The sequence below is a fragment of the Amblyraja radiata genome, chromosome 17 (assembly GCF_010909765.2).
Source record: "Amblyraja radiata isolate CabotCenter1 chromosome 17, sAmbRad1.1.pri, whole genome shotgun sequence".
In the NCBI taxonomy this organism is placed as follows: Eukaryota; Metazoa; Chordata; class Chondrichthyes; order Rajiformes; family Rajidae; genus Amblyraja; species Amblyraja radiata.
Window position 1 is genome coordinate 29,056,691 of NC_045972.1, and position 63,540 is coordinate 29,120,230.

A 63,540-nucleotide genomic window follows, 5' to 3' on the forward strand; every position below is an offset into this window, starting at 1 on the left:
TAGGGATGTTAAAATACTCAAAGCATATGAGGAGACAACAAATAGAATGATAGACTGCGTGAGTAATATTGAGCATGTGTGAGGTGACAATCTCAACTGACCAGTGTCAAAGCGACGGGAGGCTCTCTATAATTAACTAGCCACCAAGTCGCCAATTGGATATCGACTCCACCACTAAAGCAGTGGAGTCAAGATATGCGAAATGATTGCAACCTACGATCACTGACTACAGCTAGGCAAAGGGATCAAATATACCATGGACATCTGGGAGCATGTATAATATGAGTTATCCTCCATGCCTCACACCAGTTGAAGAATACAAGATTAGTCCCATACCAGCTTGAATAAAAGTACACAATGCTCCAGACCCGGCTGAAATGATTGACGAGCAAACAATGGGCATCTGTTTGGATGTATATCATCAAACGGCGAATGACTGGGCATGCCCAGAATATATTAATTAATATGATATAGTTAGAGAGACTAAGAGTCGTGGAGGTATAGAGCCACACAAAACTATATATTGCGTGACTCTATACGCACGTTGGCGCAACGGTTGAGCTACAGCTACAGCTACAAAGACCCGGATTCGATCCTAACTACGGGTGCTGCTTGTACGGAGTTCGTAGTTTCTCCCTTTGACCTGCGTGGGTTTTCTTCCGGAGCTCCGGTTTCCTCCCACATCCCAAAGACGTACAGGTTTGTAGGTTAATTGGCTTGATAAAATTGTAAATTGTCCTTAGTATGTGCAGGATAGAGTTACTATGCGGGGATTGCTGTTCGGCGCTAAGTCGGTGGGCCGAACGGCCAGTTTCTGTGCTGTTTGTCTAAACTCTAACATCTAAACACGGAACCAGACCTTCGACTCGACAACCACAACCACGCTAGTCGCTCTTGCACGCATTTGGTCGTATCCATGTAACCCTTTCATATACATGTACCTGTCCAAATGTATTTTAAATGTTGTTATATTACGTGCCCATACCACCTCCCATGGCAGCTTGGTCTGTTTACTCAACACCAAGAAAACATGTTGAAAGATAGAACAACTGTGCGAAGATAACTGAAAGGTCGTGCTAGGAGAGGCAATGAATAGACGTTTACGGAGTTTTTAGATGGCATGGCATAGCGTGGTGGTGTTAAGATAAACATTGTGGATTGTAAATCAGGCTGAGTGCAATAATACTGATCCTAACCAAATTAACCCTGACCCTAACCAGGCAAGAGAAGATTGAAAATTAGTCTGTGAATAAAGGATGAAAGTTACAAAGAATCGTTGGTCACTTCTAAATGATTTCAAATACGTAAAGTCCGCATTGAACCATCGTGTTGAGAGTGAAAAGCCTGTGGGCGCTGAGTATAATTGGAACACCTTGCGTTTTCTCAGAATGTTTCACAGCATATGCTGTTAATGCCTTGAATAAACCGACTTGTTTGAGAAACTCACCACTGCTCTAATCAATATTCTTGGTGTATGTCCCATTCTGCGCCGTAATTAGGAGGGCAGACGTGAAAGCTAGATTCAGGGTATAGGTCAGCACATAATTCCCTCCATCACGACGTTGCCATAAAGTGGAGCAAACCCCTAACCCACTTATGACCATTTTTAAAACACACGAAACAGAATAAATACAAGCCGATTGATTAGATGCTCACGTTTACTTCTCTTGATGTGTCGACACCCCATCGTAATGATAAGCAGAAGAATAAATATAATTCCACCCATTGCGCATCCATAAATAAGAAAATAGTTCGAATTATTGTCTGTAAAATAAAATTATGAACAACATATAAATGGAATTAACTGCCAGGTCCAGAACAAGACGGATTAATTGTACTGATATTTAAGTTAAATGTTTTACGAATATTCGCAAATATTTAGTTTAGTTTACTTTCGAGATACAGCTAAATAAAATCGCGAGTCCGCGCCGACCAACAGTCGCTCGTACACTAATTTTCTCCTGCACACTGGGGATAATTTTAAAAGCCAATTAACCTACCCAATGTGTACGCCTATGCAATGTAGGAGGAACCGGAGCACCCGGAGAAAACCCACACGGTCACAGGGATAAGGTACAAACTCTCCACAAGCAGCTCCCGTAGTGAGGATCGAATCCGGGTCTCCAGTGCTGTAAGGCCCTTCCACAAAAACATTTTATAATCAAAACGAATAACGGTAAGTGTCTGAGAGATGTGGCAAATGTAGGTTGATGCGTTAAATTGAAAGATGTTACAAAACTAATTTGTTGGATTAAAAGAAATCTTCGATTTATGTTAGCCGAAGAGAAAATCAGCGATATTCACGGCACTAAGATGAAACGCACCATGGGAAAACAATATAACTAACTAGAGCAATTGCAGACCCGTTGGGTCTGTTCCCCCAACGTGCGGTTGTGTGTGGGGGGGGGGGGGGGGGGGGGAGGGCGGCGGCATGCAGCGTCACACACACTAACTATCCCCCCCCCCACACACGCTAATTACTCCCCTTGATGTTATATTAATATTATTAATTCGCTCATTTTACCCCATAAGCACCCTATCTACTGACGCATAGCCCCCAACTTGCAGTCACATCTAGAGAGGGGGGGGGGGGGGGGGTACAGAGTGAGGGCAGAGAGAGAAGGGGCAGCGACAGATAGAGAGGCAGAGACCGAGAGCGAGGGGCAAGAGGGAGAGGGGTGGAGGGGGGGGAGAAGAGGGAGGGTGGGTGCGGGGGGAAAGGTGGGGGAGGAGGGGAGAGAGGGAGGGGAGGAGAGAGGGGGAGAGAAAGAGGGGAGAGAGAGGGGGGGGAGGAGAGAGGGGGAGAGGGAAGAGAGTGGGGGTGCTGAGTGAGGGGTAGAGAGAGTGGGTGCTGAGAGGAGGTGTGGTGAGAGGAGGAGGGAGAGGTGGGGAGCAGGGAGGAGGGAGGGTGGAGGGAAGGGGGTAGGGGGTGTGGATGGGAGGAGGGTTTAGGGGAGAAGGATTTGATTAAAAAGGTCTACTTAAACACGACGAAATGTCATGAGGAGCGGATACTTAGAAAGAAAAGTGAAATCTCTACCGAAATGGAAAATATCACGGCGATTGTGCGTCTGGATTCGGCGTGGCAAGGAATCAAAGGAAGTAATGCTGCCGGCAGCCGTACATGTAAATCCATTCCGATTGGACATCTGCGAGCATCGGCCATTGCGATTGGACATCTGCGAGTATTGGGCATTGTGACATCACACGATGGAACGAATCGAACGGCAGAAATGCAGCCGGACGGCAGGCGGCAGCCACAGAGGGGGGCTGAGGCATCACACTCACATTAACCACCACCCAAACATACAGGTGGGGGGAGGGGGGGGTGAGAAGAGGGGAGGGAGGGGAGAGGAGGAGGAGATTTGGGAGGGAAAGGAGAGCGGGGTAGGGGGTGAGAGAGGGGGATGGGGAGAGAGTTGTGGGTGAGGGGGGGGGGGGGTGGGGAGGGAGGGGAGAAGGGAGGGAAGGGGAGAGGGGTGGGTGGAGAGAGGGGAAAGAGTGGGGAGGGAGAGTGGAGGGGGAAGGGGGAGAGAAGTGAAGTGGAAGAGAGGGAGGAGAGGGGGATAGGGAGGAGAGAGGGTTGGGGAGGGGAGAGAGATGTGGGGGGAGGGATGGGGACGGAGAGGAGGAGGGAGGGGTAAGAGTGTGGAGGGAGGGGGAAGAGTGTGGAGGGAGGGGGAGAGAGGTGGGGGGAGAGGGGGGGGAAGAGTGGGGAGGGATAGTGGGAGGGGGGAGAGGTGGAAGAGTGGGGAGGGTCAGAGGGGTAGGGGGAAGGGGTGGGGGTGGAGAGGGGAGGGAGGGGGAAGGGAGGGGGAGAGAGAGGGGTGGGGGAGGGAAAGGGGTGGGGTGAGGGAGTGAAGTGCATGAGTGGGGAGGGAGGGGAAGGGGGTGTGGTGGAAGAGGGACAGAGGGGTAGGGGATGGGAGCGGGGGGAGAGAAGGAAGCGAATAGGGTAGAGAGTGAAGGGGGGTGGGAGAGAGAGGGATGGGTGGGAGAGGGAGAGGGGTGTTAAGAGGGAAACTTAGAAACATAGAAATCAGGTGCAGGAGTAGGCCATTCGGCCCTTCGAGCCTGCACCTCCAGTCAATATGATCATGGCTGATCATCCAACTCAGTATCCTGTACCTGCCTTCTCTCCACAGACCCTGATCCCTTTAGCCACAAGGGCCACATCTAACTCCCTCTTAAATATAGCCAATGAACAGGCCTCAACTACCTTCTGTGGCATTGAATTCCAGAGATTCACCACTTTCTGTGTGTAAAATGTTTTTCTCATCTCGGTCCTAGAAGATTTCCCCCTTATCCTTAAACTGTGACCCCTTGTTCTGGACTTCCCCAACATCGGTTTCTATAAGATCCCCCTCAATCTTCTAAAATCTAGCGAGTACAAGCCGAGTCTATCCAGTCTTTCTTCATATGAAAGTCCTGACACCTCAGGAATCAGTCTGGTGAACCTTCTCTGTACTCCCTCTATGGCAAGAATGTCTTTGAGCATTGGGCATTGTGACATCACACAATGGAACGTTCACCATGGGCTGGGGCTCCTGCAAAGACATATGTAAATAAATCCGTTCCGATTGGACATATGTGAACATTGGGCATTGTGACATCACACGATGGAACGAATCAAAAGGAAGAAAGGCAGCCGGCAGCCGGACGGACGGACAGCAGGCGGCAGGCACACAGTTTTATATATTAACTAGACCAAGTGCAGACCCGTTGGGTCTGTTCCCTAACGGCGTTTGCCGGGGAGGGGGGGGGGGGGGGCTGCGTCATCACACTCACATTAACCACCCCCCAAACACACAGGTGGGGGGTGGGGAGGTGAGAAGAGGGGAGGGAGGGGAGAGGAGGAGGAGGAAACGGGACAGATTTGGGAGGGAAAGGAGAGCGGGATTGGAGGTGAGAGAGGGGGATGGGGAGGGAGGGGAGGATGGAGGGAGGGGGAGGGGGAGAGGGGTGGGGGGAGAGAAGGGAAGGAGTGGGGAGAGAGGAGGGGGAAGGGGGGAGAGAAGTGGAAGAGTGGGGAGGGAGGAGGAGAGGGGTAGGGGGAGTGATGGAAGAGGGACAGAGGGGAGGGGGAAGGGGGCGGGGGGAGAGAGGGAAGGGGGTGGGGTAGTGAGGGAAGGGGGGTGGGGGAGAGAGGGAAGGGGTGTGTGGGAGGGATGAGGAGGGGGAGAGGGGGAGAGGAGTGGGGAGGGAGGGAGGGAGGGGTAGAGGGGTAGCGGGAGTGGTGGAAGAGGGACGGGGGAGTGGTGGAAGAGGAACAGAGGGGTAGGGGAAGGGGTGGGGGAGAGAGGGGAAGGGAAGGGAAGAGAGAGGGGTGGCGGAGGAAGAGGGGTGGGGTAAGGGGAGAGAAGTGGTAGAGTGGGGAGGGTGGGGTAGGGGGAGTGGTGGAAGAGAGACAGAGCGGTATGGGGGAAGGGGGCGGTGGGAGAGACGGAAGGGGGTGGGGTAGAGAGGGAAGGGGGGTGGGGGAGAGAGGGATGGGTGGGAGAGGGAGAGGGGTGATTAGAGGGAAACATAAACATTAAGTGCAGGAGTAGGCCATTCGGCCCTACGAGCCTGTACCACCATTCAATATGATCATGGCTGATCATCCAACTCAGTATCCTATACCTGCCTTCTCTCCATACCCCCTGATCCCTTTAGCCACACGGGCCAGATTTAACTCCCTCTTAAATATAGCCAATGAACTGGCCTCAACTACCTTCTGTGCCAGTGAATTTCAGAGATTCACCACTCTCTGTGTGACCCCTTGTTCTGGACTTCCCCGACATCTGGAACAATCTTCCTGCATTTAGCTTGTCCAACCCCTTAAGAATTTTGTAAGTCTATAAGATACCCCCTCAATCTTCTAAAATCTAGCGAGTACAAGCTGAGTCTATCCAGTCTTTATTCATATGAAAGTCCTGACATCCCAGAAATCAGTCTGCTGAGGCTTCTCTGTACTCCCACTATGGCAAGAATGTCTTTGAGCATTGGGCATTTTGACATCACACGGGAGGGAGGGGAGAGGAGGAGGAGGAAACGGGGCAGATTTGGGAGAGAAAGGAGAACGGGGTAGGGGGTGAGAGAGGGGGATGAGGAGAGAGATGTGGGGGAGGGGGGGGGGGGGAGGGAGGGAAGAGGGAGGGAGGGGGAGAGGGGTGTGGTGAGAGAGGGGAAAGAGTGGGGAGGGAGAGTGGAGAGAAGTGGAAGAGTGGGGAGGGAGGAGGAAAGGGGTAGGGGGAGTGATGGAAGACGGACATAGGGATAGGGGGAAGGAGGCGGGGGGAGAGAGGGAAGGGGGTGGGGGAGAGAGGGATGGGAGAGGGAGAGGGGTGAGGAGCGGGAGGTGGAGGAGAGAAGGGGGAGAGAAGTGGCCGAGTGGGGAGGGAGGGAGGGAGGGGTAGAGGGGTAGCGGGAGAACAGAGGGGTAAGAGGAAGGGGTGGGCGATAGAGGGAAAGGGAGGGGAAGAGAGAGGGGTGGGGGAGGGAGAGGGGTGAGATAAGGGGAGAGAAGTGGCAGAGTGGGGAGGGAGGGGTAGGGGAAGTGGTGGAAGAGGGCCAGAGGGGTAGGGGAAGGGGGCGAGGGGAGAGAGGGAAGGGGGTGGTGTAGAGAGGGAAGGGGTGGGGGAGAGAGGGATGGGTGGGAGAGGGAGAGGGGTGATAAGAGGGAAACATAGAAACTTAGAAATTAAGTGCAGGAGTAGGCCATTCGGCCCTTTGAGCCTGCACCACCATTCAATATGATCATGGCTGATCATTCAACTCAGTATCTTGTACCTTCCTTCTATCCATACCCCCTGATCCCTTTAGCCACAAGGGCCACATCTAACTCCCTCTTAAGTTCCGATTGGACATGTGTGAACATTGGGCATTGTGACATCACACGATGGAACGTTCACCATGGGCTGGGGCTCCTGCAAAGGCATATGTAAATGAATCCAGTCCGATTGGACATCTGTGAGCATCGGGCATTGTGACATCACACGATGGAACGTTCACCAGGGGCTGGGGCTGGTGCTGCTTCTATGGGTGAGAAGCCAGTTTATTTTTGAAATATTGGGGGGCGGGGGGCGGGGGAGAAGGATTTGATTAAAAAGGTGTACTTAAACACGACGAAATGTAATGAGGAGCGGATACTTAGAAAGAAAAGTGAAATCTCTACCTAAATGGAAAAGAAGTCGGCGATTCTGCATCTGGTTTCGGAGTTGCTGTGAATCAAAGGAAGAAATGCAGCCGGGAGCCGTACATGTAAATGGATCCATTCCGATTGGACATCTGCGAGCATTGGGCATTGTGATTGGACATCTGCAAGCATTGGGCATTGTGACATCACACGATGGAAACGAATCAAAAGGCAGACAGGCAGCCGGACGGACGGCAGGCGGCAGGCACACAGTTTTATATAATAACTAGACCAAGTGCAGACCCGTTGGGTCGGTTTCCCCAACGGCGTTTGGGGGGGGGGGGGGGGGGCTGCGGGATCACACTCACATTAACCACCCCCCAAACACACATGTGGGGGGAGGGGGGGTGAGAAGAGGGGAGGGAGGGGAGAGGAGGAGGAGGAAACGGGACAGATTTGGGAGGGAAAGGAGAGCGGGGCAGGGGGTGAGAGAGGGGGATGGGGAGATAGATGTGGGATGAGGGGGGGATGGGGAGGGAGGGGAGGAGGGAGGGAAGGGGAGAGGGGTCGGTGGAGAGAGGGAAAAGAGAGGGGAGGGAGAGTGGAGGGGGAAGGGGGGAGAGAAGTGAAGTGGAAGAGAATGAGGTGAGAGGGATGGGGAGGGGAGAGAGATGTGGGGGGGAGGGATGGGAACGGAGAGGAGGAGGGAGGGGTAAGAGTGTGGAGGGAGGGGGAAGAGTGTGGAGGGAGGGGGAGAGAGGTGGGTGGAGAGGGGGGAAAGAGTGGGGAGGGATAGTGGCAGGGGGAGAGGTGGAAGAGTGGGGAGGGTCAGAGGGGTAGGGGGAAGGGGTGGGGGTGGAGAGGGGAGGGAGGGGGAAGGGAGGGGGAGAGAGAGGGGTGGGGAGGGAAAGGGGTGGTGTGAGGGAGAGAAGTGGCAGAGCGGGGAGGGAGGGGTAGGGGGAGTGGTGGAAGAGGGACAGAGGGGTAGGGGAAGGGGGCGGGGGAGAGAGGGAAGGGGATAGGGTAGAGAGTGAATGGGGGTGGGGAGAGAGGGATGGGTGGGAGAGGGAGAGGGGTGTTAAGAGGGAAACTTAGAAACATAGAAATCAGGTGCAGGAGTAGGCCATTCGGCCCTTCGAGCCTGCACCTCCAGTCAATATGATCATGGCTGATCATCCAACTCAGTATCCTGTACCTGCCTTCTCTCCACACCCCCTGATCCCTTTAGCCACAAGGGCCACATCTAACTCCCTCTTAAATATAGCAAATGAACTGGCCTCAACTACCTTCTGTGGCAGTGAATTCCAGAGATTCACCACTCTCTGTGTGTAAAATGTTTTTCTCATCTCGGTCCTAGAAGATTTCCCCCTTATCCTTAAACTGTGACCCCTTGTTTTGGACTTCCCCAACATCGGTTTCTATAAGATCCCCCCTCAATCTTCTAAAATCTAGCGAGTACAAGCCGAGTCTATCCAGTCTCTCTTCATATGAAAGTCCTGACATCTCAGGAATCAGTCTGGTGAACCTTCTCTGTACTCCCTCTACTTATATATTAACTAGACCAAGTGCAGACCCGTTGGGTCTGTTTCCCTAACGGCGATTGCGGGGGGGGGGGGGGGGGGGGGGGGGGGGGGGCTGCGGCATCACACTCACATTGACCACCCCCCAAACACACAGGTGGGGGGAGGGGAGGTGAGAAGTGGGGACGGAGGGTAGAGGAGGAGGAGGAAACGGGACAGATTTGGGAGGGAAAGGAGAGCGGGGTAGGAGGTGAGAGAGGGGGATGGGGAGAGAGACGTTGGGGAGGGGGGGATGGGGAGGGAGGGGAGTAAGGAGGGAGGGGGAGAGGGGGTGGGGGAGAGAGGGGAAGGAGTGGCGAGCGTGGAGGGGGAAGGGGGAGAGAAGAGGAAGAGTGGGGAGGGAGGAGGAGAGGGGTTGGGGGAGTGATGGAAGAGGGACAGGGGTAGGGGGAAGGGGGCGGGTGGAGAGAGGGAAGGGGGTGGGGTAGAGCGGGAAGGGGGGTGGGGGAGAGAGGGATGGGAGAGGGAGAGGGGTGAGGAGAGGGAGGGGGAAGGAGAGAAGGGGGAGAGAAGTGGAAGAGTGCGGGGGGGGAGGGAGGGGTAGAGGGGTAGCGGGAGTGGTGGAAGAGGGACGGGGGAGTGGTGGAAGCGCAACAGAGGGGTAGGAGGAAGGGGTGGGGGAGAGAGGGAAAGGGAGGGGAAGAGAGAGGGGTGGGGGAGGGAGAGGGGTGAAGTAAGGGGAGAGAAGTGGAAGAGTGGGGAGGGAGGGGTAGGGGGAGTGATGGAAGAGGGACAGAGGGGTAGGGCGAAGGGGGCGGGGGGAGAGAGGGAAGTGGGTGGGGTAGAGAGGGAAGGGGGGTGGGGGAGAGAGGGATGGGTGGGAGAGGGAGAGGGGTGAGAAGAGCGAAACATAGAAACATAGAAATTTAGTGCAGGAGTAGGCCATTCGGCCCTTTGAGCCTGCACCACCATTCAATATGATCATGGCTGATCATCCAACTCAGTATCCTGTACCTGCCTTCTCTCCATACCCCCTGATCCCTTTAGCCACAAGGGCCACATCTAACTCCCTCTTAAGTTCCGATTGGACATATGTGAACATTAACAAAATATAAGCACTCACCTCCCTCCCCCCCCCCCCCCCCCCCCCCCCCCCCCCCCCCCCCCCCCCCCCCCCCCCCAGGGAGGGAGATACATGCTTATATTTTGAGGAATATGTAAACATACTGGAAGCAGGAAAACATATTACAAAATTCTGGTGCGCTGATAAAGGATTTAAGGCAAATTGTGCAACTTTGGGGCTCATGGAAGCAATGGATACAAAGGACACGATACCGTGACAAATGCTTGAAAATCACTACTTTTTATTTAGGTTTGTGCACAAGTTTTCTGCGAGATGATAGATGAGATCATTGTGGTCGGTTCAGTGAAGAGTTGGGAGAAGTTTGGGGTCTTCTCGTTTGGGCAGAGATAAAAGGTAATTGATCACGGGAGATGCTTTACTGGGGCAATTAAACACAACCTATTTCCGCTGAACAAAGGGAAAACCAGCAGTTATACCGTGTCGAGGAGATTTGTGGGAATAGTTTTCTAGAGATTCATGGTGCAGCTCCTGACACGGAGGAGTTTAGCAGCTCCCATGGAACTCGTGGAAAGACACTTTTGCGTGGTACTTGATGAGAGCATTTGCAGTCATCTGGAAATCTAGCGAATGCAATTATAATAGACGGATATTCATAGATAGAAACAGAAAATTGGTGCAGGAATAGGCCATTCAGCCCTTCGAGCCAGCACCGTCATTCAATGTGATCCGGGCTGGTCATCCAAAATCAGTAGCTCGTTCTTGCTTTTACCCATATCCCTTGATTTCGTTAGCCCCAAGAGCGAAATCTAACTTTCTCTTGAAAACATCCAGTGACTTGGCCTCCACTGCCTTATGTGGCAGAGAATTCCACAGATTCACAAATCTCTGCGTGAAAAAGGTTGGCACCACGATTGTGACCAGTGAAGATTTACAAATCTCTGCTGGTGCCCGGAAAATCTCCTTGCCTGCCTGCCATAACAACGTGGGGCACATCTCGTCAGGCAAAGGTGAGAGATGACAACGTTAAACCCCCAAGACACTCAATAGCTTCCCAATCTTAGTCCTCTCCTGTTCAAGCATATCAACATTTCCCGTCGTGAATTGTTTCGTTATTTCCAACTTTCTTTATTGGATAACGATGAAAAGTATATATTTCAGGCATTATCTATGCATTTCGGCTTCAGTTACAGATTGCCCTTTTGATCTGGAACAGACCGTCTTCCGTATTATCGTTACTATGCGGCTTGGTGCTTTATTTAATCCTGCGAACTGGTGATCTTTCATTTCCGTTTAACCATCCTGACCACTTTGAATGTATCTTCCGAAGAGCCCCGTCTGATTTCATGCGCTTCACCAAATAGTCTGATATCCCCTAACGTTGCCATTTCTTTACACTCTGAAATAACACGTCGCCCCCCAACTCTCAGTCGTTCATACTTACATGATTCAGCGCGGTAGGCTAAACCGTAAACACAGTTTCAATTTGACAGGTCATGTATTACGATAAATTTGCAACCTCTCCAATTCAATATCTTAACTTCCAGACGAATGTAATCCCGATCCATGACCAGCCCTAAACCTAAAGAAATGGACGCTATCGAAAATGTTGGCCCCAACCACTGGACCAAATAATTGCCTTGAATTGCCCAAAGATTCGGCGCAGCAACGTCGCGGTTGGATTACGTGCATTCTGGCTCAGAATGCTTTCCTGGACACAATTTGTCTTTCATACCAAAATGTTCCGAATTAATATTACTCTACATGAAATCTCCAACTACTGAAACAGTATTAATCTTAAATCAATAAATTTAATAATAGGGCTGATACATTTGCAGTTTATCATCAAAGTGATCGTTGGAGCATATAATTTAACAGCACAGGAACGAGCCCTTCGGGCCACAATATCTGTGCTAAAGATGCCACGTCAAACCGAACAGATCTTCCTGTACGTGATCCTACTTCTCTACTGCTGTACTTCCAGTTATCTTCATCACCACCACTGGCAAAGCACTCCATGTCCCTGCTACTCCCGGGGATTGAGAAATATTAGGATCTCCCTTTTCCACTATATCGTTAGCCAAGTATTCCACGGATCTATCCTCCTATTCCTATCTTCATTCGCAAGTGGTACTGGAACAAATCTGGATTGAACAACTTCAGGGGTCCTGGTCCTTAAACTTTGATTATCCAAAGTCAGTGCACACGCACGCTTGCCGATTGTGCTACTACTTTGGCCATGGCGCACTAAACGCCTTTTTTCCAAGGCGATCAATATTGGTCACATTATGAGCTCAGTAAACAAGCTATCCATACCGTCGGAAACACCGCGGATGCTACACAGCTAATCCATCCTAAATACCAGATGCGCAAGAACGTCAGTCAGGAGCTGTAGTTTAATGCATTTCATGGAGAAATGGCCGCGAGCGACATTAAACTTGTTGCTGATCTCCGACAAAGCGCGGGTTAAACATTGCACTGGTCCATCTCTCCTGATACTATTATACTTAAATTGACTTCATACTCTAAATGGAATAACCAAGTCGGTTAAGGGCTTTATCTGCTCCAACTACAACTTAGTACAATCTGAAATCCACGCTATTGATTTTAACAATATAATTAAGACAGCAAGGTAGAATTACCATACTTTTGCAACTTAGCAATCATCCTCTCGATCAAAGCCACATCGCTCCCCAAACACGACTATCTGAATCCGCTACATCGAACCTTCTAATGTTTTCTTCGTTACCTGTTTTGGAATCCGGAACATGATACTGGAGTATCCAGTGTCCAGTCAAAGGTGTAGGGAGAGTGAGGTGCGCCACTTGACAAGTATAGACCGACCCGCCCTGGAGTGTCCTTCTTTCTTTTAAATGACTGTAAACTTCATATAATCCATCAATTGACCGTTTTACTGTTGTATCTATGTCCCCGAAAATCTCAATATCATCTCGGTACCAAGTAAGGTTTAATGACTCCGGGTAAAATTCATCTGCTTTACACAAGAGATTCAATGTGGTGGAGTTTTGATCAGGCAGTTTGGAGATTCTGAGCTGAGCTGGCGGAACTGCAAATGTAAAACAGAAAATGTATTTGTGATCCGGAAAACAACTACACTGGCATAACTATTTTTTTATAGTACTAGTCGACGACCTCATAATTACGCAATTATGGGAACGTTCAGGATATTAGCATAACTTCGGCCGTTTTTTCGGATGTCAACAACATAAATCGTGATCAGCCGTGCAATCCGATTCTGTACACATCCTTGACAGCAAGCATCCGAGGAGAATGAAAACTTATTTAACGTTTCCAATCGTTGCCCACTGTTTCGAATAGTGTGAATTTCTACCTCTTTTAAGAGGTTAATTTCTTTAACTAATTCGCAACTTTTATGGATTTGCTCTGTTTTCAAACACCAGAATGAGCGCCCTATATTATTTAGTTTTCTTGAAGTAAGAACTCCAAATTAATTGGTAAATTAAATAAATAAAACACATAGGAATATCAGGTGTAGCCTTTTATGTTTGCTGCGGGAGAGGAGGAGACGTTTGATACCGCTCCAGTAATTTGATATCGCGTTCGATATAAAAAAGATCCAGCTAGGGTAGAAGGCCGGCAGGGCGGGTCCATGATGAGGGGGAATGTTGGAGACGGGAGAAGTGACCGTAACAGGGCGGCCGTTGATGCCGCACCGGCAGTTGGAAATAAAATAGTCCAAAGAAATGCTTCCCAACTGTGTCGGTCTATTACATCCAAAGTTTTGTCCTTCCCTTCCTCTCTTCCAACTTTCTACCCCACCCCGTCCGTCGCTGCAATATGAAGCAGGGTCCCAGCCCAAAACGTCGCCTATTGATGGTCTCCTGAGCTGCGGCTTCACCCGCTGAGCTACTCCAGCAATATTTCTTCCTTTGTGTATTTAGAATTTCATTTAATATTTGGTGAAGAAAAAGGTTTACGATACACCTGTGTTAAAATAACACCAGCGCGTAATTCTGAATGATTAAAAGAAGCTCAATATAAATTACAAGCAGATATTAGATCGCATTAATCGGCCTCGGGAAGTACCTGTCAAGATATTTTACTGTGTTGGAATCTATGTTTCAGTGAATTTGGAGCAACGTCCTCATACTAACAACAAAAACAACAACTAAATAGACAGTTGTCCTGGGATCTTAAGACACAATATTACATAGAACATGGGTAAGGAAAACCTGGCCACGTTGCTTTCCAGAATTATAGAATTGAACAATAATAGAATAACATCTCTTGCAGCACATTTGCTTTTACTGTTACACATACCGAAGACTTTGATTCTGGAGCCAGATCCATTCACAATCTCGCTTCCCTGGATTCCCACTCCGCAGTAATAGACTCCAGCATCATCTGCACGGATATTCAATATCTGCAAGGAGGCTCCACCTTGTTTAAAACGAACAAATAATAATAATAATAATAATAATAATAATAATATATCTTACTGCTATTGCGCATAAGCGCAACGAGATTTGGTATGCAGCTTCCATCCGATGTCATAACTTAACTAATAAATTTTAGATTTAGATTTAGATACCCCGAGAACATGGTTTGTAAAAAGAACAGTAAAAAGTTGTGAACCTTCTCTGTACTCCCTCTATGGCAAGAATGTCTTTCCTCAGATTAGGAGACCAAAACTGTACGCAATACTCTAGGCGTGGTCTCACCAAGACCCTGTACAACTGCAATAGAACCTCCCCGCTCTTATACGCAAATCCCTTTGCTGTGAATGCTAACATACCATTCGCTTTCTTCACTGCCTGCTGCACCTGTTTTTGCCAAAGTGGATAACCTCACATTTATCCACATTATACTGCATCTGCCATGCATTTGCCCACTCACCCAACCTATCCAAGTCACCTTGCAGCCTCCTAGCATCCTCCTCACAGCTAACACTGCCCCCCCCCCCCCCCAACTTCGTGTCATCCGCAAACTTGGAGATTTTGCATTAAATTTCCCCATCCCGATCATTAATATATATTGTAAGTAGCTGGGGTCCCAGCACTGAGCCTTGCCCTACCCCACTAGTCACTCCCTGCCACTGTGAAAAGGACCCGTTTACTCCTACTCTTTGCTTCCTGTCTGCCAGCCAGTTCTCTATCCACATCAATACTGAACCCCCAATTCCGTGTGCTCATCATTATTTGATTATCGGCACACAATGGTGGTGTAATCTGGGGATTTGAAACTTGAATTAGGTTTATTCATGGCTGCACAGTCGTGGGTGTACGGGGAGTATAGACGGGAGTTGAGAACAGAGCAGAGCACCAGTGTGGAGGATTATCGTGGAGGATGATTTGTCCCCTATTCTCACTAATTAGTGTCTGTTGGTCAGAACGTTCAGGATGCAGTTGCAAAGGTGAGTGCTGACCCCGTCCTGCGAGTTTGGTGATAAGCTGGGATGGTATAATGGTATTAAAGGCAGAGTTGTAGTCTATGAATAGGAGTCTGCTGTGGGTGTCTCTCTTCTTCAGGTGTTATATCTGGACTTTCAGAAGGCTTTCGACAAGGTCCCACATAAGAAATTAGTATACAAACTTAAAGCACACGGTATTGGGGGCTCAGTATTGACGTGGCTAGAGAACTGGTTGGCAAACAGGAAGCAAAGAGTAGGAGTAAACGGGTCCTTTTCAGAATGGCAGGCAGTGCCTAGTGGGGTACCGCAAGGCTCAGTGCTGGGACCCCAGCTATTTACAATATATATTAATGATTTGGACGAGGGAATTGAATGCAACATCTCCAGGTTTTCGGATGATACGAAGCTAGGGGGCAGTGTTAGCTGTGAGGAAGATGCTAGGAGGCTGCAAGGTGACTTGGATTGGCTGAGTGAGTGGGCAAATGCATGGCAGATGCAGTATAATGTGGATAAATGTGAGGTTATCCACTTTGGTGGCAAAAACAGGAGAGCTGACTATTATCTAAATGGTGGCCGATTAGGAAAAGGGGAGATGCAACGAGACCTGGGTGTCATGGTACACCAGTCATTGAAAGTAGGCATGCAGGTGCAGCAGGCAGTAAAGAAAGCGAATGGTATGTTGGCATTCTTAACAAAAGGATTTGAGTATAGGAGCAGGGAGGTTCTGCTGCAGTTGTACAGGGTCTTGCTGAGACCACACCTTGAGTATTGCGTACAGTTTTGGTCTCCAAATCTGAGGAAGGACATTTTTGCCATCGTGCAGAGAAGGCTCACCAGACTGATTCCTGGGATGTCAGGACTTTCTTATGAAGGAAGACTGGATAGACTCGGATTGTACTCGCTAGAATTTAGGAGATTGAGGGGGGATCTTATAGAAACTTACAAAATTCTTAATGGATTGGACAGGCTAGATGCAGGAAGATTGTTCCCGATGTTGGGGAAGTCCAGGACAAGGGGTCACAGCTTAAGGATAGAGGAGAAATCCTTTAGAACCGAGATGAGAAAAACATTTTTTACGCAGAGAGTGGTGAATCTCTGGAACTCTATGGCACAGAAGGTAGTTGAGGCCAGTTCATTGGCTATATTTAAGAGGGAGTTAGATGTGGTCCCTGTGGCTAGAGGGATCAGGGGGTATGGAGAGGAGGCAGGTACAGGATACTGAGTTGGATGATCAGCCATGATCATATTGAATGGCGGTGCAGGCTCGTAGGGCCGAATAGCCTACTCCTGCACCTATTTTCTATGTTTCTATGTTTCTATGTGTTGTAGGGATGTGTGTAGGGCTCGGGCGATGGCTTCATCAGTGGACCTGTTGTGCCAGAAGGGTCAAATCCACTGGGTGGACTGGAATAAATGTGTTTCATAATTAGCCCCTCAGAACATTTCATGGTGGTGGGCGTGAAGGCCACATGACGGTAATCGTTTAGGCATGGGGTCTTGCTTTTCTTTGGCAATGGGATAACGGTGGTCTTTTTGAAGCAGGTGGGTATTTCCGAACGGAGTAGGAAGAGATTAAAGATGTTCGTGAATACTCCGCTAGCTGGACTGCGCAGCTAATGAGGACACGGCCATGAACTCCGTCGGGTTCAGTTGCTGTTTGTGAGTTTACCATCAGGAAGGCTGATCTAACCTCTGCTACAGTCACCATGCGGAGAGGCACAATGGAGTTTGAAGCGCCAGGTGTCACCGCTCTGTTGGCGTTCTGCTCGAAACGAGCATAGAAAGCATTCAGTTCATTAGGTAAGGTCGCACTATCACCAATGATGTCGCCTGACCTGGTTTTGCAGCCAGTTATCTTATCAGGCCATGCCACGGTTATGTCTCTTGGCATCCTTGATGGCTTTGCGAATATGATAGCAGGCCTTCTTGTACTGCTCTGGGTTGTTTGACTTGTGTGCAGGAAAACTGGCCTTGACCTGTGAATGCACCTCGCGTTTCATCCATGCTTTCGGGTTGGGGAACACTCGGATTGTCTTCGTCTATACACAATCTTCTATGGACTTGCTGATGAAGTCAGTCACGGTGGTGCGTACTCATTCAAGTTAGCTGCGGAATGCCTGGATATGCACCAGTCCACTGACTCAAAGTTTGTTTAGTTTGTCAACAGTGTGTGGCCGGAAGTACAAAATGTGTGAGTGAATGTGTGTCGAGGCGGGAAGTGGGAGGGGAGAGTCTTTGTCCTGAAACTGGGGAAAATAAAATCGTCCCAGTGAAGGAATATGACAAAGAAGCCGATGGTCAATGCCAATTAGATTGGCGTATTCGTGTTGTGTACTTCTATGACTCTCGGTTATCTAATATTTTTCCATTGGTAAGGACATTGAGGTTGGGGTTTTTTGCAGCGACATTAATAATCATGTTGTGAATATGCATTTTGTGAACTTTCGACCTGGAATCATATCTCCAAAACAAATCACACAGCAGAATTGTGACATATATGTTTTGATTAATTGACAAGGAAAAATGCTATGATGTCCTCCAAAATATGGTTTCGATAAAGAATAGCAAATATTTTATTCTGAAAACATGATTTGCTTAGAAGTCACGATGTACATTTCAGAATGTTTGTTTCAAATAGAAAACCAAATATTTCAGACCTCTAACATTCATTTCACTGTTCTAAGGAACAACATGATTATCATTTAAAATAAAATGTGATATGCAAATTTTCTTAAATTTAAAATCAAATATACAAATGTTAAAGATGTGAATTCAAAAATAATATACGCGAAACATTCATTTGGTTTGATAACATGCTGCCTGGAAAGAAAAGCGGTCTGTGTTTCAACCACGAGGTTCTGCCGCAACAGGGAAATAAAGATTAAAAAAGTAACTAAGTGTAGGTGTCGGAGAAGGTTGCAAGAGGGATGGATTGCCACCGTTCTGCAACTTGGAAATAAATCTTTCAATTTCACTTTTCCCGTTCTACTGAAACAAACTCCGACGTGAAACATTAAAGCTATTTCTCTTTCCACACATGCTGCCTAGTTTGCTGAGCGTTTTCGATAATTCCAAAATTTGAGTATCTTTCTAATGGAGAATACAGGCCAGTTTGGTTCCGCTACAATACATTAATAATGTACACTCAGAGACGATGTTCACGGCCAAATGCATATAAGCCCACCCCTGCAAAACATAAAAAGCGTAATGGTTGCAAAGAGAATTGAGCCCCAGAATATTTCACCATATTCAATTTGATATCTAAGAGTCCTGCAATGGGGAACTAAGGACACCTAGTCAAGTCAAGTCAAGTCACATTTATATAGCACATTTAAAAAACAACTCTCGTTGGCCAAAGTGCTTTACATTTGTTATAAGAATAGCACAACAAAACAGACTACATACATATATACATGTAGCCCTCACTCAGAGGACGTCAGGAAAGGCTTGGGAGTATAGATAAGTCTTTAGTCTTGACTTAAAATAGTCGATGGAGGGGGCAGTTCTGATTAGAAAGGGGATGCTGTTCCACAGCCTAGGGGCTTCAACCGCAAAGGCGCGGTCGCCCCTGAGCTTATGCCTAGACCGTGGGATGTTCAGCAACCCCAAGTTCGGCAACCTGGTGCCGAAAATTCCTTAGCTTATTGGTGGATCAAACGAGGAGGTGATAAGGTCTCTAATATCACGGCGCGAAATTTTCATGTGCTGGCAGTTTGACGAGAGTAATCCAGTGAAATAAAAATGATTAACATTTGAAAACCACAAGTCATGCGATTGAGGGCTTATGGATGTATAAAATATCGAATTCATTAACATTCGCTAATCGGAATCTTGAAATAATTATTTGGTATGAAAGAAAAGAATCAATTGATAACCACATGCACCAAGCTTAATAAAGGAATAAATGGAATTCGGAATGCCAACTCACGCATTCGAAAGTAAACATAATTAATGAGGAATAATGGAATTGTAAGAACAATGAGATTTTTTAGACCAAGTATAAGTTAGCCACACTGTGTGAGCCCCCTCAATCAAGAAGGAAACGTGCCTATTATAAGACAGTACATTAAAAAGTAGGTCCGCGGCAATTAAAGTGAAGAAAAACATTTTGGAAACAGATAGGAGGAATGCACAGAGTATTTTACCCAAAGTATGGGAATGAAAATGTAAAGGATACATGTTGAAGGTGAGAGAAGAAATTTTTTTTTTTAAACTGACGGGCACTGCTTTCACATAGCGGGTGTCTGCAACGAGTTGTGTCAGATACTATAACAGCATGTATTGGATATTTGGGTGCATAGATAGGAAACGTTTAGGGGGATATGGTCAAACGCCGGTAGGTGTGATTATTGGGGCATATTGGACGGCATGAAGTATGTCCCAAGGGCCTGTTTCCATATTGTATGACACAATGATATTATGATTAGAATCAAATTAGCGAATAAATCATTTCTAGAGTAACTGACATTTTTCGATTCGCTGCCACATAGCCCGACGAATTTAGTTGTTATTTTTCACCCCGCTATATATTACACTTATTTCTTTATGTTGCCGTTTCAAATTCTTTTTGGAGCTTGACGTGTTCAAGGAAGCGTACGCCAGTTGGGTATCAGCAGCAGCCATAATTGCGATCTGTGCACAAATGTTTGCTATTGTTAATTGGACAAGAAAACGACAAATTTCTCCGAGTAAGACGTATCTGTGTTCTCAGATGTGTTGAGTGAAAGCGTGAAACGAACTGTACCTTTGCATACACTGGGCTCTCCACGTGCTCTTCGGGTTTCTCATATTCTTTGGAGCGGACAAAATCCAAATGGGCGTACACCGGATTGCGGCTAACGTTCTCACCTTCTTCCTGGAAATTCATGAACATTTTAAGATTAGTTATACTACAGATGAAGCTTTCGCGTGGAATGCACTGGCAAGAATAAACGAGGGACAATTATTTTACGTTTTGTCTCGAATGACTTATTGCATGAAGACCAATTTCCAGAGTCCAATCGACTGTGAGGCAAACAGTCGCAACTGGACAGATCAAAAAATGATAACTGTACATAATATGGAACATAGGACAGCATAGGAACGCGCCCTTCAGCCCAAAATGTTTGTGCTGAACACGATGCCATGTTAAACTGATCTCATCTATCTATACATGATCCATATCCCTTTTTTTCCTTGTGCAGATGTCCATCTAAATGCTTCTTAAACGCCACTGTTGTGTCTGCCTCCACCACCACACCCGGCAATGCCTACCAGGCAAACAACAATCGCTATGTAAAGAACTTACCCCGTATACCTCCATCAAACACCTTATAGCTATGCCCTCTAGCATTGGACATTTCTATTATGTGGAAAAGGTTCTGCCGGTCTACCCTATCTATGCCTTTCATTCTATGAATTCTGCCCTCAAGCTCCGAATTGCCAGAAAAAAAACGATCCAAGTTTATACAACCCCTTCGTTCACTTGCGCCTCTCTAATCCAAGCGCATCTGGTAAACCTCTTCTGCACCCTCCCCAAATGCGTTCTGTTATGAGGCTACCAGAACCGCACGGAAAACTCCAAATGGGCCTTAACCATAGTCTTATAGAGCTGTATCATGGTTTCTTGATTTTTATCATCACTGCCGCAGCAATGAAGGCAACCATATCATACGCCATCTTTATAAGCCTATCTCTTCGTGCTGCAATCTTCAGTGAGCTATGAACTTGGACTCTATGACCTCCCTGCACATCAATTCTCTTTAACATCTTGAGTTTATCCTGACATGCGCCATCCTAAAGTGCAACAGCTCAGACTGCTCGGGTTATACTCCATCATACTCCATCTGCCATTTCTCCACCCACTTCTGTCGATGATCAATAACCCTCTGTATCTTCCGACAACCCTCCTCGCTGTCTGCAACTCCCCCTGTTCTGTTGTTCAGCAAATGTACTCAACAACCCATCTAGATTTATGTCTACGTCATTTATATATATATATCACAAATAACAGAGGTCCCTGTGGAATTCCACTGATCACAGACCTTCAGGCAGATCTTCCTTCGACAAACCTCTGTCGCTCTGAAGAAGCCAGTTCTGAATTCATATCAGCAAGTTACAGTGGATCCTGTGTATCTTGATCTTTTGGATCAACCTACCATGAGGAACTTTATCACAAGCCTTCCTAAGATTCGAGTTTGCAGCAGCTACTGCTCTGCCCTCATCCATCTCCTTTGTCATCTGTTCAGAAAACTCAATTACATCAGTAAAACGTGTTAGGCCGTGCTGACTATCGCTAATTCGTCCATTCTCTTCCCAATGTCAGTAGATCCTCTCTTGAAGAAGCCTTTCCAATCGGTACCCAACCACTAACGTGTGGTCAACCGACCTATATTTAGATCCAACTGGTTGAGCCTTGGATTCCCTCCCCTTCTTAAACAAATGAACAACATGGCCACTCTCCAGTACTCCGAAATCTCGCCTGTGGCTGGACATGAAACGGTAAGGTGCAAATGAAAATATTCCTTTCACTACACCTGATAAACAATATATATGATATTTAAAATAAAAGCGAGCTCCTGTAAATGCATGTTGTATTGTTCTTTATGTCCTCCATTGTGTAGTTTACTGTGAACTTCACTGATTGGGAATACGTTCAAACAGAACAAGACGTGGTCCTTATTAAAACGGCTTGGTTTCAACAAAGGCACAATCCTGTCTCTACTTTCACAAATGGAATAGTCATATATTAAAGTAGCCTTACCCAACTTTGTGTCCGGTTTGTATTTACTGTAGACTTCTTTGCACCTGCTCGGGAAAATAAAATAGTGATAAATGGCCGTACGACATGGTGTTTTTTTTGCACGCCAAGAACGTAATATCATGTGATAATTGCACGATAGAGTTTCACCATATACGGCTTCACTACATAGGTATGAAGGCTTAAACCACGTTGCTTGTGCGACGTGGTTTAGGCACGTTCTCTCTGTGACCACGTGGGGTTCATCCGTTGCTCCAGTATACTCCCACATCCCAAGAATGTGCGGATTTGTGGGTTAATTGACCTCTGTAAATTGCCCCCACTGTGGATTGAGTGGATGCCAAAGTAGGTTAACGTAGAGTTAGTGTGAATGGATGATCGATGGCCGGCGTGGAATCGATGGGTTAAAAGGCCTGTTTCTCTGCGCTATCTTTCAACCAATGAAACAAATTTTTATCACAAAATTCACAGATGTTCAGATCTTGACCAATAGGTACAATTAAATGCTGGCTGCTATGTGATGATGTGTTGAAATAATACATAGAATTCACAATATGTGATCATCAAACATTGGTCACATGCAAAATGTAATATCTTCGTTAAGTCGGTGCTGTTTATTATATTCATAATTTTTGCCCGTGCAAATGTTTCATTTTCTCTATTATCAAGATCGTGTAATTACCAATACTATTATATTATAATATTATACTGGGATGATAATGTTAAAAAAATGGATGAGAAACATACCTCTATATATAATTATCATCACGATGATAACGATGAACATTAAAATGAATACTGCACCACCGATACTTCCAGCGATCAGAGAAGCAGATAAACCCTCGACAGCTGTGGGAGGTTAAACCGATTACCAAATGTTTATATTTAATTACGTTATTTCAAAGTAGACTTTGCGGGAAACATAGCAAGATATTTCAAATGTTCACTCATTGGATTTCACTAGAACCGCGTGGAATGCGGCAAAGAGCCAACAATTTCGATTTATGGCGCGATTACGAGTGAAATAAATAGATCTTAAGTGAACGTTGTGGGATATTGACCGTTAGGAAACAGAAAATTGTGGAATATAATACATTGATTTGGATATATTCTGTTCACCAAATCTTGAAGGAGCTGTTAATGTTACTGACGCTGGCCAGGAGTGAATCATTACAGACCTCTCCCCACCAACGGTTCCCAATTAATGCAAGAGCCAACAAGTTATTTCTCATAGGTACACAAAATTGCTGGGGAAACTCAGCGGGTGCAGCAGCATCTATGGAGCGAAGGAAATAGGCGACGTTTCTGGCCGAAACCCTTCTTCAGACGTCTGAAGAAGGGTTTCGGCCCGAAACGTCGCCTATTTCATTTCGCTCCATAGATGCTGCTGCACCCGCTGAGTTTCCCCAGCAATTTTGTGTACCTTCGATATTCCAGCATCTGCAGTTCCTTTTTGAACAAGTTATTTCTCATAGATAGATTGTAAATGCTGGCGTAACTTAGCGGGTCAGGCAGCATCATAGGAGAAAATTTAGAGGTGACGTTTTGCGGCGGGACACTTCTTCAGACTGATTATGGGGGGGGGGGGGGTGGGGGAGGAGGGGGGGGGGGCAGAAGCAAGAAAAAAACGGGAGAAATCGGAACTAGCATGATATGACCCCACGCAGGGAGGCTCCCGGTTTGGCCGACTGTTGGTTAGGGGTGACGTTATCCCAAGAGGGGTACATCGTTGCGAATTGTGGGACTGGTAAATCGACATTTAAAGGAGGAAGGGGGCAAATGGGAGGGAGCGGGGGGGGGGGGGGGGGGGGGGGGGGGGCTGGGGGGGGGGGGGGGTGGTGAGGGAGAGGAGAGGGAGGTGAGTGCTTGTGGACATTACATTACTAAAATTAGAGAATTCAACGTTCATGCCGCTGGCTTGTGTGCTATACGTGAAATATGAGGTGTTCGTCGAATTTGCTTTTGCCACTGTGCAAGGCAGGTCCTCGGACAGAAAGGTCAGTGTGGGAATGAAAAGGGGAATTAAAATACTTAGCTGCTGGGAAATCCAGTAGTCAGAGCATGCTCTGCTAAATGGCCGCAGAATCCACACCTTTTCACACTATTGTACAGGACCCCGCATCCAGAACATCGGATGCAGTAGATGCGATTAGAGAATGTGCATGTGAACTACTGTCCAACCTGGAGAGACTGTCGGAGTCCGTGCATAGAGGCGAGGAAGGAGGCACGGGGACAGGTGTTACATCTCCTGCAGTTGTAGAGAAAAGTACATCGGGTTGGGGTGGTCTGGGTTTAAAGGGATGAATGAACCATAGTTGTGGAGGAACAGTCTGCAAAAGGCGGGAAGGCATGGAGATGTAAATATGTGATTAATAATGGGAACAGGTTGGAGGCGACGGAAATGTCCGAAGTTGATGTTTAGGATTGCGGAGGCTGGTGGGTGAATGGAGAGAGAGAAGGGAAGGATAGAGCGGTATCAGAGATAGTCCAGGTGAATTTGAGGGCAGGTTGGAAATTAGTGGTGAATTTGAGTTCTGTAAGTAAGTAAGTAAGTTTTATTTATATAGCACGTTTTAAGTCAACTCGCATTGACACCAAAGTGCTTTACACAAATTAAATAATAAGTTCCATTACAAACCATAGAAAAAGGTTAAAAAAAAAATGAATAAAATGGACACAACACATTATAGAGTTCAACACAAACATCCCCCCCACAGCAGAATCAAAACTTTCCACTGTGGGGAAAGGCACCAGAAAGTTAAGTCCTCTTCCTCTGTGAAACACCCGAGGTCGGGGCCCATTTGTGGCCGTGCAGCCAGTCCGATGATTTTCAGGGCCCTCTTGCCGTGAAGATGGAACTTCGGCGTCGGGTGAAACATTCCTCAGCGGCTTGGAAAAGTCTGGAGCGGCTGCCTCCTCCCTGGAGACCGGGGCACTCGTAGTCCTCAGGCCGCGCCGGTTGGAGCTCCGACCCTGGTGAACTCGATCCCTGGCTCTGCGGCGCTCCAAATCCAGCGCCGCCCGCGGCCGGACGCCCGCAGCCCCAGCTCCGCGATGTTGGGATCGAAGGCCACAACGCTCCGGAGCTTACCGCACGGCGACCCGGTAAGGCATCGCCCGCTCCGTGTTGGTATCCCAGCGCTGCGCCACCGCCGCCGAAGCTGTAGTCCCGGCCGGTCCCGACAGGAAACGCCGCTCCATTTTCGATGGTAGGCCGCGAGGACGGGGCGAAGAAGCAGCTTGGAGGGATGCTGCCTCTCCGACCAGGTAGGTGACTAAGAAATAAAGTTTCCCCCTTCCCCACCCCCACCCCCCACATAGAAGACCTCCACGAACATTTTTTAACAGGACTTAGAATAAAATAAAATAAAAAAAGGTGTAGAGACGGACTGCGGGCAGGCTGCCATACACAGACGGCGCCCACTCCCGCACACCCGCCAGAACCTTTGTACGGGTCAGGGGCTGGTGAAAACACGACAGGGATGAGGGTTGGGGTCAGGGACAAGCAGAGGTGCAGAAGCAGGCTCCGACGTGGGGGCCAGAGGGCTTCAGAGAGGAGGGGTTGGGAGGAGCTGTGTATGGGCGGGAAGGGGAGGGGTATTAAGGTCATAAGGAATGGTAGAATTAGGCAATTCGGCCCATCATGTCCACTCCGCAATTCAATCATGGCTGATCTATCTCTCCCTCCTAACCTCATTCTCCTGCCTTCTCCCAATGTCCTCCGACATCTGTAGTAGGAGTAGAGTGGTTAGGAGCACGAAAATATCATGGCCTCCGTTTCTTCCTTGAAAAGAGACCAAAGATATTTTTTTTCTACGAACAATCTCCTGTGTCTAGAGGAATTTGTCGTCACCCGCAACAATTTCTCTTTTGACTCCTCTCACTTTCTCCAAGTTAAAGGTGCAGCTGGACACTCACATCAGCCACAGCTACTGGCTACATTTGTGTTGGTTACATGGTGCAGTGCTTGTTTAAAACTTGCGCTGGCGCTACCCCCGAACTCCGTCTCGAATACATCGTCAAATACGCTGGAGCTACTTCCTGCCGAGGCCTATTGGATTTCGCGCTTGCGAACTATTTAGAATCCCTTTCGCATTCGCACACTGACCTTTCTGTTCTGGGCATCCTGCGGTACCAGAGTGAGGCCACAGACAAATTGGAGGAGGAATACTTCCTATTTCGGTATTTGCGCAGATTAATTTTAGGTAGACTCTGTGTCTGTGTTGCAATTGGTTACCAATTTCAGCCATAAACGAACAAAAAGAAAACCTTCACCGAGTTAGTGGTGCAGCAATAGTGCTATTGAGTCACAGCTCCAGGTATCCGAGCTCAGGCCTGGCTTCGGGAAATGTCTGCATGTACATTGCACATTCTCTGACATTTTACCAAGGAACTGCTTGGTGAGTTAATTGATTATTTTTACATTATTCCTCGGGAAGGTGTGATGTTTGTGGGGGCATCAGAGTGGACTTGTAGATCACGTGAAAGGGAATAGGCTACAGGTGCGCGATCGATTGCGGGAAGGGTATTGATGGAATGTTTCTGGGAAGCAACATAGGCTGGATGGACTGTACAGCGTCCATCTACGTTGGCAGAAAATAGGAAAATTGCACAAGTTCTAGGTAAATAAATTTGCTGCAGAAAATACGGTCTTTTAAAAATCCTCACATTTTATTTTTACTATGAATATTATTATTCAGTGGACTATCCATTATACTATCCGTGGAACATGTTACCTTCATGAGGAACCGTGTAGTTGGCAGTTGCTGGAGTTAGCATAGAACGGTGAATAATTTTACATGTGTAAACGGTTCCTTCTTTGATTGCCCGTTTCTCCTCTAAAAAGCTGATAACTTCATACAATCCGTCTGCCGTTGAACTTTGTTCATGCCGAAATCCAGATTGGATGACGGAACCATTTCTATGCCAGGTGAGATTAAATTCTTTCGGGTAAAAGGCAGCCGTTATGCACTGGATTTTCAGGAAATGAGTCGCAGCATTTCTAGATCGAACAGATACAATCTTCAGAGGAGAAGGGAGAGCTAAGTAAAGAGGAATATAATTAAAAGAAAGGGGAAAAGTCGATTACATCATCCAATCGAATGTTTTCCAACGCTACTTAATTCCACCATAATTTTTAAATCGGGAGCCAGATGAAGGTGTAATTCATCGCAATGGACTCCCCCCCCCCTCCTCCCCCTTGACGCATTCCCTTGACATTTAATTTAAGAAAAAAGCACAAATTTGCACACTTGTTTCTTGTGCTAACGTGCGAATCAACTTTCAAGTTTGAACTCTTCAAAGGCACAGTCCTGTTGTGAATACTTCAACTCCCCAATATAATCAGTCATAAACAGTTGCAGACTTGGACTGGCTTACAGAGAATGCTTTGACTAACATTTATTGTTTCTCTAATTCGGCGCAAGAAATATAATTTATATTTCAATAATTTTGTGGTAGTAAAAACCTCGCTCTTTCAATACACAGGATTATATGTTGATAACATTATCATTAGGAAAACTTCAGGAGGATCCCCGCCTCGGCGTTCAGTGTCAAATTGAAACCGTTGTATTTATTCATCTTACACTCACTACCTTCAATATACATCAACTCAAATATCATTGCTGTCATTCCCTCTGACCTATATTTTCAAACGAACCAATCTAGAATAATTTTCCAACGTTATTCACATTTGTATTCTGGATTAAATACTTCTGTGAAGCAAAATTCAAATTCGAGCTGCAACTAAAGTACCTAAGAAGGAACTGCAGATCCTGGAAAATCGAAGGTATACAAAAGTGCTGGAGAAACTCAGCGGGTGCAGCAGCATCCATGGAGCGAAGGAAATAGGCAACGTTTCGGTGAAAACGTTGCCTATTTCCTTCGCTCCATAGATGCTGCTGCACCCGCTGAGTTTCTCCACCACTTTTGTCTAGCAACTAAAGTACCGTTCACTCACCATATACGATCAGTTGCTCTCCTATTGCCGTCCTAACCGGTCGGCCCACTTGTTTTGCAAGACAATAGTATGTTCCGGCGTCCGAGACCGTGACATTCAGCAGGTGAAGGTAGGCGCCTCCTGCCCGTATAGTGAAGATTTTCCTGCTATTTTCTTTCAGGAAGTCTTTATTTCCATCTTTCCACCACAAAACCGTTAAGTTTGACAGGTTTACATTGAAGGGGAAAGAACACCGACAGGTAAAGTTTAAGCCACTGATCACCGTATTCTGAACGACATTCGACATCGTCTTGCCCGACCTGTTCTCAGCAGCTGTCAATAGATGGTGCAAATCCAGTTTAGTCATTGATATACAGCAATGGAAATGTAACACTGCAGGCAAAAATCTAATTGCACTCAGCCCAAATATTTACAATGGGAGCCCAGATAATAATTATGCCCGCTTTTTGTGTCCTCGTAAAGGTTTCGTAAATTTCCCTCCTTTCCAGAACTCATACGACAGCAATGACTTTATGGACAATTCGACATGACATTATAAGGTACAACTATCATATCTGCCTAATTTGAAGACACATAAATAAAAAGCAATAGAAGCCCTAATTTACCCGCATTCAAAATTCCAAGGAAATACATCGTCCAAGGTGACACTTTCAGAAACATATCGACGACGAAGCATGCCTGGCTGGGAAAGATGAAGGTGTGGTTAATAATCGACACGGTATATTCTACACTGACTCCTCATCACATCGGTCACCCCATGACAGGGTCGAGAAATGCGTTGCTTTTAATATAGGGCTTGGCTGAGTGCCTGAAGGCGGAAATTGAGTCAGGAAATAGAAGGCTGTTTTATTTGAGGACATCAAACAGTACGCACATCGATCATTTCTCGATTTTCGGCCTCGTGGGAGGATCTAATTAAAATAAGATGCCAAATAAGACCCCCCCCCCCTCCTAAAATAATTTAGTCTTAATGATAACTAAATTGCGGGGTTGTTCTTGAAATCTCGTGTGGCTCAATTAAGCCCTTCATAGGATAACCTTGCCCCAATCGAGGCTATGTAATTTCAACCCATTAATGTGGTTCGCTTTCAATGTCACCTGAAACATACTAGTAATTGGGGTGAGCTACCCATGAACACAAATTGAAACTATGTTTTGTAAAAAAAAGCTGTACCTGCATGCAAAATCCGCAGAGGAAACACGCCTAAAGTTGAGATGAGTTCAAAGAAATCGGCAATGAATTTTCTGATCTGAAAGGAAAGAATGCGTCAATCATGTGGCTCTGCATCTGCTAGAATGATCTCCTTCATGTGCAATCACAGAACATTTACGCGTTTACTTGCGGTGACTTTGAAGAATGGAAACTAAATGCGTGGCTCAATCCGGAACAGGTCAGGCAATAATTAGACCGCACGAAAGTGAAAGAATGTAGAGAGCGTAATCATTCACTCATTCAAATGTCCTTATTTTTATACTCCGCCTGAAACGATTAAACTAACAGGTCTTCATTACCGGCTGCATATAATCTAATTACCAGACCTTACATGAACTGAAACGGACCTCCCGAGTACATTTTTTCCTCATTTTAGGAAAGCTTATATTTAAGATGTTAAACGGGCGACAGGCTCACAGATTAACGTCAAGATTATATTAGAGTAAGTAAATGTAAAGCAAGCAATCAATCAACCAATCAGTTTTATTCGTCACTTGCACACAAAGTGCAAGTGAAATGAATTTGCCAGCAGCGGTACAACGAAAAAGAACACACAAAAACACAATAAAAATTTAACACAAACATCCACCACAGCATTCATCACTGTGGTGGAAGGCACAACATTTGGCCAGTTGTCCCCCGTGGTCGGGACCTCAACCATCCGCAGTCGCCGCTGCGGGCGTCCAGATGTGCAGACAAGGTAAAAAGTCCAGGTAAGTCCTGAATCGGTGCTCCCCTACCGGAGACCGCGACTTCAGGCTGGTGTAGGCCGCAGGCCGGCGGTCGAAGATTTAAAGTTCCCGCCGCGCCGCAGCCAGAAGCACCGCAGACCACAGGGCCGGCGGTCGAAGCTTCTGTCCAGGGATGAGGGACCCCGCTCCTGATGGTAAGTCCCCGCCGCGCCCGCGGGCGAAGTTGGCCGCGGTCCGGCGGTTGGAGCTCTTCTCCTCCCGGGTCCCCGTCGAGGGATCCCAGGCCCAGGACGACGCGCCAGCTGGAGCTCCGCAGACCGCAGCTTCAGGCTGCCGCGCGCCAATGAACGGAACGCTCCCCTCCGGCGAGGGCTCGCCCGCTCCACGCCGAGAGTCCGCGCTGCGCCCACGGCTGATGCCCCGGGCAGGTCTCCGGGAAAGGCCGCACCGATCCTCGATGTTAGGCCACGGGGGAGGCGACATGGAAAAAGTCGCCTCTCCGTGGAGGAGGCGACCGAAACGGTTTCCCCCTTATCCCCCCCCCCCCGCACCACCCCCCACACAAGACACACAGAGGAACATCAAAAACACACATTTAAACACACTAAAATAAACAAAAAAAAGTAGAAAAAACTGACACGCTGCTAGCAGGGCTGCCGGCTTGCAGCGCCCCCACCGACTGCATTGTTCATATTTATCTTCAAATTAATGTTCCAGGTTGTCAAACGTCGTGTAGTTAATGCTATGAGATGTTTTGTTGAAAGCTTCACAACTAATTCTCATATTGGTTGCACGGTTATTCTTCAAATTGTAACGTTAAAGTGAGTTTTAACTGTTCTCAACTTCGAATTGCAATTCGGAATGATGTGAAGCCGCATTTGAAATGACCGCAATTTAACAAAGGTATTTAATTAGAATAATTACATTGATTAAATTAACCTACTTGCATTAAAATACATTATGGACATATTGCCGTTTGGCGTTTATGGATTGAACAAGTCTGCTTTGGGTTGAACTGGACTGTTGTATCAGTACGCAGAACTGTTCCGTCCGTTTCCATGCACTGTCACAAAATAATACCTGGCGTCGCAGTTTGTTTGGTCCAACGACCTCGTGTGTCAAGCAAGGTTGTACATTAATACCGGTTTATTCTCTCAAAATCCATATCAATTCACTCTCCCGTTCCATCACCCACCAACACAACGCGACACCTTATCCAATTATCCTATCGACTCTCAATTTTTCGATATATGTGAATTAACGGAGCACGTGGTTAGTACAGGTGCCAGAGATTGGTTCTTGAATAATACAGGTGTCATAGGTTATGGGTAGAATTGGGTTAAGAGGAAAGAATAATCAGCCATGATTGAATGTACTTAAAATGGGCCATATGGCCTAATTCTACTCCTATCGCTTATGACCTCATGACGTGGTCAAATGGAGAACGGGAAAAAACCCCACGGGCGGCCAGATTTAACCGGGGCTTCCAGAGTTGAGGTAACACACCTGTAAGCTGCACGCATCTCCCGTCTCACTACATCACTGTGCCAATCTAAACAGTAATCATAAAGCTTCCTCATTTACATCATTTGGTGACTACGTGATAGACGTGAACTATCTGTGAACGTCTGAAATTAGTGAAGCGATGGATACATTTCCATCAGGCAGAGACATGCTCAATGTTAACTCATTCGGCGTATTTCTGATCAAATATTTGTGATTTAGAGAAGAAATAAAATGTACGTAAACATCTTGTTTATCTAAGTGTTGAATGAACGTCACTGTTAAATTAGTTCAAATAAAATAGTGACAGTCGACTCCAGTCAATGGTTTCACTGGCAGCAAGAGATACTCAAGAATGCTCTCTCCTCACTCTATTGTCTGGTGTTACGGATGCCACGTGGCAAACACGGAACATTGTGAGACGGGAGGGCGAGAAGCCATATCAAAGCCATATGTGGAAAGGGACACGAGAGCCTGCAAAGAGAATTCAGGGAGTTCGGTATTCGGTGAAAAAAAACATGACCTCCAGGATTGCGATCTCGGGATTACAAAACGGTACCGATAGGAATAGCAGAATAATCCAAGTGAATACATGGCTAAGGCCCTGGTGTAGGTGGATGGGCATAAAATATATGGATTGTTGGGTTTTCTTACAGGACAAATGGGACCTATATAAAACGGACGGTGTGCAATTGAACTGGGAGATAAAGGCGGTGTCCTTGCAGTTACTTAGGAGGATTTATGCACGAGGGATGAGCACGGGGGGGGGGGGGCAGCAGCTCAGCCCATGGAACAGCCAGGATTGGGGCTATGACCCATTAGTTTGAAATGGAGGTGTGGCAGGAAAAGGTTAATAAAAAAATGCTAAGGGATGATCTGAGGTGTGTTTTGAGTGAGGTTCAAAACGTTGAAACAGGTCGGTTGAGGTGTTAAAAAAAATCATAAAGTACATATAAAATCTTAGTATGTCACTTATAAAAGCATCATAAATTATATTTAAAAAATAAAAATAAAAAACACAATACATAAGTTAAAAATCCAGATTAAAAGAATGATCAATGTCCTACAACGAGACCAGTGTCTCCACAACTGGGATTCGTAGCGTGTAGTGCTAACCCTTATGTTTGACAAGGCCACAATAATTACATTTTTAGAGTCATTTATCCTGCAAATGAATTTATACATGTGATTTTTTAGGATAGCTTCCAAAGTACTGACTCCTGCAGCCACAAACATATTACTGGCACTACACCATCTAGGTTTCCTTAGCAGTGTTCTCATGGCATCGTTATGTGCCACCTTTAGTCTCTGCAAACTTGTCTTTCCATAGTTCGACCACAGGTGCGCAGTGTAGAGTGGTGTGCAGTATGCTCTAAATAGCGACAGCTTCACCACATCTGCACACGCACTAAATTTAGGCAAGATAATATTTGCCTGTACATACAGCATGCGTCGTTGCCTATAAATATCCTCATCATCTCTCATTTGTTCTATAATAATATGCCCTAGATATTTAACCTAGATATTTAACCTTATTACAGGTAAAGTGGACGATCGTAGGCTGCTAACTCAACATTTATGAGTTTTGATGTTTCATACATTATAGGGATGTGGTACAAGAGATACATGAATTGCATTACAAATCAGGAAATGTCAGCGGCACCCACATACTCATCAACTGAGGCAATAGGGGTGGAACACAATATAAAGAGAGGTGCAACAACTCTAATGGGATTATCCCTATAGCCGGTGTATGACAGAGAAACAGATATGTGGGGAGATTAGATAAATATGTCAAAACATCAAGTTTCTGGTATCAGTGAGAAATCCCCATTATTGACTGTGACTTCCTTCATGCAGAAAATCTAAAGAGAGCAAGCTTGGTTAGGTGTATCCAAAATAGTTTCTTGGAACAGTCTGTGGATATTGCAACTCAAAGCCGGACCATGTTACACCTTGCTTTGGGAAATGGGCTTGATGTTTTAGTGGAAGAGTAATTTGGGATCCCTGATCATAAATCCATAAGTTTTAAGATTGCTACGAATAAGGATACATCTAGATATTGGGTGAGATGAAATGGTGAGCAGATGTTGTTGGGTCCGTTTACATTGGACATGGTGGAGTGGACAAAATGCCAACTGATCAGAAATCAGGACCAGTATGTGCCAGTAAGGAGGGGGAATTACGTTGTATAGCCGAGGAATGATTGGATGATCTGAGATATTGTAAATTAGGTGACAATTTGCTGGTGCTCTTTGAGAACCAGAAAGAGGTGTTGGTTCTCTTCAAAAGCCTTAAGGTGCCCCCCTTTTATTGAAGTAGACAAGGGAGGAGATGAGATTGCAGCGCCTTTGATGAGGACTTTGGTATCCACTTAAGCCACAATCGAGTTCCTGGATGGCTGAAGGGTAGCGAATGTTGGCATTTTCTTTCTGAGGTAAAGCTGTTGAGGTTCATATCAGTCATCGGGAATCTATTGGAACTCACGTCTGATTGAATTTAATGTAATGAAGAAGGCGATTTATGTGGATGGGGCAGTGACATTTGTCTGCATGGATTCTAAAAAACCATATTTGAATGCTAATCCTGTAATTGAATGCTAATGGAGAAGATTTCAATGTGTGGGACACATGGTGATTTGTTACTTTGGATTGATTAGCTGCATTTAGTATTGCGTACAGTTCTGGTTGCCCCATTACAGGGATGGTGTGGATGCATTTGAGAGGACGCAGCGGAGGTTTACTAGAATATTGCATGGATTAGAGAGTTTCAGCTACAAGGAGAGGTTGGATAAACCTGGATTCTTTTTTCTGGAATGTCAGAGGCTGAGGGGATAATAGATCAAATTATTATTTTTTAAGTGACGGGCATAGATAGGGTAGTCTGTCACAAATTTTATCCTAGGGTGGGAAATGTCCAACATTAGAGGGCATGGATATAAACTGAGTGGGGGAAGTTTGATATTGATGTATGGGGCAAGCTCTTTACACAGATATATGTTGGCAGAAGGGCTGGAATGCATCATGCCGATCACGGTGTCCCATCTGCATTAGGCCCATCTACCTGCGTTTGGTCTCCAAAACCATCCCTGTCCTGTTCAAATGTCCTTTAAATGTTGTTGTAGTTTCAGCCTCAATAATATCATCTGGAAGTTCATTTCATATCCCCACTATCACGTGGGAAACTGCTCCCCAGCTCCTTATACAGTTATAACATAACATCCCAAATTCTATACAACATACATCAATTTTGTTAGCCCTTGATGTCTCCTCCCCTTCCTTAGCCTTCGAGCTGTCTCCTCCCATCCCCCAGCCCTCGGGCTCCTCCTCCTCCCTTTTCCCTTCATACTCCCCGCCACCCCCTATCAGTCTGAAGAAGGGTTTCGGCCCGAAACGTTACCTATCTCCTTCGCTCCATAGATGCTGCTGCACCCGCTGAGTTTCTCCAGCATTTTTGTGTACATCCCAAATTCTATACTCATTATCGTGACTGATGAACGCCTGAACCCTTTTTAGTCACCTTATCTACCTGTGACACCACTCTCAATGAACTATGTACTGTACCAGCACACCTTGACCCTTCTGCTCTACAGACGTTTTGCCGTTTACTATTAAGGTCCTGCCCACATTTCACTTCCCAAAATATAAAACCTCACACTTATATGCATTAAACTCGTTAACCATTCATCAGCCCACTTGCCCAACTGAACAAGATCCTGCTGTAACCTTTGATAACCGTTTTCGCTATATATAATATTACCCAATTAACAGTCATCTGCAATAATCCGGCTTTGTATGTTCTCATCCAAATCGTTGATATACAGTAACCCACAAACAGCAATGGGTCCAGCACCAATCCTGGAGGCACACCACTATTCAGAGCCTTCCAATCCAAACCCTCTGAAGAAGTGTCTCGTCCCAAAACGTCGCTCATTCCTTCTCTCCAGAGATGCTGTCTGTCCCGCTGAGTTACTTCAGCATTTTATGCCCATCTTCGCTTTAAACCAGCAGCTCCAGTTCCTACGTATACAATTGCCACCCTGCAATCTTCCGGCACCTCACCCATATTTAATGATAGAAACATAGAAACATAGAAGCTAGGTGCAGGAGGAGGCCATTCGGCCCTTCAAGCCAGCACCGCCATTCATTGTGATCATGGTTGATCGTCCCCTATCAATAACCCGCGCCTGCCTTCTCCCCATATCCCTTGACTCCACTAGCCCCTGGAGCTCTATCTAACTCTATCTTAAATCCATCCAGTGACTTGGCCTCCACTGCTCTCTGTGGCAGGGAATTCCATAAATTCCCAACTCTCTGGGTGCAAACGTTTTTTCTCACACTTAAATGACCTTCCCTTTATTCTAAGACTGTGGCCCCTGGTTCTGGACTCGCCCAACATTGGGAACATTTTTCCTGCATTCAGCTTGTCCAGTCCTTTTATAATTTAATATGTTTCTATAAGATCCCACCTCATCTATCTAAACTCCAGTGAATAGTCTTTTCAATCTATCCTCAAATGACAGTCCCGCCATCACAGGGATCAATCACGTGAAACTACGCGGCACTGCTTCAATCACAAGGATGTCCTTCCTCAAATTAGGAGACCAAAACTGTACACAATACTCCAGATGTGGTCTCACCAGAGCCCAATACAACTGCAGAAGAACCTCTTTACTCCTATATAGAAATCCTCTTGTTATGAAGGCCAACATTCCATTAGCTTTCTTCACTGCCTGCTGTACCTGTAAGCCAACTTTCAGTGACCGGTGTACAAGGACGCCCAGGTCTCGCTGCACCTCCCCCTTACCTAACTTAACCCTATTGATGACTCGTATCTCAGCCAGGTCAACTGCAATTTGTTCTCTAGCTTCCCGCGGTGTTCTCGGATAAATCTGATCAGGCCCGGAGGATTTCTCTACCTTTTACACGTTAGGACGTTGAGCACCTCTATCGTAATACAGACTGCCCTCGAGATACTTCCATTGATTGCCCCCAAGTTCCCTGATCTTCATGTGTTTCATGCAAGGAAAAGCCTAGGAACTATAGATCTGTGCCTGACATCTATGGCAGATATGTTACTGGAGAGTATTCTGAGATAAGATATATGCAGCTTTATGAACAATGGTTGATAGGTGATATTGAACCTGGTATATTTACGAAGGTGATATAGCCTCACATATGACCAAGAGTTTTGAAGAAGCAACAGAAGGTTGAAGATGGCAAGGACAGAGAAATGTTTTTTTTATGGAAGGTTCTGCATGCCAAGTTACCCTGGAAAGCTAGATGGCGTGAGAGCTAGCTTAATGGGCAGAAATTCTGATTTCTGGAAGGAATAGTTTAAAAAAAAATCAGATTGAAGGCTGTGACTCTTGCTGTGTTCATGGATCGGGGCTGGGTCCATTGCTGTTTGTGTTTTATGTCAACAATTTGGATGAGGAGAAACAAGGCATGAGAACAATGTCTGCAGATGCCATTAATGGGGGTGGTATGGTAGACAGGGTCGGCAAAGACTCGTGTAAGATCCTGACCACGGGTGCTGTCTTATGGAATTTGTACGTTCTACTTGTGACCACTTGAATTTTCTCTGAGATCTATAGTTTTGGAATTGTTCACTTTTGGAGTAAATGAACTAAATGTTCGGCCGGATGTGGTCTCAACTAGGCAGTAGCTTTCTGTAAGATGACAAGTGCATTCTGGTAGTGAAATTCTATAGCAAAAACAAATTGGAAGAGCACCATCTGATATTTCGCTTGGGCAGCTTGCAGCCCAGTCGTATGAATATTTATTTATCTCACTTCTGGTAGCCCCGGCATTTCCTCTCTCTCTATCCCTCCCCCACCCAAGTCGCAACAGCTTCTCAATTTCACCCTACAAACAGCTTACAATGGCCTGTTTCCTTTATCATCGTTACTTGTTTTGCAGATCTTTCATTCATTGCTCTTTATCTCTCCACATCACCGTCTATATCTCTCGTTTCCCTTATCCCTACCCAGTCTGCAGAAGGGTCTCGACCCGAAACGTCACCTATTCTTTCTCTCCAAAGATGCTGCCCGTCCCGCTGAGTTACTCCAGCTTTTTCTGTTTAAGAAACAACTGCTGATGCTGGAAAAATCGAAGGTAGTCCAAAATGCTGGAGAAACTCAGCGGGTGAGCCAGCATCGATGGAGAGAAGGAACAGGTAACGTTTCGGGTCGAGACCCTTATTCCTTCGCTGCATAGAAGCTGCGTCACCCGCTGAGTTTCTCCAGCATTTTTGTCTAACATTAACTTACCACTTGCTTGTCGAACCTCACTGTTTGGTGCAAATGAATAATGAATAGACTTCGGTGACTTGCAGGTACCTTTGAATATCAACATTTCCGCATATCTTACCCTTAAGCATATAATGGGCACCTGTGCACTGTCTCTCCACGGGTGTGCATAATTTAAATTTCCCCTCATGGTACTCCATCTGACACGGCATTTCCTCATTGTATTTCATCTGTCGTGACATCTTACTCACCACGTATTTTTAAGGCAACGCTAAAACTGGTCACCTTGCCGAATCCACCTGTTCATACTTCAATAAAGGAGCATTTCATTCTCATTGGTCACGATCTGCCACATTGAGAAGTGTCTGTTTATTCCGATTCTTTGCTTTCGAATCATTAACCAAGTCACAATTCACACGTCTCTGCTGATCCCTATTCTATGTGCTCTTTTCACAGAGCTCCGATTTTGAAAAGCTTTCGGAAGATTGAAAGTCTGCGGAAACCCCCAAATAAGCAGCAGCCACTTGCAGACGCATCACGATGTGCACAACAAGAATTACAAGGCAGCACATCTTTGCGATGACACTTGATCTAACCTTCCCTTTTTGCGGCGATCCTATCCCTCTCTTGCTCTCGCTGTCCAAGTCCAAGTTCAAGTTCGCGTTCATTGTCACTTAATCAACTAAGGTCCAGTGAAATTTGAGTTACCACACAGCCATACTAAGTGAAAAGAGCACAGCACATACATAAATTAAATTTAACATGAACATGCACGACAGTGGAATCAACATTCCTCACTGTGATGGAAGGCAATAAAGTTCAGTCATCTTCCTCCTTTGTTCACCCGTGGTGGTCGGGGCCTTGAACACTCTGCAGTTCGCCGCTGCCGACAGTCCGATGTCCAGGCCCTCTCGTCGGGATGATCAAAACACCGGCGTCGGGTCGGATTGGAACAGCCGCGGCATGCAGTTCCAGAGTCGGCCTCTTCTTACCGGAGACCGCGGGCTACCCGGTGTTCAAGTCCACAGACCCCGCAATCGGAGCTCTTCTTCTGGCGATCCTCGGTAAAGGATCCCCGGCTCGGCGCCGCGCTCGCGGCTAAAGCTCCGAGCCGGTATCCAGGAAAGGCGCACCACTCCAGGATGTTAGGCCGCAAAAAAAAGGGGGGGGGGGGGGGTGGGAGGGACGGGGGAGATTCGGCACGGAGCAAATCGCATCTCGGTCGAAGTAAGTGATTGAAACAATGTTTCCCATAATACCCCCCCCCCCCCAGCAGGTGGTCAGGATGCTTTCGATGGTACAGCGATAGAAGTTGGACAGGATCTGGGGGGACAGGTGAGCTTTCTTGTGCCTCCTCAGAAAGTAACGGCGCTGCTGCGCCTTTTTGATCAATTTGGTGGTATTGAGGGACCATGCAGATCCTCTGAGGTGTGTACCCCGAGGAATTTGTAGTTGGAGACGCGCTCCACCTCAGTCCCGTTTATGTGGATGGGGGTATGCCTGCCACCTCTGGTCTTCCTGAAGTCAACAATGATTTCCTTCATCTTCTTGGAGTTGAGGACGAGGTTATTGTTGGCACACCAGGCTGCCAGGTTCTGGACCTCCTCCCTATAGGCTGATTCGTTGTTGTCGCTGATCAGTCCTACCACCGTGGTGTCATCGGCAAATTTTATGATGGAGTTGGAGCCATACTTAGGGACGCAGTCATATGTGATGAGGGAGTAGAGGAGAGGGCTGAGCACACAGCCCTGTGGCACGCCAGTGTTCTGTGTTAGAGTGGAGGAGGTGAGGTTGTTGGTCCTAACAGACTGTGGTCTGTTGGTGAGGAAATCCAGTGTCCAATTGCAGAGGGAGGTGGTGATGCCAAGTCCGCTGAGTTTGGTGATCAAGCTGGCAGGGATGACAGTGTTAAAGGCGGAGCTGAAGTCAATGAACAACAACGTGATGTAGGAGTAGTTGTTGTACAGGTGGGTCAGGGCAGAGTGTAGGGCCGCAGATATGGCGTCCTCTGTAGACCTGTAGGCAAACTGATGGGGGTCCAGTGTGGGAGGGAGGCTGGCTTTGAGGTGAGCCAAGATCAGCCGCTCAAAGCACTTTGCGATGACAGGGGTGAGTGCCACTGGGCGGAAGTCGTTGAGACTCCCTGAAGCTGACTGTTCGGGCACTGGCACAATGGTTGAGGTCTTGAGGCAGGGAAATGCGTTTAGAGTGCTTAGGCATCACAGGCGAAGACGGCCAAAACATCTCGTTTCTGTGCTGAATATTTCTTTATTATTCTATGAACAGGATGCAGATGTTGACCTTGCTGTACTAACATTAAGGATAGTTAAAATGAGAAACTGGAGAGCGCATCCTTTTTTGTGAAACTTCCTGTGCCGACTTGCGTGCGACTTCCTTGTGGAAGGTACTTCAGTAAATGGGCACGTAGTCTGCTGTTCAATCTTGGGTTTGTTTGGCGGACGATAGGCCTGGTCATGCTCACTGCCTGCCCAGAACAAATTGAGGCACAGTTAAAGTGCAAGAAGGTAATTGACTTTTATTAATGCAGGAGCCCTCTGGCTGAGATGGAGGAAGAGCGTCGAGAGCATGTGGCGAAGATGAAGAAAATGGAGACTGAGATGGAACAAGTGTTTGAGATGAAGGTCAAGGAGAAGAAACAGAAATTGAAGGACTCTGAGAATGAAGTAAGCTTTTCTACCCACCATTCCCACCCCACGTCTCCATTGACCCTTCCGTACGCTTTCTGCACCTTCCTCTCTCTGTAGCCTTTGACTGCAACTAATGGCATTCTGGTGTCTTGTAACCCATCCATCTTGGTGTCCTCTGCTTGATCCAGAATATGTAATTCTGTCCCTACCTGGACACATCTGTACTGAAAGAGAGTGGTTGGTTTGAATTGGACATTACCCAGGGAGCATGACTGTGATGTACTCAGCCATTTCAGAGTGTTATAGAAACTAAAGGCGCTCTTCTTCCTTTCCTGTTGCCACTCCCTCCCTCTTCACTCCTACTCCACTACCTTCCCCTTCTCCCTTCCCTGGCTTCCCCTCCTTCCGCTCTCACTTTCCCTTTACTGCCACCTCCTTCCTTGCTACCCCCACCCTCCCTCTCCTCCTCCCTTCTCTGTCTCCATGCCCCTGTAGCTGCAGCGCCGACATGAACAGATGAAGAAAAACCTGGAGGCTCAATACAAGGAGCTGGAGGAGAAGAGGAAGCAGTTTGAGGAAGAGAAAGTAGCATGGGAGGCAAAGCAACGCTTGTTGGAACAGCAGAAACTGGATGCTTCAAAGTTAGTAGTAAATGTACTTGAGGGAGTGCATGAGGAGATATGTGTGGGGGAAACGTTGAGTGTGAATGGGCATTGTATAGCAATGGGGAGACCTGCTCTTGGGTGTGGGCTGAGAAAATGAGGGAAGAGTGTGACAAAGGTGGCTGTGAGAGGTGAAGTGTAAATAAGGGAGCGTGTGCAGCTAGCTGCAGGTATGAGGGAGATGGTACATGGGTACATGAAAGGAGAGTGGAGACAGTGAGCATGAGATGAGGGATGAAAACTTGCATGCTACTGCATGTCACTGCCCTCCATGGACGGTTCCTCTTGTTCTGCATATTGTGTGTGCTGTGTTTGAGTGAATTAACTTTTCTTTTTCCATCCTTCCCAGAACAATGGAAAAGAACAAGAAGAAAGGGAAGATCTTCTGAAGAGGTTTATTATTAGTGGAAATGTTTTAAGGCTCATTCCTTTGGCCATACTGCAACGGAGAGACATCGCTTAAATCTGAGCAGACAATTACTTAGCTCCCTGCAAGCCCAGGACTAGTGAAAAAAACAGTAAATTCTTCATATGTCCCTGGCACTGAGCTCCTTTACAGTGGGCCTCTTGTCTTGTCTTAATATCCCATGAATCACAAGCTGTGTGGTAATGATGACATTTGGTACCTGCTGCTCATGCTGCATGCTCCTCACACTGCCCCCCATGTGAGAGTAAAACTCAGCTCCACATTCTGTCTGCTTGGTGTGTGATTGCCACCTAGTGGCAGATTCTTCATATGCCACACACTCATCTAACACAAGGATCACAGTGTGGCCCCATCCAGTTTGGCCATTGTATCCTCCTCTGGTATTAATTTCTTGAGCAAGTTGTGCAATTCCAGTGCTGGTAATTGTGGTTTGCAAAAGGTCAGCAGTCTCGTTGGTTCACACTGGGCCATAGAAACAGATCACTGAAGTGCTGATTGTAATCATTCAACGCAAAACAAAATGAACAATTTTTGTTTCATAATTGAAGTGAGGTTATGTTTAATGAGTGGTTTGAATATAGTGAATCACGTGCGATAACAATCATTACAAATGGGCAGGACAGAAACATATTGATTCTCTATTTGTATTGGTATTTCACCAGCTCAAATGCCCCATGGATTCAGGATTGGTTGGTCATGAATGGGCCACCTGGTTGCCAGTCATGTGCAATGATTCCCTGTATTTGGAGTGACTGGTTTTCTGAATGGGGGCAGGAGCTTCTGTGTGGGGAGACACCTTGTCCTCCAGTCAAGCAAACCGATGCAGTTGCAGGTTGCCCTTCATTTCAGTTGATACAATGACGCAGCGGTAGAATTACTGTCTTAGAGTCAGAGATCTGGGTTTGATCCTGACTACGGGTGCTGCCTGTACACAGTTTGTACGTTCTTCCTGGGACTGTGGTTTTCGCAGTTAATTGGCTTCTGTAAATTGCCCCTAGTATGTTGAATGCGAAACTGGGATATCATAGAACTTGTGTGAATGGGTCAGCATGGATTTGGTGGGACGAAGGACCTGTTTCTACACACTATCTCTAAACTTAACAGCTGCAGGGTCCATGGTGACACTTCACATAATTTCACATCCAGCCCAGGAGGGGAGTCAGAAGAAAATTCTATGTTTTAACAAGTCTGGCGGCTACATTTCTTGAATCGACTGACTGGTGGAACGTGTCGTGTAAGTGGTGTAGAAAAGTGCTGGAGGATCTCGACAGGTCAGCAGCATTTGTGGAGGAAATGGACAACCAACGTTTTAGGTTGGGTCCCTGCATTAGAGTCTGAAGAGCCAAAACATTGTCCATTCCCTTCCTGAATGCTGCCTGACCTGCAAAGTCCTTCCAGCATTTTGTGTTTTGTTCAAGATTCCAACATCTGCAGTTTCTTGAGTCTCAAATATGGTATAGGTTTGCTGTGCTACTCTGTTACATGTAAATCCCGGGCAACCCCGTTTGTTCATTTGCTTCCTGTGGCAGGTCAATTGAGAAGCTGCATTGTTCCCTTCTTCCCACAGGTGCTTGTGTCTCCTGCTTATTTTCATTGCTAGTTTTGCATGGGGAAACAATCAAAGTGCTTTTAGATCACTGCAGATACATTTGTAAAATTGGTGTTGTAAGACATTACTCTGCATCAGCTCCAGGGTGGATCCCAAACCATGAATGACACAACAGCCAGAAGGTTGGTATTGTATTTCTCCCCAGCTGATCCATCTTCTTTGCATATGAAAGCTCAGAAGTTTCAGCCTTGTGTCCAAACCTCTCACTGCTTTGTGGCCACTTCTTCCTTCTGTACTGATGACTCTGTACTAGGTCGTGCACCCACATTCTCCATCGTCTTCCTCCTATTTTTTTTGGTCTAATCTTACCCCTTCTCTCTTTCTCTCTCAATACTGGGTGTCTCCCTGTCACTGTCAAGGCATTTGAGTGCTGGGATGGGATTTTTAACCCTTCTGCTTTTTTTTTACATGTGCTCTGCATTGGGGCTTCTTGGCCTTTCTATGTTGGGAGGGGTCCCTTCCTCTCAGGCTCCCCCATCCTATATTCTCTACTTGCTGTCCTGGCACCCAGTGTCCTCACCAAATCCCTCTCGTGGAAATGGCTTTCTTGATCTGCACTGTGGTGTCTCAATGTTAGCTCTGAGTGGTGAGCTCTCCCTTATTGGCTCGCCCTACCCTATGTTGTATCAGTTGCCCTGTGCATTTTCTGCCAATAATTTGGTTCGCTGTGATAAACTTCCATCAGCCATGGTGTAAGCGGAGGATGAGCAACGACACTTCAGGGAGAGGAATTTGGAGCTGTCTCATTGAATTGAAATGTTATCCTTGGTGTTTTTTTTTAAAAAGAAATAAGCTTTACTTGATGTTTTATAATCTTCACTGCCACTTAGTATACATATTGAAATAAATAGATAATCTCTCCAGTTCAAGCATTCCACTCGCAGATATCTCTGTTTTTGCTTTATACAAGTTCAGTCTGACCCCCACAGGTTGTACCCATGGTGTAGATGTGGTGAAGTGAATGGTTAAGATTATAACAAATCCGGTACAAGGAGTTTTGTTGCTGGTGATCAGTGCGAACAGTTCACATATCAGGCTACTAAACTAGAGCATGAAGAAATTAAAAGGGATATCCTGCACAGAACTCCCCAAAAATCTCTGTGCATATCCGAGCAAACTCCTTTTATTTATTGGTTTTGATTAGTGCTGATAAACTCTGAATGCCAATATCTATTTGTACTATTGAGCAGAATTTAGTTAACTGTCATGGATTTCCTATCCATGGATTGCTGAGCGGGTTGGGTCTATTCCACAAGGTTAGCTGACCAACCTATGTCAAACATATTAAAAAGTAAAATAATGCATTTACTGGAAATTGGCTCCCCACAATGCATAATCGCGTTCCGATGACTGGGTGCACCAGGCTCCCTATTCCTGTGGTCTGACAACAGACTGATGCGATGGAAGCATTAAAATAGGGTGATGTCACCTCCATCCCCTTCTGTTGCACACAGCAGGGTGATGCATGGGGATTTGCTCTACATTCCAAAATCACTAAAAGCTACAACGGTATGGTGCATGCTGATCAGGGGCAAAACGCACCAGGTGTACAGATACATAGAAGACATGTTAATCTGAATACTCCCATACTGACTGCATCCTTGACATTACCTGTGGGAACTCCTCTCACTTTCTTCAAGTTTCTTCATGGGCACTGGCATGCCTGCCTTTTTGTCGATCACATCAGTCTTTGTTCCAAACGTACGTTGACACCATCCCCAAACTCTTTACTACATTGAAGACTACATTGATCAGGGTTGCTTCTTGCACCCGTGCAGAAATCATGATTTCATTAACTTTGCCACTAATTTCCACCTTGCCCTTAAATTCACTTGGGCTATCCCTGACACCTCTCTCCCCTATCATGATCTCTCTGTCTCTATCACTGGGGAAGACTATTGAGTTAGTTATCTGGTATTAACCTAATTATCTGGTCAATGCTTCCCCCCGTGGTGTCTGGGAGCTCAATATGCAGGTGTATTCAATATTCAGGACGGATAGACAGAAAGGAAGAGGAGGGGAGGGGGGGGGGGGGGGGGGGGGGTGGCATTGCTGGTTAAAGAGGAGATTAATGCAATAGTAAGGAGAACCACCTTGGATGCTGTAGAATCTGTATCGGCAGAACTGCAAAATAACCAAGGGCAGAAAACACTTGTTGGAGTTGTGTACAGACCACCAAACAGCAGTAGTGAGGTTGGGGATAGTATCAAACAGGAAATTAGAGATGTGTGTGGCAAAGGGACAGTAGTTATCTTGGGTGACTTTAATCTACATATAGATTGGGCTAACCATATTGGTAACACTACTGAAGAGTATTTCCTGGAGTGAATATGGGATTGTTTTCTAAGCCAATATATATATATATATATATATATATATAGGAACCAACTAGAGGGCACGCCATCATAGACTGGGTATTGTGTAATGAGGAAGGATTAGTTAGCAATATTGCTATGGAAAGCCCCTTGGGCAACAGTGACAATAATATGGTGGAATTCTGCATTTAGATGGAGTGTCACAGTTCCATCAGAAACAGAGCCAGAGGAAGCAGCAAACCAGAGGACTGGGAGAAATTTAGAATTCAACAGAGGAAGAGAAAGGGGTTAATTAAGAGGGGAAAGATAAAGCATGAAATTAAGCTTGCGGGGAACAGCTTTAGATATGTGAATTGGAAAAGATTAGTGAAGACAAATGTAGGTCCCTTACATTCAGATACAGGTGAATTTATAATGGGAAACAAGGAAATGGCAGACCAGTTAAACAAATACTTTGGTTAGGACGACACAAACAATCTCCCAGAAATACTACGGGACCGAGGATCTAAATAGGTGTTAAATAGGGAAGGTGTAAAGTGCGGAAGAGATTTACTGAAATGATTCCAAGGATGGTGGATTTTAGTTCTGCCGATAGACTGCAGAAGTTAACGGGGTGTTTTCTTAGTGGGTTGCGGGGAGATTTGAGCCGGGATTAACTAATTGACTCGTATAACTAAAGGTTAATGATTACTGTGCGGTCAACTATCGAACACTATATGACCAGTAGGTGGCGATGATATGCCACGTATTATGTGTGCTCGCCGCCATGTTAAATACATTTACTCTGAAGTCCATGTTGTTTCACAGCATGAAAAAGAAACAGCATTATTATTCCTTTCACATCCCGTCACAAGATCTTCTTTAAAAAAACAGAAATGACATCGAATAAAGTTGATAAGTTTTATGATAAGATTTCTCGCCCAAGCTCTCATAAGGATCAGGTGGTCTTGTGAAGCGAGAACTTCTAATTTTCGATGCCTTTCAGCGTGAATTGACAGGAATCTATGATATTCAGCTGGTGTGATGCCATCAAGCTAACAAAAATCCATCAAGCAATCAGCAACTTCCTACACAAGCTAACAAAACTGCCCATCACAATTAAAACATTCTCAACACATTTTTGGTCAAGAAAAAACATTGGACATAGAACAGCACAGCACACGAAATGCCCCTCTCGGCCCACTATGTTTGTGCCTAATATTATGTCAATTTAAACTGACCAGCTGCCTAGACATAATCAATATCGCTCTATTGCCTATCCAGAAGCATCTTAAATGCCATGATGGCATCTTCCTCCACAACCACCCCTGGCAGGTGCATTCCAGGCCCCCGCCACTCTGTGTAAAAACGTGCCCTGCACCTCTCCAGTAAAATGTCCCCTAGAAATAATTATTTTTTAAGCAGCTGAGTGCTAACGGAAATGTAAAAGTAAACTTGAGGTTAAAGTACAAATCGATGCACGGAACCGTACTTCCACAAGTAACTGCCAATATTTCACCAATTGTTTGTCAGAAAGGTTGGTACTCCTGACAAGGAGGGCGGAATATCCAATTTTTCTGTGAATTGTTTGATTTCTTGATTTCCTCGTCTGAACTCCCCGTGCAGTTGTAGAGCGGCTGCTCCACAATGCCAGAGACCCAGTTCAATCATTCTATTTGTTTATTATATTATTCATTCAGTACTGTGTTTACAAACCTTTTATGCTGCCGCACGTAAGAATTTCATTGTTCTGTTTCAGTACATATGGACTACCTATGTACTGATAAAACATGGCCACACATCGCCAGAGGCCAGGGTTCAATCCTGACCTGGTATGCCCTGTGCGGAGATTGCGCGCTTTCTCCATGTGCTCCAGTTTTTTCCCCTCCCACATCCCAAATACGTGCCGATTTGTATATTAGTTGGCCTCTGTAGAGTTCCCCTTGCGTAGGTATTTATAAAGTGGTTGGCCGAAGGTCGGCGTGGTCTTGTTGGGCCAAATGGTTCAAGGGTGAATGATTCAATGGTGATTTTACTGACACATGAGCGAAGTGCCAACAGAGAGAAATTAAAAAGAGTCCACTGGAGCATTGCAATACCCCGGATCCCCAATTAGCAATTGTACAGAAATATACTGAGGCCGTTTGCAAGAGGCGCCATGTTTTGGCGCCATGTTCAAAGTACTCGCTCCAGTTCTTTCGAGCCATGCAGTTTCAAGCAAGTTCAATGGTTTTTCCCATCTCCAGCCATTTCGTTCATTGGAAATTCCGTAAACAAGAAGGTAAGATTTAAGAAGTTATGTATGTCTAACGTTGATGTTAATTTAATCTTCAGGGTGACACCAGGAAAACAGCGGGTAGTCCATGGAACCTGCCTCCACCCGCTGAGTTTCTCCAGCATTTTTGTCTAACTACCATTTTTGATTTGTTTTGTTTTGGTTCTGCCCATCACCTTCATTCTATGTCCCATAGTTATCATTTTCTAGAAACTGATTTCCTCACTCCACTTTCACTCTAATGTGCTCGTGATTTAACATCCCACGATCAAATCCCCAAGGTATCTTTTCAGTTCTATGGGAAACTTCTTTCAGCTTCTACAATCTATCCACAGAACTAAAGTCCCTCATCCCTGGAATCATTACCATAAATAGCTACTGCTCCTCACATGTCACCGCAGAGGCGATGTAGTTCAAAATTACAGCATCAAAACAGGTCTCTCGAGGTCGGCTGCGGGTGACACCCCCTAGAGTCGAAGGTGGGCGGGCGAGGGGAGAGGGACACAAGCAAAGATACTAGAGGAGGTGACACCGAATAGAAACTAAGCAGGCCTGTGGAACATGCATACACGGGTAGGAGATTTTTTTTTAATTGGAGTCATCGGATGGAGCGAAGAATCAGCTTCCGCCTCTATCATTGGATCCTCAATGTACTGACCCACAGAGAGAAATGAGTGACAGCATCTCCTCCACAATAACAATCAACACTGGTGGCTCGAAAAATTGCATTCTCAGTCCCCTACTATACTTCCTTTACACACGATTGTATAGCTAAATTCGGCTCAAATTACGTCTTCACGTTTGCAGACGATACCATTGACAGAAGGTACTATCAGCAGAAGGCACAGAAGTTTCAAAGCGGAAACCACCTGACTCAGGAGAAATGTGAGACTCAGGCATCTGAACGCTCCTTCCATAAGCTACATTCGATTCACCACTACGTGGTGCACAACAACACGACTACCGCCACACACCCCATTGTGGACATTGGTCTTTGTCTAAGGAGTTTATGCGCTGCAATGGTTAGAAATGAGAACACTATGTCTATTTCCCCTTTGGTGTATCTATTGTACTTGAGATACTGATTGTATCTATGTATGATATAACTGATAGGCTTGGATAGCATGCAAGACCATGTTTTTCATTGTACCTGTGACAATAATAAACCCAAACCTAAATGTAAAATGACCGGACAAGAAGATTTATGCATTCTCTTTAGCAGAGTTAAATTGAATGAGTTTCAGATGGAAGGAGATGATGTGCGCCAGGGAGTTGTCAGTGACTTAGGATGCCGTCTGTGTTCCAGTGAGTAACTGAAATCTGAGAGACGTCCAGTACAAACAACATTTCGGGGAGAAACATAGAAACATAGAAAATAGGTGCAGGAGTAGGCCATTCGGCCCTTCGAGCTTGCACCGCCATTCAATATGATCATGGCTGATCTTCCAACTCAGTATCCTGTACCCGCCTTCTCTCCAAACCCCCTAATCCCTTTAGCCACAAGGGCCACATCTAACTCCCTCTTATATATAGCCAATGAACTGGCCTCAACTACCTTCTGTGGCTGATAATTCCAGAGATTCACCACTCTCTGTGTGAACAATGTTTTCCTCATCTCGGAAACATGGCATTTAATGTTTTACATCAGTGTTTCACGACAAAATTATTCTCTTAGTCAAGTTTCATCTGCCCAACAAATCTTTATTTCGAACTATATTCCTTCACAGATGGACCGAATATTCTCATATTTCTGCTCCAGCTAATATTTCTTATTTCAACATCTGCCAGCAACACGCTTGCTAAAATATTTACCGGTAAAAATGTTAGTGCACTCCTTTCTTGTGCAAGTCCCAACAGCAGTCAGATTCGGCATATTTGCACAGTGGCGTACTCTTAACAGGTAAGACAAATCAATATCGGAACTCTTATTCTCATGATAATTCAGCTACACATGACTTTCCCGCCTTCTTAGTTACAGAAATATTCTGCTAAACGTTTTATTCATGATTTTCAACGGCTCTGCGTCATGTTTACAAGAAGACTCCAGAAATATCATGGTTTAGGCAAAGCTTCAACATTGCTTGTTAATTTATCATTGTATTCCATCTTGTCCGTTGCCTTTCATGTGTGGAATCTAAACAAATAATTGGTATTTAAAATAGTTAGTGTATACCGTCATGTCCCGAAATGTTTTATAATTCCACAACATTAATTAAGTTGATGACCTTTAAACTAGATTATATTAATTAATTAATGATTTGTCAAATAACATTTAGCTGCAAGCTTTCAGACCAGACTTGCAGTACTGAACAAATACGCGCAAAAGCGCAGGCGCAGCACGCTCACACCCAGAGAGAAAAACGGGCATAAACCTTCTTACAAACCCATGCTCATGAAAAACCCAAACCACCTAAACAGACGTGCGCTCACAGATACGCACACACACGCACACGCACACGCACACGCACACGCACACGCAAACGCACACACACACACACACACACACGCACACACACACAAACACACGCGCAATACACACACGCTCGCACACACACAAACACATACACACAAACACATACACAAAAACACGCACGCGCACATACACACATACGTTTACACACGCACGTATACACACGCGCACGCATACACACCCACGCACACACGCACGCACACGCACAAACACACACATACACGCACAGAAACACACACACACGTACACACACTCTAATACACACGCACACACAAGCGAGCATACACACACAGAGCCACACACACACGCGCGTGTGCAATGAGCAAGAAATAATGATCCGCTTTAATTTGAAGTTGTCAGAATTGCCACATTGACATTTTTATTAACAGATGGCAGTTCGTGTGGTTCAGGTTAATGTAGTCTCCAGCTCATCCAATTATTTATTTGTCCTGCTACATCATTTGAAATTCATCGTTCATTGTTCATTGTTTCAAGTTGATATCTAGAGGTTATTCACACCCCTTTCGTTCTTATCTTTTGCGCCATTTACGATGGTGTACTGGCGTATGTTCAATCTCCTCCTTAATGATCTATAAAATCAACGGATTTTGTAGTTAGCTCACAACCGTGTACAGTCGCCCAAATGGTTCGCAAAACACTAGGAAGAAGGAATATTCCATTCGCCGTTCAGGAGAAAACCGCATTTGGCTCCGTGTTTGTTTCACATATTTCAATCGCTCAAATGGATACTAAAATCGCTACGAAAGATTATATTGATGAATGTTGGTAGAATGTTGAATCAAAGGCGTAAAAATGTGATCAGGGTAATGTTGCAACAATTGGGCGTTAGCTTGTTTACATTAGATTTGGAATAACTGTGACAAGCATTGGGCGAACAGAATCGCAGAATCAGGTCTTGTTCGTAAGCACCTGATGACTTTCTAAAGAATTGTATAGATTTTTGAAGCAGTCCATCTTTTCGAATGGGCATGCATTTCCTTCATATGGTATTTAATTAGTTTTAAAAGGATTATTGCAGTTGGAAAGGGTGCAGAGATATTCAAGAAGATGTTGCCAGGACATTTGCCAATGGGTTCCAGGCCCCCACTACTCTCTGCGTAAAAACCTTGCCCGCACATCCCCATTAAACGCCCACCCCCCAGAAATAATGTAGCTTGTTAAGCAGTTGAGTGCTAACTGAAGTTTAGAAGAAGACATGCAAATGTAGTAGAAATCGAAACTCGGGCCCATATTTGAACTCGTAACTAAGAACATTTCCCATCTACATGCGATACTAAAATACGGCATGACCAAAGTCCAATGTAGCTGCATAATGACGTATTGACTTGTATTAAGCGCCGCTAATACTGAAGGTAAGCATACTATCCGCCTTCTTTACCACCCTATCTACCTGTGTTGCTGCGTTCAGTGAGCAATGAAGCTGGACTCTAAGATACCTCTGCACATCAATGTTAAGTGTCTTGCCATAAACTGTATACTTTCCCCTTACATTCAACCCCCGAAGTACATTTTATTTTTGCACTGGTTAATCCCCATCTGTCATTTCTTCGCCCATTTTTGCAACTGGTCCATATCCCGCTATATCATCTGACTGCTTTCCTCACTGTCAGCATTTCCTTCAAAGTTGGCGTCGTCAATAAACCTACTCAACAACCCATCTGCATTTATATCCAGGTCATTTATATGTATCCAATGCAATCTTCCAATCCAATGTGCAAGAGTTCAGTAGGAAGAGTACAACAGTTGCAGCGAACTGTCCTCGGAAGCAGTTGTGACTTAAAATCCACGGAGGGAAGGTATTTGAAGAGCGTTCTCAAACCACATTATCACCATAATACGATTGTGAACATATACTGCGAAATATCTACTGCCGTAACCCCTTGGGAGTCGGGGATTTAAAATAAAAGAAACATGACATCTGTAAGATTTGAATTTAACCTGACTTAGTTTAACAATTGTAATCAACAAAACAATATTAAACACTCTATACGTGGTATCCACTAATCGGTTATTGAGTAATTATGACAGACGTAACGTTGGCCTTCGTTTTTCCCAACTTAGTTTAGTTTACATTAGTAATACAGTGCAGAAACAGATACCCGCAAACTAACACTATCCTACACACTCCAGGGACAATTTACAATTATACTAAGGCGATTAGCCTACAAACCTGTACGTCTTTGGAGTGTGGGGGAAACCGGAGCTCCCGGAGTAAATGCACGCACGTCACGAGGAGAATGTACAAACTCCGTACACACACAACCCATAGTCAAGATCGCACCCGGGTCTCTGGCACTGTACAGCAGCAACTCTAAAGCTGTGCCACCGTGCCGCCCGCTGTTTCACTCTATTCTTTAAACGAACCCGAAGGAAATTACACTGAAACTTCCTTACCTTCCTGTTTACGGAATTGGCATTTTCTCCGACTGAGAACTATGACGGTAAGGCAAACGAATACGCTCAATGTGCATCCAAAAACCACGAGGAACAGCTGTGTTTTTTCTTTGGCTACGAAAATAATCATCAGCATTAATCATAATTGGAATAATTATCAATGATGTTGTACGCACCTTATGCAGCAAATTTTATAAGCCTATTTTTTGCAGTGTGATGTGCACTTTCCGCGTCTGCACAACAAAGTCACGGACGCAGACTGTTATTTCGCCATTTAAAATATTACATTTATGAATATTGTTTCACTTTATTCATATTTATTTTGCTGGAACCACTATACAACTCGAGCTCAGCATGTGAACAAGCAATTATCTTTATAATTTATTTGAGTCAAAGGTAATGACGTTTTTGATTTACAAAATATATAAACCAATTTCTGACCATATCTCGCACTAAGTAACAACGGATTTAAGATCTGATCCAAATCCGCAGTGTTTTAACACGGAAGACAGTTCATTGAGGGAAGAAATTGATTTATATGTATTTGCCTCTCTCTTTTTCAGGCCAACTAGTTAATAGAGTGAACTAGTTCAGAAATAGACCCTGCGGCTCATCTTGTCCGGATCCATCACCATGCACCCATTCCCACCAAACCCAGTTTACTCTCTCCATGTTGTCGTTAACTCCCCCCTGTTTCCGGTTACAATACAAACCTATAGACCAGGAGACATGTGCAGAGAAATTAATCGTCCAACGGGCGACATATTTGGGACACGGGAGTTCTAGGAACAAACCCGTGCAATTATAGGGAAAACGCAAATTGCACTAAGTGGGTTAATTTGGTCATGCAGACTGACTCAACCCGGGCTACTATAGCTGGCAGGTAGGCACAAAAATGCTGGAGTAACTCAGCGGGGCAGGCAACATCTCTGGAGAGAAGGAATGGGTGACGCTCCGGGTCTTCAGATTGTAACTGGGAGGCGGAAGCACTACCAGCAACACACTGTGCGGCATTATAGAATTGATGATTTTATAGAAACATATAATCAATTTTATAGAAACATATAAAATTATAAAAGGACTGGACAAGCTAGACGCAGGAAAAATGTTCCCAATGTTGGGCGAGTCCAGAACCAGGGGCCACAGTGTTAGAATAAAGGGGAGGTCATTTAAGACTGAGGTGAGAAAAAACATTTTCACCCAGAGAGTTGTGAATTTATGGAATTCCCTTCCACAGGGGGCAGTGGAGGCCAAATTACTGGATGGATTTAAGAGAGAGTTAGATAATAATAATAATAATAATGGATGGGATTTATATAGCGCCTTTCTAATACTCAAGGCGCTTTACATCGCATTATTCATTCACTCCTCAGTCACACTCGGTGGTGGTAAGCTACTTCTGTAGCCACAGCTGCCCTGGGGCAGACTGACGGAAGCGTGGCTGCCAATCTGCGCCTACGGCCCCTCCGACCACCACCAATCACTCACACACATTCACACACAGGCAAAGGTGGGTGCAGTGTCTTGCCCAAGGACACAACGACAGTATGCACTCCAAGCGGGATTCGAACCGGCTACCATCCGGTTGCCAGCCGAACACTTAGCCCATTGCGCCATCTGTCGTCCCGATATGCAGGGAACAAGAGGGATTGTGCGCGGGCAGATGCGAGGTAATCATGTATGGCACAGGGTTTTTAAGAAGGAACTGCAGATGCTGGAAAATCGAAAAAATGCTGGAGTAACAATAGACAATAGGTGCAGGAGTAGGCCATTCGGCCCTTCGAGCCAGCAACGCCATTCAATGTGGCTAGTGGAGTGAAGGGATATGGGGAGAAGGCAGACACGGGTTTTTGATAGGGGACGATCAGTCATGATCACAATGAATGGCGGTGCTGGCTCGAAGGGCCGAATGGCCTCCTCCTGCACCTATTTTCTATGTTTCTATGGTGACATTTTTACGTAATTCACATTTGTCATTGCTTTTATTGGCATGTATCTTCTTTTTGGAAACAGGCGCAGAACGACTATCTTTGGTGGATATTCTACAAAATTCACATGCTCATAGCAATAGGAATGAAAATAATGTGAAGCTGTTTATTGCGTCCTCTATTGTCAGCACATGAAACATCGCCAGCATCTTACCCGGATTAAAACTGGCATCAACGTAAATAGCCATAGCTGGACTCTGAAGTGTGCGGTGGGTTACCAGACAGGTGTACAAAGCGCCACTGCCGGACGGCTGCGATGTTTGCAAGCTGCTGGACGCTGCATAAGTTCCGTTTGAGTTCAGGATTTTACTAGTGCTGATACCAGTCTCAATGTTGGTGTCGTTTTTATACCAAGTGAAGGTGAGAGAATCCGGGTAAAACTCTCCTGTCTTGCACACGAGGACGAGATTGGACGAGTTTGTTTCCGGCGCTTTGGTGGAAAGGCTGACAGGTTCTGGAGAAGCTGTGGGACGCGAGAAAGAATAAAAATGATTATCTGAATTACCATTTCAGTCCAGTTTAGAATCTAGTCCTTCCAACTAGACTGGACAGGTGAATACTGACGGGCTCCCCGGTTATTTGTAATCAAGAATTTTTTTTAACCAACAAGCTACAATTCGCCTATAATTTGGATGATTTTAATTTTACATTGTTCAAACCAAACCAATTCGACCGGGTTATTAGCCTGATTAAGTCTACACAGAGAATAGCACTTCACCAGCAACTCATTCCGCTTTTCTGTTCGCTGGTAGTTAGCCTTACTCTACGCACTCTAGTTATTCGATGTAACATTAAACAAATCTCAGTAAGTTACCTTGAGGTATACAAGCAATATTCCCATAGATTTCTGGGATACTTTATGTGCCAGATTATCACAAGGCATTTTGCTACCGAACACCGCGCGCTGGCCTTCAGATTCCTCTTGTGCTACATGAATCGTACAATTATATATATACCAAAAATATATATATAAATAAAGGCGTCTTATCGTCTACCGTTCACTAACTGAATGATCTAAGCAACCAACGGCAGACAGACGTTACAAACATAGTGGTAGAAATAGCAACATTTTTCTTATTCAAATGTTGTAAGAAGTACAGAGAGATGAACTGTTGACATTATTTAAAGATAGGTTGACCTGGCCCATTGACATTTTACGGAGTAGCCCTTGCTCAACAGGAACCCCGAAACGGAGTAGAGTCGATGGGCGGAATGAACTAATTCTGCTCGTTTGACTTATGAACCGCACTGCAGTCCTCTCACCGTGCACCTCAAGCCTGGATCCGGTTCCTTTCACAATCTCATTTGTTTGCTGAACTACACTACAGTAGTATATCCCAGAGTCGGCGACACGGACATCAAGGATTTTGAGCAAACTCCTATCGTTTTCAAACGGAATAACCTGTTTTCTGCCATGGGAACTTGGTTGTAATAGTCCTTCATCACCAAGTTTCCACCAATTTACAATCAGACTTGCTTTGTTCGGCACCTCGCTGGTAACGCATTCGAATGTGATATCTGTTCCCACCATCACCGTGCTAGCTTTAGGGATCTGGGATATTGTCGCTGGAGCCACTGTCAAACAGAAACAAATGTTGCGATGAAATATAATGTAGACACAATAAATAGTTTAATCGTATGTAGTTACATGGATGATCAACAGGCCAAACCGACGCTGAAGTATTAGGAAGAATACCTTCATAAAAAATCCACAGCGCGCAAAGGTACAAATAGATTAACATTGTAGAACAGAATCAGGTCTATCCAGAAACTGTGGCGTTGTTTCGTTGGAGATAGCAGTTTCCTAAAGGTCAGGTCTTGTTCGTGATACGACGTGCTCTCGTGTTGCGCGCCCAACTTGCTGCAGTTAAACCACTGAAGGAAGTGAGTTGCAGAGGAAAATGGATTTGTGCCCAAGTGACCTATCTTAGCAGGAAATGTCAGTTGAATATAAACCAACCTCCTGATTGGCGCGAAGGATGTGATGCTTGCGATGACTCGCCAACAGGACACTCTCTGAACGTATTAAGCTGAAGGTATATAAGGGGAGGCGTAGCAAAGATGACGGAGGACTGGTCTTGTGGTAGACGACACAGGCGAAGAGGGGAAAATAAAAAACGATATTCTTCTAGGTGAAGGTCTGAAGAAGGGTTTCGGCCCGAAACGTTGCCTTTTTCCTTCGCTCCATAGATGCTGCTGCACCCGCTGAGTTTCTCCAGCTTTTTTGTGAACCTTCTTCTAGGTGAAGATAGCCATAAAATGCTGGAGTAACTCAGTGGGCCAGGTAGCATTTCTGGAGAGAAGGGATGAGTGACATTTTGGGTCGAGTCTCTTCTTCAGACTCGACCCGAAACGCCACCCATTCCTTTTCTCCAAACATGCTGCCTGTCCCGCTTCGTTACTCCAGCATTGTGTGTGTAACTTCGGTTTAATCCAGGACCTGTAGTTCCTTCTTACACATTTCGTCTGGATTAAGTTGGCCTAAACTACTTTCGTCCTTCAGTATTTTTCTCTTGCTCTTCATTTTGAAGGATCCAGTTCATAGTTCGAGAGGGCATTTGAAACTTCCTCTCGCCCATTCATCAAGGCGAAATTTCTAAACTTACTCGCTCTTGATCATTATTTTCTGCTTTCTTATATCTCTGCACATTATTGATTCAGAGTGGAAGGAGTTCAGTTATCGACTCCTCTGCCTTGGAATCGCTAATGCAAGGAGCCCCGGCAGTTGTTTCGGCGGCAAAGGCTCTCGATAGAGCACTGCTGAGGAATAATGTTTTGCTCCCTCGGCTCCCATGCTACTTCCTCTCAGCAGACAATAAATATTCTTCAAAGATCTGCCGCTTTCTCCAAGATCAGCTGTTTGAGGCAAATGTTGGTTCCCACTCCGTGGATTTTCATTTGGCACCGAATAGTGTGCATTCTCCTGTTAACATTCACAGTCCTGGTGTTATGGGAGTAACCACTGAAGACTGAAATTGATTAATCCTGGAAAGGCCACTGGAATAATGTCTGCACACAGATTTAGTTTTAGTTTTACAGATGGAGGGTGGAAACAGGCCCATTCGGCACACCGAGTCCAATCCCACCATCGTTCAGCAGCCCACACTCGTTCTATGCAATCCCAAAACGCAAACACTCTCTACATACTTGGCTTTTTTTTTACAGAGGCCAATAAATGTGCAGACCCCCGAGACTTTGGGATATGGGAGGTAGTCGAACTGGGGTCTCCGGCGCTGTGAGACAGCAACTATACCCGCTCCGGCACTATGCCGCCCGTTGAGGTTGAAGGGGTAATTGTATTGGCTTGCTTTCCCAGATAGTTGACACGATAGAAGCCTGTAAGGTCATGATCGACATCGATAAGTTAATTACCGAAGTTTTTCTTTTGTTGAAACGTTGGGGTTTGAATAACGTGGCTTAATGTCCGAGGAAGGGTTGTGTACGGTGATCTGAGGGGTAAGTGAGGCAGATACTATGAGCATTTAAAATACACCTTTACATGTGCATGGTTTGGAGGGATAAAGGACAAACGCGGGCAGGTGAGACTAGCGTAGATGGGACATCTTGGTCCGCATGGATTAGTTTGGCCGAAGGGTTTGCTTTCTTGCTGTATGACTGTGATTTGTGGTTTTCCGTCACGTAAAATGGATCTGTTCGTATTTCACTCAGTTCTACTGATCTATGAGGTTGACATTAATAGGGCGGGACGGTGGCGCAGCAGTTGTGTTTCTGCCTTACAGCGCCAGGGATCCGGGTTCGATCCTGACTACGGGCGCTGTCTGTACTGGGGTTGTACGTTCTCCCCGTGCGTGGGTTTTCTCCGGGATCTCCGAGTTAATTGGCTTGGTATCATTGTAAATGAATGTAGGTTAATTGGCTTGGTATCATTGTAAATTGTCCCTAGTGTGTTCGTGTTCGTGTGCGTGAATGGCTGCTGACTCGGTTGGCGAAGTCCATGTTTCCGCGCTTTACCTCCAAACTAAAATGATCAATATGATCAGCCATGATCACATTGAATGGCGGTGTTGGCTCGAAGGGCCGAATGGCCTACTCCTGCACCTATTGTCTATTGTCCATTGTCTAAGTAGACCTATCGGATGAGGAGTCACTACTGCCTCTTAACTGGTCAGCACAAACCGAAAGTATGTCATTACTAATAGAAAAGGTCTCACAAAGGCATGGTGCACAAATAAAGAATAGATTCTCAGAGACGAATGGAGTTTTGATATAATGTGTGCAGCTATGGTCACCCCATTACCGGAAGGATGTGGACGCGTGCAAAAGAGGTCTGCCTTAAAGCTTAGAAAGAAACTGCACATGCTGATTTAAACCTAAAACAGACAAAACGTGCTGGAGTAATTTAACGGGCCAGGCAACATCTCTGGAGAGAAAGGATGGGTGACATTTCGGGTCAGAACTCAGTCTGAAGAAAAGAAGCTGACTGACCAGCTGAGTTACTCCAGCACTTTGTCTAATTTATCTGAATGTTGCCGGATTAGAGGGAATTAGCTTTAAGGAGAGATTGGACAAACGTGGATTGTTTTCTCTGGAATGTCAAAGGTTGAGGGAAGATCTAACAGAAGTATATGAAATTATGAGAAGCATAAATAGGGTAGAGAGTGAGGACCTATTTCAAGGGTTGGAAATGTCAGACGAGCGGGGTTTATGGGAGAAGAGCAAAGTTTAAAGGACATTTTTCGGGCAATTGTTTTACAGAGTGGGCGGTGGGTAGCTGGAACGCTGCTGTTGTGGTGGTAAAGCCAAGTAAAGTGTGATAATAGTGTTTAAGAAACTTTTAGTTACGCACATGGATATGCAAGGAAAGGGATATCTAAAGGAAAAAAATACCGTCATTTCAAGCTCAATGGATAATAGAGATGACAGTAATGATCTTGGACGGACACACATATTTTGTTAAACATATATAAAACAAAAACAGACATCAATTTTGCTGCACGAAAAAAAGGGAGACAAACTTCTGGTGGACGGCGTTTCAGGCAACACCGGTGGAAGGAAAATGATGGACTTTTCGGGTTGGGACCAGGATCTTCAGTTTCTTGTGGACCACTTTTGCTATCGCGTGTTTCTGGTTTTACACATGATAAAACAAAATGCCACTGCATATTCGGAAAGTTTAAGGCACGCGTTGCTGAGTTATAACCCGCATTCAAATAATCGCAGCAACTTCTTCAGCGTTCATACTCCCTCGGACAAACCTAACGCGTCCATTAAACAGGTTCAAATGTTTATGTACATCATTAGGGGCGTTGCAATGACAATTTTTACCGTGCGCTGAACGAATACATTTCAAATGCGCCAATGCTATTGACCTATAAAATCGATCACACGTTTTGTGTTGTAACAGCTACAATTAGAAACCACAGATTGTGTTTCCATTACGTTGTTTCAATGCTTGATATTAAAGATAGGCGAGAAACTGCTTCTTTGCACGCATCGGTACGCGAGTGAAGATTACACAATAATTTTCAAGGCCACAGTAACCACATTACGGTGATGGCTCCGGTCAGATTAAAAAAAAAACACTTGTTTGCGATGGTAGTGAAGCATCCGTTCTTCATCTCTTCTGTTTTGCAAATAAAATTTGCCCCATCTTTCTGCAAGTTGCATGTTTTCATTTGAAACGGAATATATTTATATTCAGGCCATTAGCAAGCCAGATTCTACGTGTGCTAATCCACAAAACAATGTTTGCAATTCGCTCTCATCCACATGTTTGTTCATAACATGTATGGTTAGTGAAAAGGGGAAGCGAGTGCGTGCTGTGCAGCATAGCTTAGTTTAGTTTAGTTTAGAGATACAGCACGAAACAGGCCCGTCGAGGCCGTGCGGACCCGTGTACACTAGTAGTATCCTACACACTTGGGACAATTTATAATTTTACCGAAACCAATTAATCTACAAACCTGCAGGTCTTTGGAGTGCGGGGGGAACCGGTACACCCGGACAAAACCAACTCGATCACAGGAAGAACGTACAAACTCCGAACCCTGGTCTCTGGTACTGTAAAGCAGAAACTCTACTGCCACTCCTTCGTGTCGCACTTAATACGTATACTTAATACATGGAGCCAAACAATTGGTAAATAGATATAATTATACATTTGGGAATCGCTCTGAGGCTGCGGAGACTGCTCCCCAGGTAAACTTAAGTGATGTGGAAACAGCTACAAGAACGGAATGGTGTGATTTGTCTGTTATTCAAATCACGCAAATACCCCTGGGATCAGAAAAGACTGAAACAGCCTTCACAATGAGAAGGCAATTGGAATGCGGGATCTGCGATCTGCACAATAAGTCTCCAATTTGAAAACAAAATCATGGCATTATTTTTATGTAACTGAATATAACTCCTTTCATAACTAAAGATCATGTGTACGGTTTTGTTCCATTAACAGAGAAAGTTATTTAGTCATATAGCGTGGAAACAGGCCCTTTGGGCCAACTAGCCCACGCCGACCAACATGCCCGTCCTACACTGGACTCACTTGCCTACGTTTGGTCCTTATCCATCTAAATTTACTTTGTCCATGTACCTGTCTAAATGTTTCTTAAGCAATGTGATAGTACCTGCCGAAAATACCTCCCCTGTCACCTCGTTCCCCACACCTACCACCATTTGTGTAAAGACATCGCTCTTTAGGTTATTAAAATGTTACCCCTTCACCTTAAACCTATGTCCTCTGGTTGTCAATTCCGCTACTCTGGGAAAAAGTACCTTATCTATTTATCTGCTGATCTTGTAGACCTATTTAAGATCACCTGTCGTCTTCCTGCACTCCAAGTAATAAAATCCTAGCCTGCTCAACCTCTCCCTATAGCTCAGAACTAGAGACCCGGCATCATCCTCGTAAAACGTATCTGCACCCTTTACATCTCAACAACATCTTTCGTGCACTAGACTGACCAAAATTGAACACACTACTCCAAATGTGCCCACACCAATGTCTTACACAACTGTAACCTGACCTCCCTTGCTGTCTCCTCCCCTTCCTTAACCCTCTAGCTGTCTCCTCCCACCCTCCCATCCGCCCGCCCTCGGGCTCCTCCTCCTCCTCCCCTTTTCCTTCCTTCCTTCTCCCCCCCACCCCCCATCAGTCTGAAGAAGGGTTTCGGCCCGAAACGTCGCCTATTTCCTTCGCTCCATAGTTGCTGCTGCACCCGCTGAGTTTCTCCAGCAATTTTGTGTACCTTCGATCTTCCAGCATCTGCAGTTCCTTCTTGAACACATCTATACTCAATATTCTGACCGATGTGGTCAGAATGCTGAAAGCCTTCTTGGCCAATGTGCTGAAAGCCTTCTTGGCCATCCTATTTACTTGTGACGCCACTTTCAAGGGACTTTGTACCTGCACGTCCATATCTTTCTGCCCTGTAACATTCCCCAGAGGCCTGCCATTCACTGTGTAGATCACACTTTGGGTTGACCTCCCAAAATGCTCATGCATTTCTATATTAAACTTCATCCACCATTCCTCTTGGGACAGGGGAAAGTTTTCCGTGAGGAGGTGGTTTGGGTGGGAAGAGATGAATGGACCATGGAATTGTAGATGGAGTGGACTCTGCAAAAGGCAGAGTGGGGTGGAGATAGGAAACTATGACTGCTGTTCGGATCCCATCGGAGGCGTTGGAAATGTTGGATGATGATGAGATGAATGCGGAGGCTGGTGGAATGAAAGGTAAGGAACAGGGGATCTCTAACTTTATTGCTTCAACCAAGGAGTTTCAGAGGGAGTGGTCCCTGCAGAGAGCAGAAGAGGAGTTGAGTATAGGAGCAAAGAGGTCCTTCTGCAGTTGTACAGGGCTCTAGTGAGACCACACCTGGAGTATTATGTGCAGTTTTGGTCTCCAAATTTGAGGAAGGACATTCTTGCTATTGAGGGAATGCAGCGTAGGTTCACGAGGTTAATTCCCAGGATGACGGGACTGTCATATGTTGCAAGAATGGAGCAACTGGGCTTGTATACACTGGAATTTAGAAGGATGAGAGGACGTCTTATTGAAACATTTAAGATTATTATGGGATTGGACACGCTGGAGGCAGGAAACATGTTCCTGATGTTGGTGGAGTCCAGATCCAGGGGCCACAGTTTAAGAATATGGGGTAGGCCATTTAGAACGGAGATGATGAAACATCTTTTTCACAGAGCGAATCTGTGGAATTCTCTGCCTCAGAAGGCTGTGGAGGCCAATTCTCTGGATGCTTTCAAGAGAGAGCTCTTCAAGATAGGGGAGTCAAGGGATGTGGGGAGAAGGCAGGAAAGGGGTACTGATTGTGCCATGATCAGTGAATGGCGGTGTTGCCTCGATGGGCCGAATGGCCTACATCTGCACCTATTGTCTATTGAATCGTGTTTGCTCACATTATTATCAATTGCTTTGTCCTTCAATTGGCCTAAAACGTTTCTCCAGTCTCTGCTTTAGTCCTTTACCCCTTGACTTCCAATTCTCCGACTCCGTACTTGCATGAACACATATGCTTATCTACCTCCTGCTGTTCTGAAATAAGGCCATGAAAATGATATGCTTGCTTTATTTCTAACTTTACAAACCCAGCCCTACCTGCGGAACATTCATAACGTTTACACATACCATAAATGTATTATAGATTTCACAATCCCAAAGCTCGAGCTCTTCCCATTTCATGATATCTGAAGGCTATTATCCTTTAATTATACACTGTGGACGACTTGATAGTAATCATGTATAGTCTTTTCTTTGACTGGATAGCACGCAACAAAAAGCCTTTCATTGTATCCCGGCACAAGTGACAATATTGAACTAAACTAAACTAATCGATGTTTATTTTCCCCAACCGAACATAGATCAGTCATGATGAATTGGATTCATCTCTGACCTTTTTGCATTTTATTCACATTAGGACGCACAGTGGTGCATACCCATCCGACCCCGACGTCAGCACTAAAACATACACAATATTTGTTTCGCTATGTTTCTACTTGATAGATATTAAATCTGCATTTCATATTTACTGGAATGTAGTTTTTCTAAACGCATGCCTTTCCCCCTAGATAAGGGCAAGAAATATTGTTTTACGGTAAAGAAATAGCTGTTAAGGGCAGAGTTCAGAACATTTCTGTTAACCATATTACATGATTCGGCGTCTATGGAGATTTCAACGTCAGGAGTGCAATGGACAGTCTGTCCCTGAAAACCATTAAAGGTGAAATCGAAGGATAATTGGACACTGGCGAATCAAGGGAACCCGAAATAAAAATGGCATTGTACCACAATGACAACCAGCATGT

General features: G+C 45.5%; 2 protein-coding genes across 2 annotated transcripts; one reads left to right on the forward strand and one right to left on the reverse strand.

Annotated features, from left to right (window-relative positions):
• Window positions 1-40,005: 40,005 nt before the first annotated feature.
• Window positions 40,006-42,161, forward strand: LOC116982650 (septin-7-like). The gene is made up of 3 exons (XM_033035961.1): window positions 40,006-40,150; window positions 40,610-40,755; window positions 41,126-42,161. The coding sequence occupies exons 1-3, from the start codon at window positions 40,031-40,033 to the stop codon at window positions 41,163-41,165; spliced, it is 306 nt and encodes a 101-aa protein (XP_032891852.1). The 5' UTR covers window positions 40,006-40,030; the 3' UTR covers window positions 41,166-42,161.
• Window positions 42,162-50,706: 8,545 nt separating this feature from the next.
• On the reverse strand, window positions 50,707-56,137 carry LOC116982981 (H-2 class II histocompatibility antigen, A-S beta chain-like). Its single transcript, XM_033036513.1, has 5 exons — window positions 55,951-56,137; window positions 55,518-55,829; window positions 54,409-54,717; window positions 52,267-52,380; window positions 50,707-50,726 (listed from the first exon to the last, which is right to left on the reverse strand). Exons 1-5 carry the CDS (start codon window positions 55,994-55,996, stop codon window positions 50,707-50,709), a joined length of 801 nt encoding a protein of 266 aa, XP_032892404.1. The 5' UTR covers window positions 55,997-56,137.
• Between the last annotated feature and the right edge of the window lie 7,403 nt (window positions 56,138-63,540).

Coding starts and splice junctions, on each gene's coding strand:
- LOC116982650 (XM_033035961.1), top strand. CDS start 40,031: ATGGAGGAAGAGCGTCGAGAGCATGTGGCGAAGATGAAGAAAATGGAG. Junction 40,151..40,609: donor TGAAGGACTCTGAGAATGAA/GTAAGCTTTTCT, acceptor ATGCCCCTGTAG/CTGCAGCGCCGACATGAACA. Junction 40,756..41,125: donor CAGAAACTGGATGCTTCAAA/GTTAGTAGTAAA, acceptor CATCCTTCCCAG/AACAATGGAAAAGAACAAGA.
- LOC116982981 (XM_033036513.1), bottom strand. CDS start 55,996: ATGTTAATCTATTTGTACCTTTGCGCGCTGTGGATTTTTTATGAAG. Junction 55,830..55,950: donor GCTGTGGATTTTTTATGAAG/GTATTCTTCCTA, acceptor TCTGTTTGACAG/TGGCTCCAGCGACAATATCC. Junction 54,718..55,517: donor ATCCAGGCTTGAGGTGCACG/GTGAGAGGACTG, acceptor CGCGTCCCACAG/CTTCTCCAGAACCTGTCAGC.